Source organism: Heterodontus francisci, chromosome 41 (genome assembly GCF_036365525.1).
Source record: "Heterodontus francisci isolate sHetFra1 chromosome 41, sHetFra1.hap1, whole genome shotgun sequence".
In the NCBI taxonomy this organism is placed as follows: Eukaryota; Metazoa; Chordata; class Chondrichthyes; order Heterodontiformes; family Heterodontidae; genus Heterodontus; species Heterodontus francisci.
Genome location: NC_090411.1, coordinates 37,785,321 through 37,857,409, shown reverse-complemented (window position 1 = coordinate 37,857,409; position 72,089 = coordinate 37,785,321). Strand labels below are relative to the sequence as shown.

The following is a 72,089-nucleotide window of genomic DNA, read 5'->3' as shown; positions in this document are numbered from 1 at the left end:
GAACAAAGGAAATTATGAAGGTGTGAGGGGCAAATTGGCTGAGGTGGATTGGGAAAGTACATTAAAAAGGTATGACAGTACATAGGCAATGGATAGTCTTTAAAGAAATATTACATAGTTTACAGCAATTATACATTCCTTCAAGGCACAAAAACCCCAGATGTAAAGGCAGTCAACTGTGGATAACAAAGGAAGTTAAGGATTGTATAAGATTCAAAGAAAAGGCCTATAAAGTTGCCAGAAATAGTCGTAAACCTGAGGACTGGGAGGATTTTAGAATAAGCAAAGGAGGAAGAAAACGGATGAAGAAAGGGAGAATAGAATATGAATGTAAGCTTGCAAAAAATATAAAAGCTGACTGTAAAAGCTTCTATAGGTACGTAAAAAGGAAATGTTTGGCTAAGACAAATGTGGGTCCATTACAGGCAGAGTCAGGAGAATTTATAATGGAGAATTGAGAAATGGCAGAGAAGCTAAATGATTACTTTGTGTCTGTCTTCACTATCTTCCACAAGAAATCTCCCAGAATTAGAGATCCAAGGGATTTGGGGGAAATGAGGAATTGAAGGAAATTAGTATTAGCAAGAAGGTTGTATTGGAGAAATTAATGGGGCTGAAGGTTGATAAGTCCCCAGGACCTGATATTCTACATTCCAGAGTGTTGAAAGAGGTTGCTATGGAGATAGTGGATGCATTGGTGATCATCTTCCAAAAGTCAATAGATTCTGAAGCAGTTCCTGCAGATTAGAAGGTCGCAAATGTCACCCAACTATTTAAGAAGGGAGAGAGAGAGAAAACAAGGGATTACAGACCATTAGCCTTACATCAGTCATTGGACAATGCTAGGATCTATTCAAATGAATGGGATAAATAGACACTTGGATAATAATGATCTGACTGGGCATGGTCAACATGGATTTATGAATGGGAAATCATGTTTAACAAAACTGTTGGAGTTTTTTTTTGAGGATATTACGAACAGAATTGATAAAGGGGAGTCGGTGGGCATGGTATACTTGGATTTTCAGAAGGCTTTTGAAGTCCCCCACATGGGATTGGAGGTAATATTCTGGCATGGATTAAGGATTGGTTAACAGGCAGGAAGCAGAGAGTAGGAATAAACAGGTCACTCTCGCATTGGCAGGCTGTGACCAGTGGGGTACCATAGGGATCAGTGCTTGGGCTCCAGTTGTTCACAATATATATCAATGATTTGGATGTGGGGACTAAATATAGTATTTCCAAGTTTGTGGATGACACAAAATTAGGTGGGAATGAGTATTGTGAGGAAGATGCAAACAGCTTCAAGGGAATTTGGACAGACTTAGGGAGTGGGCAAGAATATGGCAGATGAAATATAATGTGGAAAAATGTCAGGTTATCCACTTTGGTAGGAGGAATAGACGTGCAGAGTATTTCTTAAATGTTAACAGATTAGAAAGTGTAGATGTACAAAGGGACTTGGGTGTCCTTGTCAATAAGTGACTGAAAGCTAACATGCAGGTGCAGCAAGCAATTAGGAAGGCTAAATGGTATGTTAGCCTTTATCGCAAGAGGATTTGAGTACAGGAATAGTGAAGTCTTGCTTCAATTGTATAGAAGCTGGGTTAGACTGCAACTGGAGTACTGTGATAAAAACAAGAAATGCTGGAATCACTGAGCAGGTCTGGCAGCATCTGTGGAAAGAGAAGCAGAGTTAACGTTTCGGGTCAGTGACCCTTCTTCGGAACTGACAAATATAAGAAAAGTCACAGATTATAAGCAAGTGAGATGGGGGTGGGGCAAGAGATAACAAAGGAGAAGGTGTAGATTGGACCAGGCCACATAGCTGACCAAAAGGTCACGGAGCAAAGGCAAACAATATGTTAATGGTGTGTTGAAAGACAAAGCATTAGTACAGATTAGGTGTAAATACACTGAATATTGAACAGCAAGTGCAAACCTGAAAAAAAAAGTGGGTAAGCAAACTGAAAAAACTAAGATGAAATGAAATAAATGCAAAAAAAGATTGTAAAAAAAAATGCAGAAAAAAGGATCTGATATGACCTCCTTTTTCCTCAACAGAGGATTTTCCCCCACTGTGGTTGACAGGGCCCTCAACCGTGTCCGACCCATTCCCCGCACCTCTACCCTCACCCCTTCCCCTCCCTCCCAGAACCGTGGCAGGGTTCCCCTTGTCCTCACTTTTCATCCCACCAGCCTCCATATCCAAAGGATCATCCTCCGCCATTTTCGCCACCTCCAGCGTGATGCCACTACCAGTCGCATCTTCCCCTCCCTTCCCCAGTCAGCATTCCGAAGGGATCGTTCCCTCCGCGACACCCTGGTCCACTCCTCCATTACCCCCACCACCTCGTCCCCGTCCCAGGGCACCTTCCCCTGCAATCGCAGGAGGTGTAATACCTGCCCATTTACCTCCTCTCTCCTCACTATCCCAGGCCCCAAACACTCCTTTCAGGTGAAGCAGCGATTTACTTGTACTTCTTTCAATGTAGTATACTGTATTCGCTGCTCACAGTGTGGTCTCCTCTACATTGGGGAGACCAAGCGCAGACTGGGTGACCGCTTTGCGGAACACCTCCGCTCAGTCCGCAAGCAGGACCCTGAGCTTCCGGTTGCTTGCCATTTCAACACTCCCCCCTGCTCTCATGCTCACATCTCTGTCCTGGGATTGCTGCAGTGTTCCAGTGAACATCAACGCAAGCTCGAGGAACAGCATCTCATTTACCGATTAGGCACACTACAGCCTGCCGGACTGAACATTGAGTTCAATAATTTCAGAGCATGACAGCCCCCCATTTTACTTTTATTTTTAGTTATTTTTTCTTCCTTTTTTTAAAAACATTCTTTTTTACATTTTTTACTTTCTTTTTTTGCATTTATTTCATTTCATCTTAGTTTGTTCAGTTTTCTTACCCACTGTTTTTTTCAGGTTTTTTTTCAAGTTTGCACTTGCTGCTGTTCAATATTCAGTGTATTTACACCTAATCTGTACTAATGCTTTGTCTTTCAACACACCATTAACATATTGTTTGCCTTTGCTCAGTGACCTTTTGGTCAGCTATGTGGCCTGGTCCAATCTACACCTTCTCCTTTGTTATCTCTTGCCCCACCCCCACCTCACTTGCTTATAATCTGTGACTTTTCTTATATTTGTCAGCTCCGAAGAAGGGTCACTGACCCGAAACGTTAACTCTGCTTCTTTCCACAGATGCTGCCAGACCTGCTCAGTGATTCCAGCATTTCTTGTTTTTATTTCAGATTTCCAGCATCCGCAGTATTTTGCTTTTATTATACTGGAGTACCGAGAGTAGTTTTGGTCCCCTTACCTAAGGAAGGATATTATTGCCATAGAGGGAGTACAACGAAGGTTCACCAGACTTGTTCCCGGGATGGCGGGACTGTCCTATGAAGGGAGATTGGGAAATTGGGCCTGTATTCTCCAGAGTTTTGAAGAATGAGAGGTGCTCATTGAAATCTACAAAATACTTAAAGGGATAGACAGGGTAGATGCAGCTAAGATGTTTCCCCTGGTTGGGGAGACCAAAACCAGGGGACACAATTTCAAAATAAGAGGGAAGCCACTTGGACAGAGATGAGGAGAAATTTCTTTACTCAGAGGGTTGTAAATCTTTGGAATTCTCTACCCCAGAGGGCTGTGGAAGCTCAGTCATTGAGTATGTTTAAAGCAGATTTTGACAGATTTCTAAATACAAATGACATAAGGGGATATGAGGATAGTGTGGGGAAAAAGGCACTGAAGTGGAAGATCAGCCATGATCATACTGAATGGCAGGGCAGGCTCGAAGGGCTGAATGGCCTACTCCTGCTCCTATATTCCTAAATCTACAAGTGCTTTCACAAAGGTGCAGCTGAGATATTTAACAGCCTATTTAAAGATTTTAAAATCCTGGAAAAAGATACAAAGTGTAGATCATCTCAAACAAGACTTAGATAACACTCCAATTCAAAACACAAAGGGCTCAGGTACAGATCCAAAACAGAGGGGAAACTAGGTGAATTTGAATGATGCCGACTGATAAAACTCCAGCAACTGCTTTATACGGAGCACAGTGAGGTGCTTGTACAGTAACAAGTAAACCTATTTTGCCACATTCTTTAAAGCTACCTCCACATAAACCCTTTATTTCTTTTAGGCTCTTTTCTCAGCAGCCTGACTTAGTAAAATACCTGGATTTAATCTGAGGTTGCTGCCAGTACATAAGACCCACTCATTGAGAGTTAGTAGCACTAATATCCTACTAAGTTAAAGCAGCAAATGCACAAGAATATCAGCTCCTAAAAGAGAAAGGTTAATGCTTCAGGTCTGACCCTTCATCACAACCGCTCTAAGGAAGGTAACGTTCAGATCAAACAGCCAAAGGGTGTCTGTAAAGATGAGATACTGCTCGAGTTGGCTGGAGCAATATTGGAGAAAGATAGAAAGAACAAAGTGAGGGCGAGAGCTGATACATTGGGTGCATCATTATGCAATCACGTGCTAGGGAAAACTTACCATGCGTACCTGTTGACGGGAATGATAAAGTCCTCTTTACCGCAGCATCACTTAATCTGGAGTGCTGTTCTTCGTTACACATCAAGCTGCCAACACTGTTAAGCCAGCTCACATTTAATCCACGTTTCTTCTCATTTGTCCATCTGCACTGGAAATAACTGTCAAAGGAGCAGCTCCTCATAAGATGATGCAGAACATTATGATGCTTTCCTTTTCCTGGCTCCATCATCAACCTAATATATTAATTTAAAGCTGACGTTAGTGCTCCTTCCAAGTTATCAACTCAGTATGATAGCTACTAAAAATATGTAAATAAAACACAAAATTAACATTAAAATGAAAATAGTAAAAAAAAAAGAGTAAAAGGAGAAAATGTGGGAAAATGAAATTAAGAAAACAAGGCCCTGTATAATTGCAGCAAGACATCCCTGCTCCTGTACTCGAATCCTCTCACTATGAAGGCCAACATACCATTTGCCTTTTTTAACCGCTTGTTGCACCTGCATGCTTACCTTCAGCGACTGGTGTACGAGGACACCCAGATCTCGTTGCATTTTCCCCTCAGTTTATAGCCAGATAATAATCTGCCTTCCTATTTTTGCTACCAAAGTGGATAACCTCACACTTATCCACATTTTACTGCATCTGCCATGCATTAACCCACTCACTCAACTTGTCCAAATCACCCTAAAGCCTCTCTGCATCCTCCTCACAACTCACCCTCCCAACCAGTTTTGTCTCATCTGCAAATTTGGAGATATTACATTTAGTTCCCTCATCTAAATCATTAATATATATTGTGAATCGCTGGGGTCCTAGCACCGATCCCTGCGGTACCCCACTAGTCACTGCCTGCCATTCGGAAAAAGACCCATTTCTCCCTACTCTTTGGTTGGTGGACAGGAAACAATTTTCTATCCATCTCAATACACTACCCTCAATCCCATGCGCTTTAATTTTACACGCTAATCTCTTATGTGGGATTTTGTCAAAAGCCTTCTGAAAGTCCAAATAAACCACATCCACTGGCTCCCCCTCATCAACTCTACTAGTTACATCCTCAAAGAATTCTATTAGATTTGTCGAGCATGATTTCCCTTTTGTAGATCCATGCTGACTCTGCCCGATTCTACCACTGTTATCTAAGTGCTCTGCTATTCTTCAGTGTGGTCGACCATTTACAGCCCAAGCACCCAAGGACCTACCCCATTCAGATCAAAGAATGGAGTGGCGCTGATCAGGAACAGAGAGGCAGTCAGCGCTCATTGGAAAGAGCGCTTCAAAGATCTCCTCAATCGCAACTCAGTCCTTGATGCAAGTGCCCTTGACCACATTCCACAGCATGCTACCAGTCACATCCTCAGCACCATCCGAGCCCGACATGAGATTGAAAAGGCCATCCGACAGCTAAAACAAGATAGCCGCCGGCGTAGATGGAATTCCCACCAAAATTCTAGAATACAGCTCTTGACACAAATGCATGGACTCATCTTCCCCATCTGGAAGGAGGAGATCTTGCCCGAGGATCTCCGAGATGCTGTAATTGTGACCATCTCCAAAACAGGTGACAAGACTGACTGTGGTAACTACAGAAGGGCATCCTTGCTGTCCGCCGCAGGGACGGTCATCGCTTGAGTCCTTCTCAACACACTCCTCCCCGTGGCTGAAGAGCTCCTACCAGAATCATAATGTGGATTCTGTCCATCAAGAGGCACAGTGGACATGATCTTCACAGCAAGCCAACTCCAAGAAAAATGTAGGAAGCAGCAGCAACCTTTATACATGGCCTTCTTTGACCTCTCAATAGCCTTCGGCTCTATCAACCAGGAGGGATTATGGAGCATCTTCCTCAAATTCGGCTGCCCAGAGAAATTCATCACCATCCTCCACCTGCTGCACGATGACATCCAAGCTGTAATTCTTGCCAACAAATCTGCCACTGACCCAATCTGAGTGCAAACTGGGTCAAGCAAGGCTGTGCCATTGCACAAACGCTGATCCATCTTTCCTCGCCACAACACTCCACCTCATCTCCATGAAGCTCCCTGCCAGGGTAGATCTCCTCTAAAAGGACAAGCGAGACCTCCGTCACCTCCAGTCCAGAACCAAAGTGACTCCAACCTTTGTCATAAAGCTGCAGTACGCTGATGACACTTGCGTATGCGCAGACTCAAAGGCAGAGCTTCAAGCCATCATCGATGCATTCACAGAGGCATATGAAAGAATGGGCCTTAAGCTAAACATCTGGAAGACAAAGGTCCTCTACCAGCCTGCTCCCGCGGCACAACACTGCCCCCCGATTATCAAGATCCATGGCAAACCAGTGGACAATGTGGATCACTTCTCATACCTTGGGAGCCTCCTCTCAGCAAGGACAGACATCGCCTCCAGTGTGCCAGCACAGCCTTCAGTCATCTGAGGACTGAAGACAAATACCTCAAATCAGGCACCAAGCTCATGGTTTACAGGGCAGCGTGTTACCTGCCCTCCACTATACATCGGAAACATGGACACTGTACAGCAGACATCTCAAAGCTCTGGAGAGATATCACTAGCTGTGCCTCTGTAAGACCCTGCAAATGCAGTGGCAGGGCAGGCACTCCAATATTTGTGTCCTCACTCCCTCTCTCAGGCCAACAGCCCCAGTATGGAGACACTGGTCACGGCTAGTCAGTTATGTTGGTCAGGCCGCATGCCTGACACAAGACTCGCAAAGCAAGCTTTCTACTCCAAGCACCGTCACGGTCACGGTTACCAGTTAGAGGAAAAGACCCAGATGCCAGTCCCTTTCAGTGCCAAATCTGAAACCAACGAAACCACTTGTCCCTCAATCATTTCATAGCCTTTGTCTTCACTAAAAATAAAAACCAGTAGTTTATGGGAAAAAGAAATAAACCAGTACCAGGAACACGTTCCATTCATAATCACGACCACTTACTTCAAGTTTGGCGAAATTCAGTTCCTCAGATCCTCCGACAGGCGTGAAATTATTTACTAAACTGTTAACCCCGATTACGAGTGTTTTATTAACCAGACACCCAGTAACGACCTCTCCCTGACCCCGCTTCTCGAGAAGCTTCGATGGAAACGCGCGCGGAGCCGGCAAAGAGCGCCAACTGCCGGAGGCGGGAGCAACGCAGATAAACAGCCTGCTCAGCCAATCACCGCGGACGGACTGCCTGCTCAGCCAATCAGCATCCGCTTGACAGGATTGCGAGAGAAGGGAGGGGGTGACCGTTTATTAGACATTGATTTCCAGCAGGTGTCTTGTGGAATGAAGTTATTGTGTGAGGTAGATGTGCGGTTGCGATCGTGAGTTTCGGTAAAATCCTGTTCCCGTGTGATCGATAATAGCAAGGAAATTATTAGTTATTTTCTGAGGGGGTTTGAGACTGGCACGCGCGCCGTGGGGCCAAGCAGCAGAAAACAGTTCCAGTGAGAGGTCTATCATCGACCTGCAATGTTGATTGTTTCTCTCTCCACAGAGGCTGCCTGACCTGCTGAGTATTTCCAGCATTTCCTGTTTTTATTTCCAATTAAAGAAACACAGGCAAGTTGTGAGTGCAGTCTTCAATGCATTGGTCACAAGGCTACAGTTCCAGACAACATTTTGACTGAAGAGCTGCATAGCAGAACTGCCTTTCTAGCCCAGCTGTTCCAGTACAACTGGAATACTGGCATCTACCTGGTAATGTGAAATATTGCCCTGGTATGTCCTCTCTACAAAGATAGGGTATCAGTTACTGCCGTATCAGCATCCTCCCTATATTCAGTAAAATGATGGAAGGAGTTATCAATAGTGCCATTCAGTGCCACTTCGACAATTGCTCAGTTCAGGTTCTTTGTCAGTACCATTAAGCTACAGCCCTCATTACAGTCTTTATTCAGATAGAGGCACAGGAGGAAAACAATATGCAACTGAGGAACCCTAGCAAAACTGAGGTCAACATGGGGAGTCAAAGGAAAAACCCTCCAGTAGCTGGAGTCATATCTGACAAAGATTTGAGGTCAATCATTGCAGCTGCGGCCCATTCCTGGAGGAGTTCCTGAGAAGTGTTGTCATCCAAATAATTTTAGCCTTTTTAACAATTATCTTACTTCCATCATAAGATCTGAAGTGGAGCTGTTTTCTGACAACTCAACTGTTTTGTGTTCATCTCTTCCAATAATTATATAATCCATGCCAGCCTACATGTAGGCTTGGGCTATCAAGAGGCAGGTGAGTGTCAGACAATGATCATCTCTAATATCCAACTACCTCCCTTTGACTGTCAACAGCATCTCCATATCATGCACCATTATCAACTTGAGGGCAGGTCATTATTGATCAGACGCTGAACTGGACTATCCATATAAAAACTGGCTATATGAAGAAGACAGAGGTTGAATATGTAAATGGGGTGAGATGAAGTAAGGTGGGAGAAGGCTTGTGTGGAGCTTAAACACTGGCACAGAGCTGTTGGGCTGAATGGCCTTGTTTCTGTGCTGTAAATTCTGTGTAATACAATACAATGACTAGCTCATCCTTGATCCCTCAAAGCCTCTCCACCATCTACAAAGCACATCACTGTGAAATACTTGCCTGGATGGGGACAGTTGTAGTTACACTTAAGCTTAACACCATCCAGGGAACTGTAGTTTGCTTGATCAGTTCCTTTGTAACTCTGGACTCAATAGTCATTCTTTCCATCACCAGCCCACTGTGGCTGCAGTATGCGGTATCAACAGGGTGCAGTGCAGCAACTTATCAAGTTTACTTTGACAATGCCTCCCTCCCCTGAAAGTCGACTATTAAGAGAGAGAAAGAACAAAGATAATTACAGCACAGTAACAGGCCCTTCGGCCCTCCAAGCCTGCGCCGATCCAGATCCTCTATCTAAACATGTCGCCTATTTTCTAAGGTTCTGTATCTCTTTTCTTCCTGCCCATTCATGTATCTGTCTAGATACATCTTAAAAGACGCCATCGTGCCCGCATCTACCACCTCCGCTGGCAGCGCGTTCCAGGCACCCACCGCCCTCTGCGTAAAGAACTTTCCACGCATATCCCCCCTAAACTTTTCCCCTTTCACTTTGAACTCGTGTCCTCTAGTAATTGAATCCCCCACTCTGGGAAAAAGCCTCTTGCTATCCACCCTGTCTATACCTCTCATGATTTTGTACACCTCAATCAGGTCCCCCCTCAACCTCCGTCTTTCTAATGAAAATAATCCTAATCTACTCAACCTCTCTTCATAGCTAGCGCCCTCCATTCCAGGCAACATCCTGGTGAACCTCCTCTGCACCCTCTCCAAAGCATCCACATCCTTTTGGTAATGTGGCGACCAGAACTGCACGCAGTATTCCAAATGTGGCCGAACCAAAGTCCTATACAACTGTAACATGACCTGCCAACTCTTGTACTCAATACCCCGTCCGATGAAGGAAAGCATGCCGTATGCCTTCTTGACCACTCTATTTACCTGCGTTGCCACCTTCAGGGAACAATGGACCTGAACACCCAAATCTCTCTGGACATCAATTTTCCCCAGGACTTTTCTATTTACTGTATAGTTCACTCTTGAATTGGATCTTCCAAAATGCATCACCTCGCATTTGCCCTGATTGAACTCCATCTGCCATTTCTCTGCCCAACTCTCCAATCTATCTATATTCTGCTGTATTCTCTGACAGTCCCCTTCACTATCTGCTACTCCACCAATCTTAGTGTCGTCTGCAAACAGAAGAGCAACAACACCATGGGAATCTTCAGGTTTACGTCCAAGTCACAGACCAACCTGACATGTAATGCTATTCATTCATCAGGTCAAGATCCTAGAATTTCTTACTGGACACCAATGTGTGAGTATCATTACGAGAAGAAGAGCAGTTCAAATAGAAGACCCACCGCCAGTTTCTCAAGGAAGGTAGGGATTGGCTGTAAAATGTGGTATTGCCACTATCACCCATATCCTGGGTACAAATATTTTTTCAATGGGCACACTGCAGATGAAAACCTACATTTACTGTTCTGACAGTGCACAGAACCAGATTTAAATCCTGAAGGTAGATATAACAATCTTAAAATAATATATCTGTTGGGACAAAAGCTAATGGAGAAATTGCTCATGGAGTTTTTGCAACCTGTGACTTTCAATTAGGCCCAAACATCCATTCATATGGACAGTTACCTTCAGAGATTTTAGTTATGTGGGAAGAGAAACTAAACAGGTGAAAGAAGGTGACTGAGGTGAGACCCTTAAAGAAATATATGATATTAAACTGTATACAAAACATAAATCTAAAGTGATTCAAGATGAGTCATGACAGGACAAAGGGGCATAGATTCAAACTGGTGAAAAGTGGATTGATATCTGGAAGAACTTCTGTCAAAGAATAATGAGCACTTGGAATAAATTTCCTGGTAGAGCGGTGAAGAAGAAAAAAATCTTCAATTTTTTTTAGAGCCAGATAATTGGGGGAAAAGTGTAGTCTTTTTCTAATGTATGTCAAAATGGACCAAAAAACTTTGTAATCTGTATATATATCTTGTGATAGCGTGACTTGTCTTTCATCTTTTTTTTCAATATAGAGCAAAAATGTTGAAACTGCTTTGTTCATATTTTGATAAATTGAGTTATTTTGCAACGAATACTTTAAATGACAAATTGTAAAAACCAGTAAAGAGCATCAACAAGGCAGAAAGAAGATTCAAAGGCCCCTTGTTGGTGGGAAATGGCCTCAGGAGGCCCTCATGAAGGGCAGTGACATCGATGTGGCAGCATGGGGCTGGGTTGGGAATGCTTGAGACAGGCCCAAAAGCAGCACATAAAGGTAGGTCACCATTAAAAGTTAAATGATTGCAAAAGTAAACTTAGCTGGAGGAAGCCCAACAAAGAAAGAAATGTTAAATCAAAAACACTTGCAATACCACTAGGAAATAGTTTGGAGGAGCAGCACCAGCTCACATTAGGAGGACTGAAAGGTAAATATAATAGCAAGTATACTTATTGTATAGTCTGTATCTATAATGTATTAAAATCATATGTCAGCACAACTTAGCTTCCAGTTGCAAAATTTTTGTGTCAAGTTTTTTCCATTCCAAATTCCAGAACACACATTTCTAGTAGTTTTTACCAATGCAAACTTGTCACTTTGTTGCGCCAGGTTCCCATAAATCACTTCAAATGTTCTCTGAATTTTTTTCCCCTCAGATTGCAATTTCAAATGTCAAAAAACTAGGTAAGTTTTCAGAGATGAGCACACTGGTAGAAATTATCATCTACCAGCAGTCTCACTGGATGCACATTGGAATTAGTTCCAGTAGTACCACAACATTTGTAAACTGTACTGTAAATATGGCACATGACCTAAAATAATATATTTAGACAGAATGGAACAGTGATAGAATAACTCATCATGTTCAGCTCTCTAAATCTGGACACCAGCCAAAAGGATGCAGATTTTGTAATGATTTTGAAGATAGAAAGGAAGGAGACAATTAATAAACTAGAGAAATTTGGATAATAAAATCCCTAGTCTGCATTCACGCATACTAAAGAAACTAGGGAAAAGATAGCAGAGACACTATTTTACATATATTCCACAGAAAATGGAATAGTTCCACAGGACTAGTGGACAGCCAATGTTAAGGGAAATAGAACAAATTCAGGAACTATCATCCAATTAGCTTATTGTCAATGGCAGGAAAGATTGGATTACTCAAAGATGAAATAGAAAAACCTCTAGAAACCAGTGGTTACTTTACCATCTAGGCCACTCCAGGATCCTTGCTCCCAAAAACTCTTTATAATTGAACTCAAATATTTTACTTTACTTCTGCTTATGATAGTATTAATGCTAAAGTTTTCAATTAACTTTTATCAGTACCAAAGAAAATATCAAAAGTCAAGCTATGATCCCTGTCCCTTATCCTTCTTTCTTTCAGTTATGGACCTTTTAAAAGTGGTAAACCTACCCACATTATGGCCTGGATTTTAACTTAACTGTTCCACCAGGAAGTGGGGGAGAGGTAGAGGGTGTTGGTAAGGTGCAGGAGACCCCAAAGTCAGAATTCCCCACATGCTATGGGTTCCCCGCCCAGAAGCAATCAGATTGGGGTGGGGTGGGGTTCAGTCAGCAAAGGCCTTAGCCCAGGAGAGTGGGCACTGGTGAGATTTAAGGCCTCATTTGCAGAGAAGGAAATTGGAGGCCCGGGGGCATGGTTAGTGTCCTCGTGAAGGCAGAGAGGAGGGATGCTAGATTGCTGGGGTGGGGTTTTCCAGGCAGGCACACTGGGTCCAGAAAATAGGTTTAAAAGCACTCCTAGATCTGGCTGGATGTATCGACCTGGGTTTCCCAGCCACCACAGTTAACTTCAAAATGGAAAATAACAATGAGGCTCAAAGCCTCATTATAATATTTAAAATGCCAACCCACCTCCTTGGAGCAGGTTGGTCTCCTGACCACCTTCTGGCCTCTGTTAACGCCAGAAATGGCAGGTTTGGGTCAGGATTTTGAATTTTAAGATTTTAACCCTCTTTGCACCCAAACAAACCCCCCCCCCCCCCCCACTTTGAGCTACCGATCTCAGCTGTTTCATCATTGAATGGTAACAGCTCAGAAAGAGTCCATTTTGTCAATCATGTCTGTGCAAGAGCAACTTAGCTAGTAACTCACTGCCCTACCTTTTCCCTGTAGCCCTGTAAAGTTTTCTTCATATAATTATCCAATACCCTTTTTAAAGCCATGATTGAATCTGCCTCCACTACACTCTGTCAGTGCATTCCAGCTCCAAACCACTCTGCATAAAAACGTTTTTCCTCATGTCACCTTTGGTTCTTTTACCATTCACCTTAAATCGGTGTCCTCTGATTCTCGACCCTTCCGCCAATCGGAACTGCTTCTCCCTCTCGACTCTATTCAGACCCATGATTTTGAACACTTCTATCAAATCTCCTCTCAACCTTCTCTTCACTGTAATTCCCTTGCAAATTTGTTCCTCTATATCCTTCCCACTAGTTGGTCATCAACCCAGTGTAATGGTACCTCTATCATTTCTAACTAAATGGATTCTGTCCCTGGCCCCTTTAGGACATCCTCTTTCTCCAATATTGTGCTATTCTCCTTAATAAATACTCCTTTCTTCCTTCCCTATCTTTCCGAAAGACCATCATGGGAGACACAGATTCAAAGCCAGGTGTAATGAGGAAGGGTCATCTAAGCTTTTTTACTCATCGTTGTTTAGGAGGGAAGGCAACAGGTCACTTGGCTTCAGATGGTGTGTGGCCGCAGAAGACCAGAGAGAAGGCAAGGGAAGAACGAAGACTTTAAAGAAATACAAATACAGTAAGCAAACTGTTACTTACATATCTGTTTGGTGCAACATAGGTCTATGTTCACAGTTGTGCTGTGCAGCACAAATTCTTCCAGCCTCACTCTGGCTGTGCTCGCTGAGCACTTACCCACACACATTAGTATCCAAGGCAGCAATGCACATCCTGGGAACACTGCTAACAAAGGTACAAACAAAGATAAAATATGAATTTTTCTCCACCAATTTTCCTGCTCCCTTCCTCATCAAAAGCATTGATCCTTGATGGCATACACTTTTGAGGCTGCCATCCAATCCCTCATCCCAAACCATTTTTCATGTTTTGTTTATTCAGTCATGGGATGTGGGTGTCACTGGCTAGGTCAGCATTTATTGCCCATCCCTAATTGCCTTTGAGAAGATGGTAGTGAACTCCCTTCTTGAACTGCTGCAGTCAGTGTGAGGTAGGCACACCCAGAATGCTGTTATGAAGGGAATTCCAGGATTTTGACCCAGTGACATTGAAAATAGGAGCAGGAGTAGGTCATTCGGCCCCTCGAGCCTGCTCTGCCATTCAACTAGATCATAGCTGATCTTCCACCTCAATGCCATTTTCCCACGCTATCCCTTGATATCTTTAATATCTGGAAATCTATCAATCTCTGTCTTAATGATTTGGAGGAAAGTATAGGTGGTCTGATTAGCAAGTTTGCAGATGACACTAAGATTGCTGGAGTAGCAGATAGTGAAGGGGACTGTCAGAGAATACAGCAGAATTTAAATAGATTGGAGAGTTGGGCAGGGAAATGGCAGATGGAGTTCAATCAGGGCAAATGCGAGGTGATGCATTTTGGAAGATCCAATTCAAGAGTGAACTATACAGTAAATGGAAAAGTCCTGGGGAAAATTGATGTACAGAGAGATTTGGGTGTTCAGGTCCATTGTTCCCTGAAGGTGGCAACGCAGGTCAATAGAGTGGTCAAGAAGGCATACGGCATGCTTTCCTTCATCGGACGGGGTATTGAGTACAAGGGTTGGCAGGTCATGTTACAGTTGTATAAGACTTTGGTTCGGCCACATTTGGAATACTGCGTGCAGTTCTGGTCGCCACATTACCAAAAGGATGTAGATGCTTTGGAGAGGGTGCAGAGGAGGTTCACCAGGATGTTGCCTGGTATGGAGGCCGCTAGCTATGAAGACAGGTTGAGCAGATTAGGATTATTTTAATTAGAAAGATGGAGGTTGAGGGGGGACCTGATTGAGGTGTACAAAATCATGAGAGGTATAGACAGGGTGGATAGCAAGAAGCTTTTTCCCAGAGTGGGGGATTCAATTACTAGGGGTCATGAGTTCAAAGTGAGAGGGGAAAAGTTTAGGGGGGATATGCGTGGAAAGTTCTTTACGCAGAGGGTGGTGGGTGCCTGGAACGCGTTGCCAGCGGAGATGGTAGATGCGGGCACGATAGCGTCTTTTAAGATGTATCTAGACAGATACATGAATGGGCAGGAAGCAAAGAGATACAGACCCTTAGAAAATAGGCGACATGTTTAGATAGAGGATCTGGATCGGCGCAGGTTTGGAGGGCCGAAGGGCCTGTTCCTGTGCTGTAATTTTCTTTGTTCTTTTTGTTCTTAATGACTGAGACCCTACAGCCCTCTGGGTAGAGAATTCCAAAGATTCTCCACCCACTGAGTGAAGAAATTCCTCCTCATCTCAGTCCTAAATGGCCTACCCCTTATTCTGTGTCCCCTGGCCCTAGACCCCTCAGCCAGGGGAAATATTCTTCCTGCATCTACCCTGTTGAGCCCTGTAAGAATTTTGTATGCTTCAATGAGATCACCCCTCATTCTTCTAAACTCTATAGAGAATATAGGCCCAGTCTGCTCAATCCCTCCTCATAGAACAGTCCTGCCATGCCAGGGTTCAGTCTGGTGGACCTTTGTTGTATTCCCTCTATGGCAAGTATATCCTCCTTTAGGTAAGGAGACCAAAACTGTACACAATACTCCAGTTGCAGCCTCACCAAGGCTCTATACAATTGCATCAAAACCTCTTTACTCCTGCACTCCAATCCTCTTGCAATAAAGGCCATGTTCTTGCCTACTCACTTAACGTGTCTAAATCTCCATGAAGCCTCTTTGCATCCTCCTCACAACTCACATTCCTACGTAATTTTGTGTCATCAGCAAATTCGTAAATACTACATTTGGTCCCCACATCCAAGTCATTGATATCGATTGTGAATAGCTGGGGCTCAAGCACTGATAGTGCAGTACCCCACTAGTCATAGCCTGCCAACCTCAGAATGACCTGTTTATTCCTACTCTGTTTTCTGTCCAAAAACCAATTCTCAATTCATGCCAGTATATTACCTCCAATCCCATGTGCTCTAATTTTGCTTACTAACCTGTGTGGGGCCTTATCGAAAGCCTTCTGAAAATCCAAATATGCCACATTCACTGGTTCCTCTTCATCTATTCTGCTCGTTACATCCTCAAAAAACTCTTAAGTTTGTCATTCCCATTGTTCATCACAATCTTGCTCCCTCTTCGATCAAGATTGGCATTGTTAAATGTTTCCTTTTAAAATCAAATTTAAATAAAATATTTTTGAAGAAAAAAGCATATACTTACACATAAAGGGAGGCCAAAGGACTAAGCTACAGGTGGATGTCTGTTAAAATGCATCTAGTTTCTTAATTAAGAGTATAGCCAAAGGATTCTGATGTTGGCTAAGCAGCATTGCACAGTGAGTAGCTGAGCCATACAGACCAGACGGTCTGAGATTCATTTCCTAGTCTGATGAGTTAGTAGATCTCAGACATGGGGATCAGTTGGGATGCTGCAATTGGCTTCAGTGCCTATGGAAGGGAAAGTTCACAGAGATGGCTGTTTCCGTAGCAGAGTTAAAATCAATTTACCAGCCCACTTCTCATTTCAAGCACCCACCTGAATCAGGAGAGCCTCCATGCAACCCAGAGTTCTCTGGCATACATATGTTCCGCTGCAATCCAGGGGGTCAGGTTGTGGACACTCAACTCAGAAAAACCTGGCAGTTAAGAGAAAAAGGCACCAAAAAGATAAATCTAAAATTATTTTTGTGGGGCTGTCAAGCATAGCCTCTGCAATCAACTCCCACTCTGGCCCTATCTTTAGCCAGCTAGATCAGCCTCTGAACTACCCAATATTGTACTGGCCTGCAGAGGGACATCCATTAAGATATGTAGCTGGCCTCGCTCTCAAAATGGACCAGGATTCTGGCTAGAGGAATGACAGGTGGCTCACACAATCAGCTGGCTAGTCATTCAATAATTAAAATGTCAATCCACACTCTAGGCTCACACAGCAAAATACTGGTGCTTGTGGACCCATACCCAGGGGTTAATTCAGTAAGGAAAGTGAGGGGCGAATACTGGCAAAGAAATCTGAGGGAAAATCTAGTCAATTTACCCTTTATCTCTTTATAGTGTTCCAGCCACTTTTTGATTCTATCCATGAAAGCATCATTCCTAAATTGCAAAACTCTACCGATATGCACAAAATCTTGGATAAATTGAAAAATGATCAAACCACATTTGGAATTCTGAGATCTACAGATTACAGCATGAATATCATTGCCAAATCAAACTCTGAACCTAAAAAGGTCACGTCGCGTCAATTACAGGTCTTCCTGCAAACTAACACAGTGGTATTTGATCACTGCTTAACTTCAAAAGTATGAGGCAGCATTTGGGGAAGGAAGAGGGAAGAGTTATGGCTATATTGTTTAAAAATAAGCTTGTGGTGGGTTTGTGAGAGAAAGCCTCAAGAACGACATTGCTTGGAATTGTGGTCAGCCGCAGCCCTAAGTTATGCTATTTCAAATTCTTATTTTTTTAAATTCATTCATGGGATGTGGGCATCGCTGGTTAGGTCAACATTTATTGCCCATCCCTAATTGCCCTTGAGAAGGTGGTGCTGAGCTGCCGATAGTGCTGTTAGGAAAGGAGTTCCAGGATTTTGACCCAGCGACAGTGAAGGAACGGCGATATAGTTCCAAGTCAGGATGGTGTGTGACTTGGGGGAACTTGCAGGTGGTGGTGTTCCCATGCATTTGCTGCCCTTGTCCTTCTAGTTGGTAGAGGCCGCAGGTTTGGAAGATGCTGTCTAAGGAGCCTTGGTGCATTGCTGCAGTGCATCTTGTAGATGGTACACACTGCTGCCACTGTGCGTCGGTGGTGGAGGGAGTGAATGTTTGTCGAGGGGTGCCAATCAAGCAGGCTGCTTTGTCCTGGATGGTGTCGAGCTTCTTGAGTGTTGTTGGAGCTGCACCCATCCAGGCAAGTGGAGAGTATTCCATCACACTCCTGACTTGTGCCTTGTGGATGGTGGACAGGCTTTGGGGAGTCAGGAGATGAGTTACTCGCCTCAGGATTCCTAGCCTCTGACCTGCTCTTGTAGCCACGGTATTTATATGGCTACTCCAGTTCAGTTTCTGGTCAATGGTAGCCCCTAGGATGTTATTTTTGGGGGGATTTAGCGATGGTAATGCCATCGAATGTCAAGGGGTGATGGTTAGATTCTCTTTTGTTGGAGATGGTCATTGCCTGGCACTTGTGTGGCGCGAATGTTACTTGCCACTTATCAGCCCAAGCCTTGATATTGCTGCATTTCTACATGGACTGCTTCAGTAGCTGAGGAGTCGCGAATGATGCTGAACATTGTGCGAACATCCCCATTTCTGACCTTATGATTGAAGGAAAGTCATTGATGAAGCAGCTGAAGATGGTTGGGCCTAGGACACTACCCTGAGGAACTCCTGCAGTAATGTCCTGGAGCTCAGATGATTGACCTCCAACAACCACAACCATCTTCCTTTGCATTAGGTATGACTCCAACCAGCAGAGAGTTTTCCCCCCGATTCCCATTGACTTCAGTTTTGCTAGGGCTCCTTGATGCCATACTCGGTCAAATGCTGCCTTGATGTCAAGGGCAGTCACTCTCACCTCACCTCGAGTTCAGCTATTTTGTCCATGTTTGAACCAAGGCTGTAATGAGCTGCATGGCCCTGGCAGAACCCAAACTGAGCAGTTATTGCTAAGCAAGTACTGCTTGATGGCACTGTTGATGACACCTTCCATCACTTTACTGATGATTGAGAGTAGACTGATGGGGCGGTAATTGACCGGATTGGACTTGTCCTGCTTTTTGTGTACAGGACATACCTGGGAAATTTTCCACATTGCCGGGTAGATGCCAGTGTTGTAACTGTACTGGAGCAGCTTGGCTAGGGCACGGCAAGTTCTGGAGCACAGTTCTTCAGTACTATTGCCGGAATATTATCAGGGCCCATAGCCTTTGCAGTATCCAGTATCTTCAGTCGTTTCTTGATAACACGAGGAGTGAATCGAATTCGCTGAAATCTGGCATCTGCTTTTGCTGGGGACTTCAGGAAGAGGCCGAGAGGGATCATCAACTCGGCACTTCTGGCTGAAGATTGTTGCAAATGCTTCTGCCTTATCTTTCACATGATGTGCTGGGCTCCCCCATCATTGAGGGTGGGGATATTGGTGGAGCCACCTCCTCCAGTTAGTTGTTTAATTGTCTTATGATGAAATCCTCTCAGTTCTGAGATTAACATAAACTATATAGGCTATCTATTCCACCTGTATGTAGAAGCATCTTTTTTGTTGGTGTCAATGATTCCTGGCTGCAGACACAACAGGCTTTGTTGGAGATAGGAGCACCTCAGTTTGGCTGCTAAAGTTCACCTTTGTCAGACTTCTAAAGTATTTTTCTTGTACCAGGAATGGCATTCATTTGTGACACAACACCCATAGATTTGTTAAAACTGATGCACAGAAGGAAGTTTTAGGGGATGTAAAATTATCAGGATGCAGAGGCCTTTCCATTCTTGGCGGACAAGGTCATAGAATATGGACTGTTAAAGGTGCCTGGAGATGTGAACTTCATAACATGACAAGACACAAAACTACATTCAGCTCATACAGAATCCTCAATCCTGCATTGTTGGTATTTCAGCATAGTCAGGGATGAGCAAAGTTCATTGTTCCCACAGTTTGCATCTGTCATGCAAAGCTACAAGAGGATAACAATGGCATTTTCAGCCATCACAAATACATACAGAATTCACAATATCAGGACGGGTTGTATACATAGCATAAGACACAAAGAACAAAGAAAATTACAGCACAGGAACAGACCCTTCGGCCATCCAAGCCTACGCCGATCCAGATCCTCTATCTAAACCTGTCGGCTATTTTCTAAGGGTCTGTGTATCTTTACTTCCTGCCCATTCATGTATCTGTCCAGATATATCTTAAAAGACACGTCTACCACCTCCGCTGACAACGCGTTCCAGGCACCCACCACCCATTGTTGCTAAGCATTTTGATTATTTCAGTGAGTTGCTTTTCTATGTTAGTGTACCAGAACCTTTTTATATTTGTTTGTCGGATGTGGGCGTGGCTGGCCAGGCCAGAATTTATTGCCCATCCCTAACTACCCTTGAGAAGGTGGTGGTGAGCTGCCTTCTTGAACCGCTGCAGTCCAAGTGGGGTAGGTACACCCACAGCGCTGTTAGGAAGGAGAGTTCCAGTAGTTTGACCCAGCGACAGTGAAGGAACAGCGATATAGTTTCAAGTCAGGATGGTGTGTGGCTTAGAGGGGAACTTGCAGGTGGTGGTGTTCCCATGCGTCTGCTGCCCTTTTCCTACTAGCTGGTAGAGATTGGGGGTTTGTAAGATGCTGTCGAACAAGCCTTGGTGCGTTGCTGCAGTGCATCTTGTAGATTGTACTGTGCATCGGTGATGAAGGGAGTGAATGTTTAAGGTTGTGGATGGGGTGCCAATCAAGTGGGCTTCTTTGTCCTGGATGGTGTCAAGTTTCTTGAGTGTTGTTGGAGCTGCATTCATCCAGGCAAGTGAAGATTATTCCATCACACCCCTGACTTGTGCCTTGTAGATGGTAGACAGGCATTTGGGGAGACAGGTGGTGAGTTACTCGATGCAGAATTCCTAGCCTCTGACCTGCTCTTGTAGCCACAGCATTTATGTGGCTGGTCCAGTTCAGTTTCTGATCAATGGTAACCCTCAGGATGTTGATAATGGGGGATTCAGCACTGGTAAAGTCATTGAACATCAAGGGGAATTGGTTAGATTGTCTCTTGTCGGATATGGTCATTGCCTGGCACTTGTGTGGCCCGAATGTTACTTGCCACTTATCAGCCCAAATCTGGATGTTGTTCAGGTCGTGCTTCATTGGACATGGGCTGCTTCAGTATCTGATGAGTTGCAAATGGTGCTGAACATTGTGCAATCATCAGCGAACATCCCCCCTTCTGATGGAGGGAAGGTCATTGATGAAGCAACTGAAGATGGTTGGGCCTAGGACACAACTCTGAGGAACTCCTGCAGTGATGTCCTGGGACTGAGATGATTGGCCTCCAACAACCACAATCATCTCCCTTTATGCTAGATATGACTCCAACCAGAGTTTTCTCCCTGATTCCCATTGACTCCAGTTTGGCTAGGGCTCCTTGATGCCATACTTGGTCAAATACTGCCTTGTTGTCAAGGGCAATCACTCTCACCTCACCTCTGGAGTTCAGTTCTTTTGTCCATTTTTGGACCAAGGCTGTAATGAAGTCAGGAGCTGACTGGGCCTGGCAGAACCCAAACTGAGCATCACTGAGCAGGTTATTGCTGAGCAAGTTGACGACCCCTTCCATCTCTTTGCCGATGATCGAAAGTAGACGGACAGGGCAGTAATTGGCCGGGTTGGATTTGTCCTGTTTTCTGTTGGCAGGACATACCTGAGCAATTTTCCACCTTGCCGGGTAGATGCCAGTGTTGTAGCTGTACTGGAGCTTAGCTAGTTCTGCAGCACACGTCTTCAGTACTATTGCCAGAATGTTGTCAGGGCCTATAGCATTTGCAGTGCCTTCGGCCAATTTTTGATATCACGTGGAGTGAATCAGATTGGCTGAAGACTGGCATCTGTGATGCTGGAGACCTCAGGAGGAGGCTGAAATGGATTATCCACTTAGCACTTATGGCTGAAGATGGATGCAAATGCTTCAGCCTTGTCTCTTGCATTGTTATGCTGGGTTCCCCCATCGTTGAGGATGGGGATGTTCGTGAAACCCTCCACCGTTCATGACTGGAAGTGGCAGGACTGCAGAGCTTGGATCTGATCCATTGTTTGTGGGATCGCTTAGCCCTGTCTATCACATGCTGCTTCTGTTGTTTGGCACGCAAGTGTAAATGCCAGTGTTATAGCTGTACTGTTTTGTTTTGTAGCTTCACCAGGCTGACACCTCATTTTTAGGTATGCCTGGTGCTGCTCGTGGCATGCCCTCCTGCACTCTTCATTGAAGCAGGGTTGGTCCCCTAGCTTGATGATATTGGTAGAGTGAGGAATATTCCAGGCCATGAGGTTACAGATAGTGGTTGAATACAATTCTGCTGCCTCTGATGGCCCACAGTACCTCATGGATGCTCAGTATTGCGTTGCTAGATCTGTTCGAAATCTATCCATTTAACACAGTGGTAGTGCCACACAACACAATGGCAGGTATCCTCAATGTAAAGATGGGTCTTCGTCTCCACAAGGACTGTGCGGTGGTCACTCCTACCAGTACTGTCATGGACAGATGCATCTATGACAGGTAGATTGGTGAGGACGAAGTCAAGTAGATTTTTTCCCTCTTGTTGTTTCCCTCACCACCTGCCGCAGATCCTATCTAGCAGCTTTGTACTTTAGGACTCGGCCAGTAGTGGTGCTACCAAGCCACTCATGGTGATGGGCATTGAAGTCCCCCACCCAGAGTACATTCTGCGCCCTTGCCATCCTCAGTACTTCCTCCAAGTGATGTTCAACATGGAGAAGCACTGATTCATCAGCTAACGGTGGAGGTGCGGGGAGTAGGTGGTAGTCAGCCGGAGGTTTCATTGCCCATGTTTGACTTGATGTCATTAAACTTCATGGGGTCCAGAGTCTATGTTGAGGACTCCCAGGGCAACTCCCCCCGACTGTATATCATTGTGCTGCCACCTCTGGTGGGTCTGTCCTGCCAGTGGGACAGGACATACCCAGGGATGCTGATGGTAGTGTTTGAGACATTGTCTTTAAGGTATGATTCCGTGAGTATGACTATGTCAGGCTGTTGACTGTGGGACAGCTCTCCCAATTTTGGCACAAGACCCCAGATGTTAGTAAGGAGGACTTTGCAGGGTCGACAGGGCTGGGTTTGCCGTTGTAGTTTCCAGTGTCTAGGTCGATGCTGGGTGGTCTGTCCAGTTTCATTCCTTTCCTTAGACTTCCTTAGCTGTTTGATACAACTGAGAGGCTTGCTAGGCCATTTTAGAGGGCATTTAATAAGCAACCACTTTGCTGTGGATCTGGAGTCTCATGTAGCTCAGACCAGGTAAGGACAGCAGATTTCTTTCCCTGAAGGACATTAGTGAACCAGATGGGTTTTTACAACAATCGACAATGATTTCATGGCCACCATTAGACTAGATTTTAATTCCAGATTTATTAACTGAATTCAAATTTCACCATTTGCCTTGGTGGGATTCAAACCCATGTCCTGAGTAGGTGATTGCAGACTGTTATTATAGAGTTAGAAGAGCAAGAATAGTCAGGTATAATAAATGAATATTCACCTCATTCAATCCTATTCCTCTAATACGTAACTTCTTTTATAATTTAATTGTATAATACATAATTTATTGCCTCTATTAACTTCCTTTGCAGGCTGAAATATCCTTTTTAATCGTATTATTAGGGTCGCTAGGGAACAATAGAAACAACTTTTGATTTGCGCAGATTCTTTGAATGTAGCATACTCTCATCAATAAAGGCACATTTCCCATGTAACTTGGATTATCTTCACATTTTGAAACTTAGCTGAAGGACCAAAGCCCATAATACAATTGTATTTACAGCACAAAAACAGGCTATTTGGCCCAACAGATGTAGTACAACTAAAGTTGAAGAGTAGGAGAGAATGGAGCTAAATTGTAACTAGCTGAGTTTAAAAGCTTGGAGATTGCAAGAATGAGGAAAGGAAGTCCACAGCTTAAGATCCAGGGAAAGAATAAATTAGAGTGGGATACTGTAGAATTTCAACACGGTGATAAAATGAGGAGGAGGAAGAATGTGTGGGATGCTTTATTCAGAGCTTAAGAGGAAAAAGATAAGAAATTTTAAAGAGGTACTGGCCATCGTAATATTGACAGGATAGAAAGAACAAAGAAAGGTTGCAATGGAGAGAGGCTAGAAGTGAAAGAAGATGATGAACATTAACTTGCATCTTGTTCAGAAGTGCAGGAGAGGTCGGAACTATAGTCAGGTCTTGGACAGAGTTGGAACTGATAGAGAGTTGAGTCTTGAATACGCTTCCCTCACCATTGAAAGATAAATTATGGTACAGTATCAGTTTTATTTAACTTGTTCAATTTGGTTTCATCATGACTTTTGTTCAAAAGAAGTTTCCAAAAATAGAGCAAATGCACTTGTATATTTATCACAGGTGAGAATATGTGCCAAGCAAGTAAACACAATGCAGCATTGAACTCACATTAATATAGTCATCTGAATCCCTTGTAACACGCTACATCTTGCATATTATTTACAGCTTGTGACTTTCAGCTTGTGAAATCGATATTCCTAATTACATTTCTTCTCTGAAATTTTGCAGTGCTCCAAATGTCTCATTTTAAAGAATTCTTTATAAAATAATATCTCACTTACCATAAATACTGTCTTTGCTGTTTGAAATAAAATTGTTGATATTAATCACTTCTGTGTATCTTTTAGTGACCAAGACGCATTTTCCTCTAAGGTTGCATAATAGTCCCAACTTAGCAGTAAAATGTAAACTATATTTCTGAAAGAGCATCTGGAATTATCTTTTCCATATGGATCCTTGTATATTCTTGGTGTTGCCTTCATTTGTGTATTCATTAGTTTGTGGTTTGGATTGTACAATCATGTATAGACAAACATATGGAAATCACAGAAAAAGACCTACTGGTCCATCCAGCCTCTCCCAAATCCGAGTGATCTTCTGGGAGAGGCAAAAAAAAGTTAAATAAACAAGCAGGCAATTAGAAGAAAAACTGGAAAATTCCTCTCTGACCTCCTTAGACAATCAAAATTAGTCCAGGAGATCACTCTGGCTCTGATTTATGTTACAGGATACTCACCTCTTGTACAAGGTGATTACTGCTCCAGCCAGAAACAGGTTTAGTTCTTGTTGAAGAATTACAGTGAATCAGCATTCACTGCTTGAGAAGCTATCTGATCCCCAGGTCCAATATTCTCTGGGAGAAGAACTGCACAACATCTAACCTGGTTCTGCCCTTACAAAACCTCTAAGTATGACTCCTGGTCCCTCCTGACTTACTCTGTTGAAATAATTGATCTATATAGAAGCAATCTAATCCCTTCATTATTTTATAAACCTCAATCAAATCTTCGCTTCACTAAAGTATAGAGACCCAGCTTGTTGAGCCTTTCTGGGTAACTAAGGTGTTTTAAATTGGGAATTAATCTTGAGGCCATCCTCTGCACCTTTTTTCCATACTATATATTGCACAGGCCTTCATTCCACATAATGGAGTGAAGTAAATATGTTCATAGAATGATGAGGGCACAGGAGGCCATTCAGCCCATTGTACCAGCTCTTTGAAAGATCTATCCAATTAGTCACACTTTCCTGCCCTTTTCCCATAACACTGCAGATTTTTCCTTTTAAATTATATATTCAATTCCCTTTCGAAAGTTACTGTTGAATCTGCTTCCACCACCTTTTCAGGCATTCCTAATCATCATAGCTCACTGCAAAAAAGTTCTCCTCATTTCTCATCTGGTTCTTTTGCCAATCATCTTAAATAGCAGAAAATATAACCCACACTAAATATGAACATACGAATTAGGAGCAGGAGTAGGCCCCTCGAGTCTGCTCCACCATTCAACAAGATCATGGCTGATCTGATTGCAACCTCAACTCCACATTCCTGCCAACCCCCAATAACCTTTCCCCCCTTGCTTATCAATAATATATCTAACTCTGCCTTAGGAATATTCAAAGACTGCCTCCACCGCCTTTTGAGGAAGAGAGTTCCAAAGACTCACGACCCTCTGAGAGAAAATATTTCTCATCTCTGTCTTAAATGGGAAACCCCTTATTTTTAAACAATGACCCTAACTCTAGATTCTCCCACAAGGGGTAACATCCTTTCCACATCCACCCTGTCAAGACCCATCAGGGGTTTCAATATATTTCAATCAAGTCACCTCTTAACTCTTCCAAACTCCAGCGGATACAAGCCTAGCCTATCCAACCTTTCCTCATAAGCCAACCCACCCATTCCGGGTATTAGTCCAGGTATTCCTGTAAAATTCTAAAAAATTCTGTAAAGCTCTCAGTGGTGAATAATGTACTAAATGCATGTTCCTCATGTGAAAAAATTTCATATTTAGCAACTTTATATCTGGTTTATAACAATGGAAGGGTACCTACTTAAATAGACAGAAATGATTCATGGAATAAAGTTCAGAATAATGTATTCAGAGTTGAATTATTTGAAGTCAACTATTGTGTGGAAGTCATCTTGCCTCTGATTCTTTTGTCAATTACCTAAATTTGCTTCCTCTGGTTACGGACCCTCCTGCCACTGGAAACAGTTTCCTGTTATTTACTCTATCAAAATTCTTCATGATTTTGAACACATCTATTCAATGATCCATTAACTTTGTCTGCTCTAAGGAGAACAACCTAGCTTCACTAGTCTCTCCACATAACTGAAGTTCCATATCTCTGGTACAATTCTAGTAAATCTCCTCTGCACCCTCTCTAAGGCCGTGACATCCTTCAAAACCTCCTTGCGTTTGTACTCTATGCCTCTGATTATACAGCCAAGGATCCCATATTTTGTTTTAAAACAGCCTTCTTGTGTCCTGGCCAATATTTATCCCTCAACCCGCATCATAAAAATCAGATTATCTGGTCATTAACCCATTGCCGTATGTGGGAGCTATGTGCAAATTGGCTGATGGGTTTCCTACATTATGACAGTGTAAAGCAATTTGGAATCCTGTAATCATGAAAGGTGCTATATAAATGCAAGTTTGTCTTTTTTTTCTTCCTTGTACTGCCACCTTCAAAGATTTGTGTATGTACACGTCTAGGTTTCTACGTTCCTGCACCCCCTATGAAATTGTACCATTTAGTTTATATTGTCTCTTCTCATTCTTTATACCAAAATGCCTCACTTCACACTTCTCTGCATTAAATTGCATGTCATGTGCCTACCCAGTCTATTGCCTCCTGTTAATATCCTCCTCACTGTTTACATCATTTCAGAGTTTCATGTCATCTGCAAATTTTGAACTTATGCCCTCTATACCCAAGCTCAGATCGTTAATATATATCAAAAAGTTGATATGATTTATGTTATTTTACGACAAATGGGAATATAGGTATTCATAATAGACAAATAAAATGTGCATTACAGATTATTGTTAATTATAAAACAAATAATTTTCTTTGCGAGCTTGCAACTGGTCCATTTCACACCTAATCTGAGGCAGTCGCAGTTTCACACATAACAAATGATATTAGTCATGATAAACCCAGCTACTTTGTACTTTAAAGTGATCATTTGTAATTGACTAAAATAGTAAAGCAGGGGAAAAAATTCCTAAATGAAGTTCCGATGATCCTCAGGTCTTTTAACCCATTTTCTAATTGCCCACCTGATCAAAGATTTTACCAACACCTGAAACATTTCCATCCCCCAAAGTTATTCCAAATGCTGAGTCAAGTACATTATGTGAGTTATTTGATATACTAGAGAGACACCTATACCTAGTACAACTTGCAAATTATCTAATAGAAAATACCACATCCAATACACGCTGCAGTGTGATATGATTTATTCAGCATAATATACAGATATCTACCCCTTGGAGTGTGCTCAGCAACATATCCATCATTAAGGTAACTTAGTGACATGGGAACAAATGTTATTGTTTAAAGGTTCATTGGCATCAACGCTGTTTATTTTCATCCTTGAGCTAGCACCTCCATCACACTTTGACATTCCCACCCTTCTTATATTTGGGTTATGGGAGTTTGCTTCTCTGAGAACCAGATACTTAAAAAGTGTTCACATGCCATATCTTTTTCCAGAGTAAATTTTATTTTTAACAAATGTTACCTATTATAAAATAACAACGGATGGATCTTTCTTCCTGAGTATCTTGAATATAAATGAAAGTAAAAAAATCACTCGCTCTAGTCCATTCTATAATCCTTAGGCTGTTCTTCTAAGGCTGCTGTCACTGATCTTGCTGCTCACTGCTGCCAGTGAAGGGGCTCAATTACCTGTGGACAAGACAATCTATTAACATACTGAGTTCTAATGAAAAGTCACAGACCTTGACCCTGAACCATTAACTGTTTCCCTCTCTACAGATGCTGCCAGGCCTGCTGAGTGTTTCTAACATTTTATGTTTTTATTAACATACTGGTCTCAACTGAACTTATATTAAGTCCTATTAGAACTTGTTACAACTGTTACCTATTCACTGAGCTGAGCACAAGCTTTAATCAGCCACATCTTAATTTTCCCTTTTCAAAATTTCCCGAGATTGAGCCAGTTAGGGGTGGTCTTTAAAACTGCTGTAGTGGTTTATTCAGCTATATATAATATATATGCAAACACACATTTAAATCCCTCTCAAGCACAACTAGTAGAATCCTGTTTTCAGTGAGTCAAGATTTCACTCACATGCAATTGACATTTGAGGAAGGTATCGAGAAGATATTTTACTCCTGCTAAATTTGTCTTTATTTACCACATGGGCAGACTGTGTAGCTTCTCGTGTGGTCATTCACAGTAAATGGCTGCCATGTGCACTGGAGAAAATGTACACATTCCATGCATTTGAGTGACCATGATCATTTTTCCTCTGTGTTTCATCTTACTAGTGGTATTTAAATTTCCAGCAATGGCAGTACAAGCTGGACTTCGCTTCTGAACTCATCTGTTCTATCCTTTTATACTCCGTCCTTAATTTCCTATTAATATAGCATATATTTTGTATTGTACTAATTTAAAAATGAATTATTTTTCATACCCATCAATTTTCATATATTTGTACAAATGATTTTTCCACATTAGTGAGTGATTATAATAATGACATGGTTTAAGCCATAAAATTGAGACACTTGGCAATAAGCATTTATAATGGAAATAATAAATGTTATGAGTGTTTAAATTATCAGAACAAATGCTTTTTTCTATACTCACTTTCAGGAAGAGCAGTTTTAAACCTAATCCCAATACGTTCAAATTCCAAATAAGACCAAAAAAAAGACTTGAGGATTATTAGATGATCTAGCCAACCACTGTTTCAATTGGATTGCCCCCCAAATAATTGGCTAAATTGACAGATTTTGAAACTATGAAGAAAATAATATTTCTACCTAAACAAACATGGAATGGATGATTTGACAAAAAGAATTTCAGGCAAAGTTCTGGTTCTTTCCCCAGATTCCCACCTAACAGAAACTGAAGATTTTACCAAAACCAAAAGGATTCCTGTTTCCCCAACAAGACTGTAGCTATTTCAAATGCTAACTATGTCCATTGTTTAATTTGTCTTATATAACAGAGAGACTGTTATGATGTGCAAATTATGTGCTGTAAAACATAGCGTCCAAAGCATTCTGCAGTGTGATATAATTTATCCAGGATTATGTACAAATATCCACCCCTTTGCAGTTTGATCAGTAATATGTCCATCATTAAGCTAACTCACACACTTGACATAGGACTGATTATTTCAAGGTGCAATACCATCCTTGCTGTTTATTTTGATCCCTGTGCTGACACCATTCCATTATTTGGGTTATGAGAGTTTATTCCGAGAAGAACCAGATACTTAAAAAGTGTTCACATGCCACAACTTTTGTTGGAGTACATTTTATTTTTCAATTAATATCCATTATTAAAAACAGTGGATTGTTCCTTCACCTTCAATATGTTGGATATATATATATATACACATCTATATATATATTCTACTGCGCAATTTGGCTGCCATGTTTGCCGACATGACAACACAGTGACTGCACTTCAAAAGTACTTAATTGGCTGTGAAGTGCTTTGGGTCATCCTAATGGCATTATATAAATGCAAGGGTTTTCTTGTCTTTCTTTACTGGCTATAGTCTATGCTATAATCTTTAGGTCATTCTTCTAAGCCTGTGAGCACTAACCCTTGCTTCTCACTGATGTCAGTGAAGGTGGGCTACCTGTGGATAAGACAATGTATGAACATATTGGTCTGGTCCCATTTCACAGCGGGTCCTATTCGAGCTTATTATGACTTTTACCTCTCAAGCGTGCGATGGGCAGATTTAAATATAAAGAAATTAGAAGCTGTTATTGTGACTTGTCACGACAGTCCATAAGTGTCAAAGTATAATAAAACATTTCATGTAATATATAATGGATAGGGAATGTTTCTGTGATTCACTGTCCAAAATAACCTAGTGATCTGCTCATAAGGGAACTTCTATGATGTCTGTATCCTAACCTCCATCCTCCTTCAAGTGGCACTATCAGTACATTAGCAATGTTAAAGAATCAGCTGTTACCATTCTGAGTGTAAAACCTTGTTTTGTATTCACATTTTATAATCTTTGCATGATACCAAATGGATGTTTGTAAATTTAAGGATAAAAAATGTTGGAATCTCAAAAGACAATGTGAGCCACTTGAATGCAGCTAGGGCAGTGGGTAGCCCTCAGCATTTCTTGACTAAGAAGGGAAAATTAGTCAGAGTTTCTGGTCTTGATCACTTTTCAGTGCCTCCCCTTGCAAAGTGCACACATGTCGGCATCAGTTGAGAACAGGGTGATGTTGAGATACGATAGGCCCACAGTCAGTGTCCTGCTGGCACTTACTGTCTCCGCTTATAAATGAGGAGCGGCTAAGTGCACCAAGAATTGAGCAACTGTTGCCCATAAAAATGTACCAATGTTGGTCAGAGCTGATGAAAGTGAGCCCAGCACAAGTGGGAACACCCTTGCAAATGCACCCTGTATAAGAACTGAAGTGCAATCCTCCAACAATCAACACAGGGACAACTAACTCCTGCTTGGTGGCTTGTCACAATAGCCAGCTACAACTGGCAACTGCAAAACTGTCCATTGCCAAGATTATAATTGCTCATATTATCTCTTTCCTCCAACTAATTTTGGCAATAGGAAGTAGACACAAGTAGATTGTAGAGATGAATTTTCAGAATTTAAATTTTGATTTTGTCTAACTCCTTTCTCTATTAATTTACTAGCAGATCTCACATAGTGTTGTTCATAGTGGGTTTGAGGTTTTAATAAGGTCAAGGGTGTTAGATCAAGTAGTATTACCAGGGTAATAAAAGCAAAATACTGTGGATGCTGGAAATCTGAAATAAAAACAAGAAATGCTGGAATCACTCATCAGGTCTGGCAGCATCTGTGGAAAGAGAAGCAGAGTTAACGTTTCGGGTCAGTGACCCTTCTTCGGAACTGACAAATATTAGAAAAGTCACAGATTATAAGCAAGTGAGGTGGGGGTGGGGCAAGAGATAACAAAGGAGAAGGTGTAGATTGGACCAGGCCACATAGCTGACCAAAAGGTCACGGAGCAAAGGCAAACAATATGTTAATGGTGTGTTGAAAGACAAAGCATTAGTACAGATTAGGTGTGAATACACTGAATATTGAACAGCAGCAAGTGCAAACCTGAAAAAAAACAGTGGGTAAGCAAACTGAACAAACTAAGATGAAATGAAATAAATGCAAAAAAAAAATTGTAAAAAATTTAAAAAATAAAGGAAGAAAAAAATAACTAAAAATGAAAGTAAAATGGGGGGCTGTCATGCTCTGAAATTATTGAACTCAATGTTCAGTCCGGCAGGCTGTAGTGTGCCTAATCGGTAGATGAGATGCTGTTCCTCGAGCTTGCGTTGATGTTCACTGGAACACTGCAGCAATCCCAGGACAGAGATGAGAGCAGGGGGGAGTGTTGAAATGGCAAGCAACCGGAAGCTCAGGGTCCTGCTTGCGGACTGAGCGGAGATGTTCCGCAAAGCGCTCACCCAGTCTGCGCTTGGTCTCCCCAATGTAGAGGAGACCACACTGTGAGCAGCGAATACAGTATACTACATTGAAAGAAGTACAAGTAAATCGCTGCTTCACCTGAAAGGAGTGTTTGGGGCCTGGGATAGTGAGGAGAGAGGAGGTAAATGGGCAGGTATTACACCTCCTGCGATTGCAGGGGAAGGTGCCCTGGGACGGGGACGAGGTGGTGGGGGTAATGGAGGAGTGGACCAGGGTGTCGCGGAGGGAACGATCCCTTCGGAATGCTGACAGGGGAAGGGAGGGGAAGATGCGACTGGTAGTGGCATCACGCTGGAGGTGGCGAAAATGGCGGAGGATGATCCTTTGGATATGGAGGCTGGTGGGATGAAAAGTGAGGACAAGGGAAACCCTGTCACGGTTCTGGGAGGGAGGGGAAGGCGTGAGGGTAGAGGTGCGGGGAATGGGTCGGACACGGTTGAGGGCCCTGTCAACCACAGTGGGGGGAAATCCTCGGTTGAGGAAAAAGGAGGTCATATCAGAAGCACCGTCATGGAAGGTAGCATCATCAGAGCAGATGCGTCGGAGACGGAGAAACTGGGAGAATGGAATGGAGTCTTTACAGGAGGTAGGGTGTGAAGGGTACCAGGGCACTGACTTATCAGCATTAGGACAGAATCACAGGATCAGAATAATACAGTGCAGAACTGGCCCTTCGGCCCATCGAGTCTGCACCGAAGCATTAAAGACACCTGACCTGTCTACCTAATCCCATTTGCCAGCACTTGGCCCATAGCCTTGAATGTTATGACTTGCCAAGTGCTCATCCAGGTACTTTTTAAAGGATGTGAGGCAACCTGCCTCTACCACACTCCCAGGCAGTGCATTCCAGACCGTCACCACCCTCTGGGTAAAAAAAGTTCTTCCTCAAATCCCCCTTAAACCCCCTGCCCCTCACCTTAAACTTGTGTCCCCTCGTAACTGACCCTTCAACTAACGGGAACAGCTGCTCCCTATCCACCCTGTCCATGCCCCTCAATCTTGTACACCTCGATCACGTCACCCCTCAGTCTTCTCTGCTCCAGCAAAAACAACCCAAGCCTATCCAACCTCTCTTCATAGCTTAAATGTTCCATCCCAGGCAACATCCTGGTGAATTGTCTCTGCACCCGCTCCAGTGCAATCACATCCTTCCTATAATGTGGCGACCAGAATTGCACACAGTACTCCAGCTGTGGCCTTACCAAAGTTCTTACAACTCCAACATGTTTTTGTAATCTATGCTTCGATTGATCAAGGCAAGTGTCCCATATGCCTTTTTCACCACCCTATTAACCTGCCCTTCTGCCTTCAGAGATCTATGGACAAACACGCCAAGGTCCCTTTGTTCCTCGGAACTTCCCAGTGTCAGGCCATTCATTGAATACTTCCGTGTCACATTACTCCTTCCAAAGTGTATCACCTCACACTTTTCAGGGTTAAATTCCATCTGCCACTTTTCTGCCCATTTGACCATCCCGTCTATATCTTCCTGTAACCCAAGACACTCAACCTCACTGTTAACCATTCGGCCAATCTTTGTGTCATCCACGAACTTACTGATCCTACCCCCACATAGTCATCTATGTCGTTTATATAAATGACAAACAATAGGGGGCCCAACACAGATCCTGTGGTACGCCACTGGACATTGGCTTCCAGTCACTACAACAGTCATCTGTCATCACGCTCTGTCTCCTGCAGCTGAGCCAATTTTGAATCCACCTTATCAAGTTTCTCTGTATCCCATGTGCATTTGCTTTCTTGATAAGTCTCCCATGTGGGACCTTGTCAAAGGATTTGCTGAAATCTCTGTAAACTACATCAACTGCACTACCCTCATCTACACACCTGGTCTCATGCTCAAAAATTCAATTAAATTTGTTAGGCATGACCTCCCTCTGACAAAGCCATGCTGACTATTCCTAATCAAATTTTGCCTCTCCAAGTGGAGATAGATTCTCTCCTTCAGAATTTTCTCCAATAGTTTCCCTACCACTGACATGAGACTCACTGGTCTGTAGTTCCCTGGCTTATCTCTACAACCGTTCTTAAATAGTGGGAGCATGTTAGCTGTTCTCCAGTCCTCTGGCACCTCCCCCGTGGCCAGAGAGGAATTAAAAATTTGGGTCAGAGCCCCTGCAATCTCCACCCTCGCCTCCCACAGCATTCTGGGACACAAATCGTCCGGACCTGGAGATTTGTCCACTTTTAAGCCTGCCAAATCCTCCAATACCTTGTCACTCCCTATGACAATTTGCTCAAGAACCTCACAGTCTCTCTCTCTGAGTTCCATATCTACATCCTCATTCTCTTGGGTGAAGACAGATGTGAAGTATTCATTCAACACCCTACCAATGTCCTCTGGCTCCACCCACAGATTTCTCCCTTGGTCCCTAATGGGTCTTACTCTTTCCCTGGTTATCCTCTTCCCAATGATATACTTACAGAATATCTTGGGATTTTCCCTACTTTTACCAGCCAGAGCTTTCTCAGATCCCTTCTTTGCTCTCTAATTGCTTTCTTAAGCTCCATCCTACACTTTCTGTACTCCACTAATGCTTCCGTTGATTTGCTGTCCTTGTATTTGCTAAAAGTCTCTCTTTTCCTTCTCATCATACCCTGAATGTTTCTGTTCATCCATGGTTGCTCCTACCCATTACCCTCGAGGGAACATGTTGGCCTCTCCATTTCCTTTTTGAATGCCCCCCACTGCTCTTCTGTAGATGTCCCGACAAGTAACTCCAGTCTACCTTGGCCAGATCCTGCCTTATTTTAGTAAAGTTCGCTCTCTCCCAATCAAAAACCTTTTTTTGCAACTTGTCTATTTCTTTCTCCATAACAAGCTTAAATTGTACCATGTTATGGTCGCTATCACCAAAATGCTCCCCCACCAACACATCAACCACCTGTCCGGCTTCATTCCCCAGAATTAGGTCCAGCACTGCACCCTCCCTTGTTGGATCCTCTACATATTGAGCTAAAAAGTTCTCCTGTATACATTTTAAGAACTCCACTCCATCTAAGCCCTTAACACGATGATTATCCCAATTAATGTTGGGAAAGTTGAAATCACATAATATAATTACCCTATTATTTTTACACACCTTTGCAAATTGCGCACATATTTGCTCCTCAATTTCCCGCTGACTATCTGGGGGTCTATAATAAACACCTAGCAATGTGGCTGTCCCTTTTTTATTCCTAAACTCTACCCATAAAGCTTCATTTGATGCCCTCTCCAAGATATCATCTCTCCTTACTGCAGTAACTGATTCCTTAACTAATATTGTAATGCCCCCTCCTCTTTTACCCCCTCCTGTCTCACCCGAAGATTCTATATCCAAGGATATTGAGCTGTCAATCCTGCCCCTCCCTCAACCATGTCTCCGTGATGGCTACTATATCACAATTCCACGTGTTAATCCTTGCCCTTAACTCATCTGTTTTACCTGTAATACTCCTGGCATTAAAGTAGAGGCCATCCATCCTGGTCTTACTCCCTTGAAACTTACGTCCGTTGTATTCCCTCTGACTTGTTTGCTTTCCTGTGTTTAGCTGTGTCCCTATTCTGCTCGGAGTCTGTGACCCCTCCCCCTGCCAAGGACAACCCTGGGAAGGTAGCCTTTGGGTCTAGCAGTCGAGTAAGACAGGCTTCAGTATTCTCAAAACATTTCATAGGAAGAGGAAGGAACACTGGAACAAGCCCTGATATCATTGGGAGAAGGACCTTTGGCAGCTAAGAAATCTCAGGACCCAAAAGTACTCGGGAGTGCGATATCAGGGTGCGAGAGCATTGTGAGCAGTTCTGGGATCAGAAAACATGAGGAATGTTGACTATGAGACTGTGAGGGAGCTCCACAATCTGGGAACAGAATAAGCTTGAGAACAGGGCTCTGGGGTGTGGGTCATATGGTCTAGCAGGATTGGGGAGAGTTTTTCGGAGCGCGGAGGGTGGCGTGCAGAGTCTGGCAGTATTGGTAATTTTTTTTTAGATCTGGCAGTATTGAGGAGCAAGGGCTAACTGCTTTGGTGTGAGGGAAACGAGACCCAAAATGCCATCATTCCCTTTTCAACCAACATCCTCACCACCAATAAGTTTTCTCCCTTGACCAATTTTATGCTCTTAAGCATCCCCACCACTATCTTCCACATCATTACACCATTCCTGCCTTAAAACATTTAAGCATAAATTTTCTGCATCTCAAAATTAATGGAAAATTACAGGCTGGGGTGCAACGTTTCCTGCTAAGCACACCTGGCATATGCCAGCAGATCAGAAGTAGAACCTTTACTAGGCTATTGGTTAGCTTGTTAGCTAATACCGATTTCAAAAAATATAAATGACCTTAACAAAACAAAAATTACCTCAAAATGCTCAAAAGTTCATTGTTTATGCTGTTCCAACAAAAAAACTCAAGTCTTGGTAACAGTCATTGTTGGTTACTATGCTGCTGTTCTTGGATATCGCTATCAGAATCCAACCAAGAGCAAATGTTGTCATGAGTGATAAGACCATTGGAACCATCCAGATTAAATGTGATTGTTAAATTAGTTATCAAAGAAGGTAACATAAATATGGTCGCTATGGAAATGTCTTCTCAATATCCAGTACAGTCACTCTGGCTGTTGTGTCTTTGACTGCAATGGTACATGGTTTGTCTTTCAATTTGACCATCTGTTACTTTAGAGGATTAATATAACAAAACAATTTCTCTCCTCAATGCACTAATGCCTATGCAAAGAGTGAGAGCTGAGTTAGGATGAGCAATTAACTACTCAGGAACAGAACTTTTGTGAAATGTAGCTTAAGTGTCTGGTGGAACACTTTTTTTAAATAACTAGTCGCTGTTATAATAAATATTATGGAATTGAAACATATTTGTAGTGGTGTTGGTCTACAGTCCATGGGAGCTGTGCCATGTACTTGTAGACTATATGTTTAGACTGCTCTCAGGCAATTCCTCGAAACTAGTTGCAATGTGGCATCAGCAGAGACCTATGAACAAGTCAGCTGTTCATACTCCTCAAATAGGAATGGCATATAGTAAAAGGGAGATCAAAAGATGGTAAGTGAGGAAAAATTACAATCTGCATTATTCAACTCTGATACACTACCATCTAACATCACAATTTAATACCTTGACTTATATCCCCCACATAAATGAAAGAAATATAATAGGTGATTTTGGATAGAACAAAAAGAGAATTAAAGTATACTAAATGGTAAAACCTACAGAAGAGACGAGAGACTTATGCAACTATTCATGAGGCACTTGGGAAATTTCTGATTTCCCATATAGCCAGTCTGCTCCTACTGCCATTAGCATTCTTGATGAATGGGGACATTGCGAAGCATCACCGAAGTATTAATGGAACGGAATAGGACAGGGGCAATTTAGTTTGATTCTTTCCCTAAGCAGTTATTCTCCTCCATATTCTATGAGCTACAGATAACAATTTGACTATTGTCTTCAGAAGCCGATAACAGTTAAAAGGGAAAAGTATTGTTTTCTAGATGAGAAATTGCTTTGTATAAGAGGGAGAAATTGAGGAAAAGTATATGTTTAAACAGCAGTGGAAAATGCAGACCTCCATTTCTATTAAAGGGACCAAATATCAGTCTCCAGTATAACAGAATATGATTGATATGAAACTATCACTATTATAATGCAATATGAATAGCGTAAGAAAGTGTTATATTTATGTTTTTCTTTTCAGTGTAACCTTTTCTCCAGGGGGATAGAAATGGAAATATGATACCCATAAGGCCTTTAAGATAATTTATTATTACTGAATTGAAATGGTAGGTAATGAAAGATGCAAAATGTCACGGGAAAGTGCAGAATATCAGAAGCCCCTTGATTAGGATTTGGAATCATAACAAAGCAATTGGTAGTTATTACATATATATTCCATGTTTTTCCCCCAAATACAACATGTCCATTGAGAGTAATTAAATGCATAATTAATGTATTTTTTTTGGAAAAAAGATAAAAATCTTTATTTGGAATATTCTTGCTTTAGTCATCATTTCCTTTTCGTAGCTAATCACTAAAACTAACAAAAATATTTTCAAGACAAAATGGATAAAAGTATGTCATAATTTCCACTTTAGATTTGAAACTGCATAAATATTAAGCATTTGGAGTAATTTATGATTTTTTTTCTTTTTTTATTTATTCGTTCGTGGGATGTGGGCGTCACTGACTAGGCCAGCATTTATTAGATTAGATTATGATTAGATTAGATTAGAGATACAGCACTGAAACAGGCCCTTCGGCCCACCGAGTCTGCGCCGACCAGCAACCACCCATCCATACTAATCCGACATTCCTACCAAACATCCCCATCTGTCCCTATATTTCCCTACCACCTACCTATGCTAGTGACAATTTATAATGGCCAATTTACCTACCAACCTGCAAGTCTTTTGGCTTGTGGGAGGAAACCGGAGCACCCGGGGAAAACCCACGCAGACACAGGGAGAACTTGCAAACTCCACACAGGCACATATTGCCCATCCCCAATTGCCCTTGAGAAGGCGGTGAGCTGCCTCCTTGAACCGCTGCAGTCCTAGGGGTGTAGGTACACCAACAGTGCTATTGGGAAGGGATTTCATGGATTTTGACCCAGTGACAGTGAAGGAACGGTGATACAGTTCCAAGTCAGGATGATGTGTGGCTTGATGGGGAACCTGCAGGTGATGGTGTTCCCATGTATCTGATGCCCTTGTCCTTCTAGATAGTAGAGGTCACTGGTTTGGAAGGTGCTTTCGAGGGAGACTTGGTGAGTTGCTGCAGTACATCTTGGATATGGTACACACTGCTGGCACTGTGCGTCGGTGATGAAGCGAGTGAATGTTGAAGGTGGTGGATGGGGAGCCAATCAAGTGGGCTGCTTTGCCCTGGATGGTGTCGAGCTTCTTGTGTTGTTGGAGCTGCACCCATCCAGGCAAGTGGAGAGTATTCCATCACACTCCTGACTTGTGCCTTATAGATGGTGGACAGGCGTTGGGGAGATAGGTGGTGAGTTACTTGATGCAGAATTCCTAGCCTCTGACCTGCTCCTGTAGCCACAGCATTTATGTGGCTGGTCCAGTTCAGTTTCTGGTCAATGGTAACCCCCAGAATGTTGATAGTGGGGGATTCAACAATGGTAATGCCATTGAATGTCAAGGGGAGTTGGTTATATTCTCTCTTGTTGGATATGGTCATTGCCTGGCACTTGTGTGGCCTGAATGTTCCTTGCCACTTATCAGCCCAAGCGTGGATGTTGTTCAGGCCTTGCTTCATTGGACATGGGCTGCTTCAGTATCTGATGAGTTGCAAATGGTGCTGAACATTGTGCAAACATCACCACTTCTGACCTTATGATGGAGGGAAGGTCATTGATGAAGCACCTGAAGATGGTTGGGCCTAGAACACAACCCTGAGGAGCTCCTGCAGTGATGTCCTGGGACTGAGATGATTGGCCTCCAACAACCACAATCATCTCCCTTTGTGCTAGGTATGACTCCAACCAGAGAGTTTTCCCCCTGATTCCCATTGACTCCAGTTTGGCTAGGGCTCCTTGATGCCATACTCAGTCAAATGCTGCCTTGTTGTCAAGAGCAACCACTCTCACCTCACCTCTGGAGTTCAGTTCTTTTGTCCATTTTTGGACCAAGGCTGTAATGAGGTCAGGAGCTGACTGGGCCCGGCGGAACCCAAACTGAGCGTCACGGAGCAGGTTATTGCTGAGCAAGTGCCACTTGATAGCACTGTCAACGACCCCTTCCAGCACTTTGCTGATGATCGAGAGTAGACCGACAGGACAGTAATTGGCCAGTTTGGATTTGTCCTGCTTTTGTGTGTACAGGACATACCTGAGCAATTTTCCACATTGCCGGGTAGATGCCAGTGTTGTAGCTGTACTGGAACAGCTTGGCTACGGGCACGGTTAGTTCTGCAACACAAGTCTTCAGTATTGTTGCCAGAATGTTGTCAGGGCCCATAGCCTTTACAGTATCCAGTGCCTTCAGCCATCTCTTGATATCACGTGGAGCGAATCGCATTGGCTGAAACTGGCTTCTGTGATGAAGGGGAGTTTAGGAGGAGGCAGAGATGGATCATCCACTCGTCACTTCTAGCTGAAGGTGGATGCAAATACTTCAGCCTCGTCTTTTGCACTGATGTGCTGAGCTCCCCCATCATTGAGGATGGGGATATTTGTGGAGCCTCCTCCTCCTGTTGTTGTTTTATTGTCCATTTTAATATGGTTCCATTTTACTGGAAAATATTAAATAAACTGGACCCAAAACAATGGATATTTTTTCAAAACTTTATTAAACTAAATTACTAGCATGTTTTATTTAGATTCAAAATATAAGTATGACAAATTTAAATCCAATGTTTCCATGTCAAATGACAGTTGATTATTTTCTCTTAAACTAAATATTCCTGCCATTGTTTTATATTAATTGCATTGACCCATCTGAGCTCATTTTCTCCTCAAATTTACAATCATGGAAGCAAATAATGTTACAAGAGTTTTAAGGTTAATTAAAGTACTATTCTGGAATTCTAAGAGTACATGACTAGCAGCCATACAAGAACTGTTCCCCCCCAAACAATAATGTAATGACTGACAAAAAAGGGACTGCATGGACTGACATTCAGATAACGGGGACAATATGGAGCCCAGATGTGCTGGTCACATGTGGGAGAAGAAGAACTATAACTAACAAAATTGACAAGAGGATGGAAAAGAAACCTCAGTTATAGTGTCTCATTTGTTATATAAAGGGTTTGGCTGGATCTCAAACACTATCATTTACTTGATGTCCGGAATCCATTCTTCAGCCTGAGTAAAACAAAATTATCTCTATTTTTGTTGCTTTGCAGAAGTTGGGCACTCCACAACTGGATTCACAGACTTTCTGGCATGTATACTGTTTAAGTGTCTCATTACCTGCTTCGGAGAATCATTGTTACTGCTAATGAAATCACATTCTCAGAATTACCCAGTCCTAAAATTGTGTTATCATGCCTTAAACTACAATGTAAAATTTAACATTTAGCCTTTTTTTTAAACCAAATGAAGAAAGTGTCGTTCTTGGTTTTCATTGAAGATGAATGCAAGATCATGTACCTCATGAATAGCAATGGCCTTTCCTTGTCCTGCACATTCCTATATTCCTAGCCTGTAACCAGTCATTTTACTCTCACCACTTGCCAACGTTTCCTTTGGAAAAAGTAGCTACCAAAACTGTACCCATATTCCAAATTTGACCTTGCCAGTAAATTCTACAGTTCAAATAATGTTTCAAAACACCTTTAGGATATATTTCAGTATTTGATTATGCTTGTTTATTACAGCTTCAGATTGATTGGCTACTCTCAGTAAATAGTCACTCACAGGCAGATATTTTCCTTTCCACTTATGCCAATGAACATCCATCCAGTTCGCGCTAAATATGATCAGTCGGCCACACACCAGTCACCAAGCTACACATTACTATTATCAGCCATGTATTACTATTCCTAGGAGTATCTTCCTCCACAGAATTTATATAGTAGGTTCTGCAAAGAGACTTCTATGGCAATTCACCAAGTCAGTTGAGACCCCACCCCCAACAATGCCTTGCCCTCTTTCTATTGCCATGCCTATCCAGCTGCCTAATTTGCCATTATTTCTTTAAAAGCCAGAGAAGCAAGACCTCATCAACATATCTGAAAATTGAAGCTCCATGTATTGACGTGTCTAATTTAATTAAAATCTTGATGAATTCCTGTAGATTTAGAAGACAAGCCTATTGTAAAAGCCTGCTGATTCTTATGTTGTGTGATATTTGGGTGAACATTGATCATAATAGATCGAGATTAGGGAGATCATTCAGTTCATACATCCAGAATAAAAGACCTACCTTTCCCCATCCTCTAATTGACCCCTGAATGAATCTATGGTTTTCACTCCCATTATCTCATCCAAAAGTTCATTCAAAGTGTTTATCACTCCCTGATTAAAGTTCTGCTGATATCAGTCCTAAACTTTCCTCCATCAGTTTTAACTGTGCTCCCTTGTTCTGGCAAGCCTTGAAGTAGTGCTCCAGATTAAGCTTACCTACACTGTTCAATATCTTGTGTACTTTCATAAGGTTCCCTATCCATTGTTTCTTTTTAAATGCCAAAGAACCCCAGTTTCTCATAACTCATCCTTTGATGCCAGGGATTGGACAGGTGGCTCTTCGCTGCACAAACCTCCAGAGTTTGAATATTTTGGTGCACTCTATAGTTTTGGCATTATCTTTTCCAACTGATATACTCTTACATGTTAAGTGCTGACTCTACTAATACACCCAGATCCCTTTCTGCTTCACCATTAGCTACTCCTATACCAAGCATATAGTATGTCTCCTTTTCCAATGGTGGGATTAAATTCATGATCCCTTCAACTAAACTACTGTTTGAAATATAGCAACCAGAACAAAACCTTTTTTTTTGCTTATTCCCAGCAGAGAATAAGATGTGTCTCAGCTGCTCCGATTCTTTGTTGATATTTAATGCCTTGAATTTATTTGAAATATCCCAGTGCTTCCTAACTGATCTAGATAAGATGGGGCTTTCAAATGAATTCACTTCTGATTCAGATCCATGGAGAAAGGTACTTTTAATGCACTAACTTAAATTGTCACGGTCAATGAACAATCTACACTGAGGTACAAACCTTATTTATAGACAGTGAGTAAAAGACTAATGTCAATATTTAGAGCAGTTGTATACTCTATTTATGAACTCATCTGAACTTCTCAATTAAATTCCATCCTTATTATTCACTTCCAACAATCCGAGATAATACCAATTATAACTGCAAACAATTGTGCAGTGAGGGATTATAGGTTTCAAGAAATTGTATTAATTCCTAAAATTAAGGTCACAATAGAGCAGCATATGCTATCCATCTTCTCCCATTGAGTACTGATGCAAAGAAATTCAAAATTTTACATTTAAAAGTACTGAAAGTGCATGTTTCCGATAGGATAAATGTGGTATAGCATTAAGCCATATGTACCATAAAGGTCCAGGCTCAATCACCCTTCCGTGTGTAGTTAGCTAGTCAGCTAGTCCAGCAGTTGGGGGTCCCAGAGTTAGCTTCAGTGCATTTGAACTAGGTGAGTGGAAGATCTGCCTTGGTGCCAATCTCTGATTGATGTCCAAAAGCTCTCTACCTACTTCTCCCCACTGGAATATTGTGTATATAGATTCTGATTGAGGATATGGTGGGCTCATCTGATTCCATAGGCTGCCAAAGATCACTGTTCAAGTTCTTAAATGAAGAATAGCTACTTAGTCAAGGAATTGCAACTCCGCAGAAACCATTGCCTTAAGAAGAGATCAGCAGAGAGAGGAAAAAACAAATACTGGAACTGAGATTTTCTCAACTATTCGGTGGTATAAATGGAATCAGTGTTCTGTAGTGTTATGACCGGCGGAAGGAATGCACTGTTCATTCTAGTCCCACTTCTCTACAGGTCACAACATAAAATTAAATTTTCCCGCTTACTGATACAGTCAGTCATATACTCTATTATTCCCAGAATAAAGCACACTAACCAGGTTTCTTGAAGAAACAACAAAATTAAAAGTTTGTTATAAAACAAGTCTTTACCAGTAATGAAATAAAGCATAAACACACAGATTGAAATATTAAAGTTCCCTTTTTACCTTAGCCCCTCACTCACACACTGGTTAACTGGAAAAATAAAAGGATTTTTGTTTTTAAGAGCTCGATTATGGACAAAAAAACACTTGGGCTGAATACTTGCTCATTCTTGAAGAAACAGCAGATGAGATATGTTGTGTTCCAAAATTGGCTCCAAGTACACGTAGAGAGGTCACTGGGATATTTTAGAACAGTTCTTTTCAGGCGGCGTTGAGAATTAATTTAGCAGGCTTTTCTTCAAAGATAGGAGACAAGATGAGTTGACACAATGGACTTCTCAGGGTCTTTTAGAGGGGTGCTGGAAAACTGAGCTGGGTTGGGGTCTTTTCTCCTTCCTTGGGAATTCTCATCTCTCCTTGGAAATTCTCTTCCTTTTTATACAGTTCAACCCCAACACAAACAATTCAAAAGCGAAACAGACAACAGGAGGTCAACATTTTTACCTCCATCAATCTTGACCTGTCACTTATTGTAAACAACTTCTCCAGGTGTCCAAAGTTCTCTGTTGTTTATTGAGCTGGAAGTCAGGTGGTTTCCTCACAAGACCTCTCAGTGCCTCTTCTAAACAACATTTCCAGGGACTGTTTTTCAAAGTCAAATGGCCTTTACATGACCCCCTTTGCAAACCCCAAAGTTTAACATTTCTTCAATCTTTCAAAAATAAATCCTCAAAAAAATATATTTAACAAAACACAGAGGCACTTTCATAACAGTAGCAAACAAAGCGTAATCTGTCTATTTTATTTGTATTCCACCCATCCTAATCGTATATTTTGCATTATGTGTATTTACAATTTAACAGAATTGAATATTGAATTTTACTCAAAAAAGCTCCATTTATTCACTGGGGCTCTAAAACCATAGCTACGATTCATTTTTCTCAGTTCTGTTTTTCAGTAACATTCCCAATTTCAAGTCGGATAGGAACCTCTCTTCAGTTACTGTTTTGCCTCTTCCATGGGTAACTTGGAAGACTGCAAATTCCAGGCTTCTCCAGCCTCTGCCCATGAAACTTGATGACCACTATTTTTAAATCCTTCACATATCTTTGGCTATAGCCAACATTCAATCTTAAAGGAACACTGTCATTCTGGAAAGTTACTTGCAGGTTCTTTTACCAGGTTTCTATATATGTGTGGAATGACAATGTTGGTGAAGCACTGATATAATTGTGTCACTGATAATATCTTTCTTTTAATCTTTCATGGGATGTGGGTGTCATTGACAAGACCGGCATTTGTTGCCCGTCCCTAATTGTCCTTGATGACTGTGGCTTGCTGGGCCATTTCAGAGGGCAGTTAAGAGTAAACTTCATTTCTGTGGGTCTGGACCCACACGTAGGCTAGACAGATGGCAGAATGTCTTTCCTAAAAGACATTAGACCTACCTTCCACAATAAGAACATAAGAAATAGGAGGAGTAGGCCATTCAGCCCTTCAAGCCTGCTCCACCATTTGATAAGATCATGATTGATCTGATTGTGGCCTTAATTCCACTTTCCTGCCTCCCCGCCAATAACCCTTGACTCCCTTGTAGTCCAAATGAGCCTTGTATATATTCAATGACCCAGCCTCCACTGCTCTCTGGGGAAGAGAATTCCAAAGATTAACAACCCTCTGAGAGAATATGTTCCTCCTTATCTCTGCCTTAAAAGGGAGATCCCTTATTTTGAAACTGTGCCCCCTAGTTCTAGATTCCCCCACAAGGGGAAACGTCCTCCCAGCATCTACCCTGTCAAGCGCCCTCAGAATCTTATATGTTTCAGTAAAACCACCTCTCATTCTTCTAAACTCCAATGAGCATAACTTGCTCCACCGTTCCTCGTAAGACAACCCCTTAATGTGGTTGACTCTTGAAAAATGCCCGCTGAAATGGCCTAGCAAGCCACTCAGTTGAAGGGCAATTAGGGATGGGCAATAAATGCTGACCCAGCCAGCGACGCCCACATCCCACAAATGATTAAATTTTCATTGCAGGAATCAGCCAAGTGAACCTTCTCTGAACTGCTTCCAATGCAAGTATATCCCTCCTTAAGTCCTTCTTTGGCCTCCTTATCTCGAGAGACAATGGGTAAGCGCCTGGAGGTGGTCAGTGGTGTGTGGAGCAGCGCCTGGAGTGGCTATAAAGGCCAATTCTGGAGTGACAGGCTCTTCCACAGGTGCTGCAGAAAAATTTGTTTGTTGGGGCTGTTACACAGTTGGCTCTCCCCTTGCGCCTTTTTTCCTGCCAACTGCTAAGTCTCTTCGACTCGCCACACTTTAGCCCCGCCTTTACGGCTGCCCGCCAGCTCTGGCGAATGCTGGCAACTGACTCCCACGGCTTGTGATCAATGTCACAGGACTTCATGTCGCGTTTGCAGACGTCTTTAAAGCGGAGACATGGACAGCCGGTGGGTCCGATACCAGTGGCGACACAATGTGTCTTTGGGGATCCTGCCATCTTCCATGCAGCTCACATGGCCAAGACATCTCAAGCGCCGCTGACTCAGTAGTGTGTATAAGCTGGGGATGTTGGCCACCTCGAGGACTTCTGTGTTGGAGATACGGTCCTGCCACCTGATGCCAAGTATTCTCCGGAGGCAGCGAAGATGGAATGAATTGAGACGTCGCTCTTGGCCGACATACGTTGTCCAGGCCTCGCTGCCATAGAGCAAGGTACTGAGGACACAGGCTTGATACACTCGGACTTCTGTGTTCCGTGTCAGTGCGCCGTTTTCCCACACTCTCTTGGCCAGTCTGGACATAGCAGTGGAAGCCTTCCCATGCGCTTGTTGATTTCTGCATCTAGAGACAGGTTACTGGTGATAGTTGAGCCTAGGTAGGTGAACCCTCCTTAAGTAAGGAGGCCAAAACAGTGTGCAGTACTCTAGGTGCAGTCTCACCAATGCCCTGCATAGTTGTAGCAAGACTTCCCTACTTTTATACTCCATCCCCCTTGCAATAAATGCCAACATTCCATTTGCCTTCCTAATAACTTGCTATACCTGCATGCTAACTTTTTGTGATTCATGTACAAGGACACCTAGATCCCTCTGTACCGCAGCATTTTGCAGTCTCCATGTAAATAATATTCAATTTTCTATTCTTCTTGACAAAGTGGGCAACTTCACGTTTTCCCACATTATGCTCCATCTGCTAAATCTTTGCCCAATCACTTAACCTGTCTATATTCCTTTGCAGACTCTTTGTGTCCTACTCATAACTTGCTCTCCTACCCATCTTTGTATCGTTAGCAAATTTGGCTAGAATACACTCTGTTCCTTCAAGTCATTAATATAGAATGTAAATAGTTGAAGCCCCAGCACTGATCTCTGTGGCACTCCACTAGTTACAGTTCACCAAGCTGAAAATTATCCATTTACTCCGACTCTCTGTTTCCTGTTAGTTAGCCAATCCTCTATCCATGCTAATATATTATCCCTAACACCATGAGCTCTTATCTTGTGTAGTAATCTTTTATGTGGCACCTTATCAAATGTCTTCTGGAAATCCAAATACACTACATCTACTGGTTTCCTTTTATCCACCCTGCTTGTTATATCCTCAAAGAACCCTAATAAATTTGTCCAACACAATTTCCCTTTCATAGAAGTGTTGACTCTCCCTGATTGTATCATGATTTTCTAAACGTCCTGCTACTACTTCCTTAATAATGGATGCCAGCATTTTCCCAATGACAGATGTTAGGCTAACTAGTGTCCCCATTTATTGAATAGAGGTGCTACATTTGCAGTTTTCCAGAAACTAGGGAACTTTGGAAGATTACAATCAATGCATCCACTATCTCTGCAGCCACTTCTTTTAAGACCCTAGGACGCAGGCTGTTACATCCAGGGGACTTGTCAGTCTTTAGTCCCATGAATTTTCCTAGTACTTTTTCGATAGTGATAGTGGTTATTTTAAGTTCCTCTCTCCCTTTTGCCTCTTGATTTTCTGCTATTCTTGGGATTCTTATTGTGTCTTCTTCTGTGAAGATAGATGTAAAATACTTGTTCAAAGTCTCTGCCATTCCCTTGTTTCCCATTATTAATTCCCCAGTCTCATCCTGTAAGGGACCAACACTTTCTTTAGCTACTGTCTTCCTTTTTATATATTTGTAGTAGCTCTTACTGTTTGTTTTTATATTTCTTGCTAGTTCACTCTCATTCTCTAATTTCTCCTGGTTTCTAAAATTTTCCCAATCTTCTGGCCTGTTTTTACTCCTTTTCTTTAAATTTGATCCCATCCTTAACTTATTTAGTTAGCCATAGATGATGCATCTTTCTCAGTCTTTCTTTCTCAATGGAATATATCTTTGTTGAGAGTTATGAAATATCTCCCGAAATGTCCAACACTGCTTCTCCACTGACTGTCTTAGCTTTTAACTTACTTTCCCAGTCCATTTTAGCCAACTCTGTAAAAATGAGGGGCTGCCAATCTAAGACAGAGATGAGGAGAAATTTTTTCTCAGGCTCCTGAGTCTTTGGAACTCTCTTCTTCAAAAGGCGGTGAAAGCAGAGTCTTTGAATATTTTTAAGGCAGAGGTAGATAGATTTTTGATAAGCAAGGGGGTGAAAGGTTATGGGGGGTAGGTGGGAATGTGGAGTTGAGGTTACAATCAGATCAGCCATGATCTTATTGAATGGCGGAGCAGGCTCGAGGGGCCGAGTGGCCTACTCCTGCTCCTAATTCGTATGTTCGTACCCTTATAATTGCCTTTATTTAAGTTTAAGACACTAGTTTCAGATCCATAATTCTCACCCTCAAACTGAATCGTGAAATTCTATCATATTATGATCACTTTTGCCTAGAGGATAATTTACTATGAGGTAATTTATTAATCCTGTCTCATTACACATTACCAGGTCTAAAATAGCCTGCTCCTGCATTGGTTCCAGAATGTATTGTTCCAAGAAACTGTCCCAAATATCCTATGAACTCATTCTCCAGGCTACCTTTGCCAATTTGATTAGTCCAATATATATGAAGATTAAAATCATCCACGATTATTGCAGAACCTTTCCTACAAGCCTCTATTATTTCTTGATTTATATTCATTCCTACAGTGTAGCTATTGTTAGAGAGCCTATAAACTACCCCCACTAGTGACTTATTTCCTTTTCTATTTCTTGTCTCCACCCAAACTGATTCTACATCTTGATCTTCCTAGCCAAGATCATTTTTCACTACTATACTCATCTTATCCTTTATTAACAGAGCTACCCACCTCCTTTTCCTTTCTTCCTATCCTTCCAAAATGTCAAATACCCTTGAATATTTAGTTCCCAGCCTTGGTCACCTTGTAACCACATCTCTGTAATCACTATAGAATCATAGAAAGTTAAGGCAAAGAAAGACGCCACTTGGCCCATCGTGTCTGGGCTGGCTGAAAAACGATCTACTGATTCCAATCCCACTTTCCAGCTTATGGCACTTGAGGTGCCTATCCAGACTTCTTTTGAATGAGTTGAGGATCTCTGCCTCAACTAACCTTTCAGGCAGCGTGTTCCAGATCACCACCACCCTCTGAGTGAAAAATATTTCCTCATCGCCCTTCTAATTTTTCTACTAATCACTTTAAATCTATGCCCCCTCATCACTGACCTCTCTGCTAAGGTGAATAGACCCTTCACCTCCAGTCTATCCAGGCCCCTCAACATTTTGAACATTTCAATCAGATCTCCCCTCATCCGTCTCTGTTCCAAGGAGAACAACCCCAGCCTATCCAATCTTTCCTCATAGATGCATTTTTCCAGTCCTGGCGACATCCTCATAAATCTCCTCTGTCCCCTCTCTAGTGCAATTACATCCTTTCTGTAATGAGGTGACCAGAACTGCACACAGTATATTGGCCTAACCAATGTTCCAGCATAACCTCCCTGCTCTTATATTCTATACCTCGGCTAATAAAGGAAAGGATTCCATATGCCTTCTTAACCACCTATTGACCTGTCCTGATACCTTCAGGGATCTGTGGGCATTCACTCCAAGGTCCCTTACTTCCTCTACACTTCTCAGTATTTTCCCATTAATCATGTATTCCTTTGCCTTGTTTGACCTTCCCAAATGCATCACCTCACACTTCTCCAAGTTGAATTCCATTTGTCACTTTTCTGCCCATCTGACCAGACCATCAATATCTTCCTGCAGCATACAGCTATCCTCCTCACTATCTACCACACAGCCAATCTTTGTGTCGTCTGAAAACTTCTTGATCATACCCCCTACATTTACATTGAAATCGTACACCACAAAAAGCAGGGGACCCAGTACTGAGCCCTGCGCAACGCCACTGGAAACAGCCCTCCAGTCACTAAAACAGTCATCCACAATTAATTTTCTATCCACCTTGCTGCATTTCCCTAGATCCCATGGGATTTTATTTTTTAACCAGTCTGCCAGGTGGGACCTTGTCAAAAGCCTTGCTAAAATCCATGTGGACCACATCAACTGCACTACCCTCATCTATCTTCCTTGTTACTTCTTCAAAAGATTGTTCAAACAAGATCTTCCCTTAACAAATCCATGCTGACTATCCTTGATTAACCTGTGCCTTTCTAAGTGACAGTTTATCCTGTCTCTCAGAATAGATTCCAATAATTTGCCCACTACTGAGGTTAGACTGACTGGGTGGCCTGTAATTATTCGGTCTATCCATCGCTCCTTTTTTAAACAGGGATACGTTAGCAATTCTCCAATCCTCCGGCGCCACACCTGTATCCAGTGAGGACTGGAAAATGATGGTCAGACCCTCTGCTATTTCCTCTCTTGCTTCTTTTAACTGCCTACATTTCATCTGGCCCTGGTGATTTATCAACTTTCAAGGATGCTAATTCCATTAATACTTCCTCTCTCCCTATGTTTATCACATCCAATACTTCACACTCTTCCTCCGTAACTACAATATCTGCATCGTCCCCCTCTTTTGTGAAGACAGGCACAAAGTATTCATTAAGAACCATACTTCAGTGTAATATCTTCTGCTCCTCCACATAGGTTACTTTTTTGGTCTTTTATGGGCCCTACTCTCTCCTTAGTTATCCTCTTAATCTTAATGTATTGATAAAAACATCTTTGGGTTCACCTTAATTTTGCTTGCCAATATTCTTTCATGCCCTCTCTTTACTTTGCTAATTTCCTGTTTGATTTCACCCCTCCACTTTCTATACTGCTCTCGGCTTTCTGTTGTATTGAGTTCTCGGTATCAAACATAAACTTCCCTTTTCTGCCTTATCTTACCCTGTAAGCTCCTTGACATCGATGGGGCTCTAGATTTGGCTGCCTCACCCTTTTTCTTTGTGGGAACATGTTTCCCCTGAACCCCTTCAGTCTCCCCTTTGAATGCCTCCCACTGTTCTGACACTGATTTACCTTCAAGTAGCTGTTTCCAGTCCACTTTTGCGAAATCATTCTTCAGTTCAGTAAAATTGGCCTTGCCCCAATTGAGAACTCTAACTCCTGTTCTATCTCTGTCCGTTTCCATAATTATGTTAAAACTGACAGAATTATGATCACTCCCACAAAAATGCTCTCCCACTGCCACTCCTTCCACCTGTCCATCTTCATTTCCTAAAACTAAGTCTAAAACTGTGCCCTTTCTTGTTGGACTTGCTACATACTGGGCAAAAAGGTTCTCCTGAATGCACCTCAGGAATTCTGCTCCCTCAATTCCTTTCACACTAAAATTATCCCAGTTAATATTGGGGTAGTTAAAATCCCCAACTATTACTGCCCTATTGTTCTTGCACTTCTCAGAGATTTGCCTACATATCTGCTCTTCTATCTCCCTCTGACTGTTTGGGGGTCTATTGTACACTCCCAGCAGTGTGATTGCCCCTTTTTTGTTCCTTAGCTCAGTCCATATGGCCTCATTTGATGAACCTTCCAACGTATCATCCTTCCTGTAACAGTTTCCTTGACCAAAATTACCACTTCCCCTCCTTTCTTATTCCCCCTCCCTATCATGACTGAAAACCCTGTAATGTTGAGCTACTTTATTTGCTATACTCCTTGCATTGAAATAGATGCGAGAAGTATAACAGGTCAGGCAGATGAACTTAGAGCTTGGATTAGTACTTGGAACTATGATGTTGTTGCTATTACAGAGACTTGGTTGAGGGAAGGACAGGATTGGCAGCTAAATGTTCCAGGATTTAGAAGCTTCAGGCGGGATAGAGGGGGATGTAAAAGGGGTGGGGGAGTTGCATTACTGTTTAAGGAGAATATCACAGCTGTACTGCGGGAGGACACCTCAGAGGGGTCGTGCAGCGAGGCAATATGGGTGGAGCTCAGGAATAGGAAGGGTGCAGTCACGACGTTGGGGGTTTTCCACAGGCCTCCCAACAGCCAGCAGGAGGTAGAGGAGCAGATATGTAGACAGATTTTGGAAAGATGTAAAGGTAACAGGGTTGTAGTGGTGGGTGATTTTAACTTCCCCTATATTGACTGGGACTCGCTTAGTGCTAGGGGCTTGGATGGGGCAGCATTTGTAAGGAGCCTCCAGGAGGGCTTCTTGAAACAATATGTAGATAGTCCAACGAGGGATGGGGCCGTACTGGACCTGGTATTGGGGAATGAGCCCGGCCAGGTGGTCGAAGTTTCAGTAGGGGAGCATTTCGGGAACAGTGACCATAATTCCATAAGTTTTAAGGTACTTGTGGATAAGGATAAGAGTAGTCCTCGGGTGAAGGTGCCGAATTGGGGGATGGCTAATTATAACAATATTAGGCAGGAACTGAAGAATTTAGATTGGGGGCGACTGTTTGAGGGTAAATCAACATCTGACATGTGGGAGTCTTTCAAATGTCAGTTGATTAGAATCCAGGACCAGCATGTTCCTGTGATGAAGGAGGAGAAGTTTGGCAAGTTTCGGGAACCTTGGATAACGCGGGATATTGTGAGCCTAGTCAAAAAGAAAAAGGAAGCATTCGTAAGGGCTGGAAGGCTAGGAACAGACGAATCCCTTGAGGAATACAAAGACAGTAGAAAGGAACTTAAGCAAGGAGTCAGGAGGGCTGAAAGGGGTCATGAAAAGTCATTGGCAAACAGGATTAAGGATAATACCAAGGCTTTTTATACATATATAAAGAGCAAGAGGGTAACTAGGGAAAGGGTTGGCCCGCTCAAGGACAGAAAAGGGAATCTATGTGTGGAGCCAGAGGAAATGGGCGAGGTACTAAATGAGTACTTTGCATCAGTATTCGCCAAAGAGAAGGACTTGGTGGATGATGAGCCTAGGGAAGGGAGTGTAGATAGTCTCAGTCATCTCATTAGCAAAAAGGAGGTGGTTTTGGGTGTCTTGCAAAGCATTAAGGTAGATAAGTCCCCAGGGCCTGATGGGATCTACCCCAGAATACTAAGGGAGGCAAGGGAAGAAATTGCTGGGGCCTTGACAGAAATCTTTGCATCCTCATTGGCTACAGGTGAGGTCCCAGAGGACTGGAGAATAGCCAATGTTGTTCCTTTGTTTAAGAAGGGTGGCAAGGATAATCCAGGAAATTATAGGCCGGTGAGCCTTACGTCAGTGGTAGGGAAACTATTAGAGAGGATTATTCGGGACAGGATTTACTCCCATTTGGAAACAAACAAACTTATTAGTGAGTGGCAGCATGGCTTTGTGAAGGGGAGGTTGTGTCTCACTAATTTGATTAAGTTTTTGGAGGAAGTGACAAAGATGATTGATGAAGGAAGGGCAGTGGATGTTATCTATATGGACTTCAGTAAAGCCTTTGACAAGGTCCCTCATGGCAGACTGGTACAAAAGGTGAAGTCACACGGGATCAGAGGTGAGCTGGCAAGATGGATACAGAACTGGCTCTGTCACAGAAGACAGAGGGTAGCAGTGGAAGGGTGCTTTTCTGAATGGAGGAATGTGACTAGTCGTTTTCCGCAGGGATCAGTGCTGGGACCTTTGCTGTTTGTAGTATATATAAATGATTTGGAGGAAAATGTAGCTGGTCTGATTAGTAAGTTTGCGGACGACACAAAGGTTGGTGGAGTTGCGGATAGTGATGAGGATTGTCAGAGGATACAGCAGAATATAGATCGGTTGGAGACTTGGGTGGAGAAATGGCAGATGGGGTTTAATCCGGACAAATGTGAGGTAATGCATTTTGGAAGATCTAATGCAGGTGGGAAGTATACAGTAAATGGCAGAACCCTTAGGAGTATTGACAGGCAGAGAGATCTGGGCGTATAGGTCCACAGGTCACTGAAAGTGGCAACGCAGGTGGATAAGGTAGTCAAGAAGGCATACGGCATGCTTGCCTTCATCGGTCGGGGCATAGAGTATAAAAATTGCCAAGTCATGCTGCAGCTGTACAGAACTTTAGTCAGGCTACACTTAGAATATTGCGTGCAATTCTGGTCGCCACACTACCAGAAGGATGTGGAGGCTTTGGAGAGGGTACAGAAGAGGTTTACCAGGATGTTGCCTGGTCTGGAGGGCATTAGCTATGAGGAGAGGTTGGATAAACTTGGATTGTTTTCACTGGAACGACAGAGGTGGAGGGGTGACATGATAGAGGTTTACAAAGTTATGAGCGGCATGGCCAGAGTGGATAGTCAGAAGCTTTTTCCCAGGGTGGAAGAGTCAGTTACTGGGGGACATAGGTTTGAGGTGAGAGGGGCAAAGTTTAGAGGGGATGTGCGAGGCAAGTTCTTTACACAGAGGGTGGTGAGTGCCTGGAACTTGCTGCCGGGGGAGATGGTGGAAGCAGGTACGATAATGATGTTTAAGAGGCATCTTGACAAATACATGAATAGGATGGGAATAGAGGGATACGGTCCCCGGAAGTGCAGAAGGTTTTAGTTCAGGCAGGCGTCAAGATTGGCGCAGGCTTGGAGGGCCGAATGGCCTGTTCCTGTGTTGTACTGTTCTTTGTATGCCATTGAGCACTGCCAAACTCTTGTTTTTTTTATTTTCTAACCTTCCTTTCCTCTGTCTTCCAGACTCATCCATTAATATTCTGCCTTCCATTTTAATTTCTGATTTTGTCCCAACTGAGTCTACCCTCAGGTCCCCATCCCCCTGCCAAACTAGTTTAAACCCTCCCCAACAGCACTAGCAAAACATGCCGCAAGGAACTCAATCCCAGCTCTGTTCAGGTGTAACCCGTCCAGCCTGTACAGGTCCCATCTCCCCCAGAGCCGGTCCCAATATCCCAGGGATCTGAAGCCCTCCCTCCTGCACCATCTTACCAGCCAGGCATTCATCTGTCCTATCCTTCTATTTCTATGGGGTTCCGAAGAAGGGTCACTGACCCGAAACGTTAACTCTGCTTCTCTTTCCACAGATGCTGCCAGACCTGCTGAGTGAATCCAGCATTTCTTGGAGTTCCGAAGAAGGGTCACTGACCCGAAACGTTAACTCTGCTTCTCTTTCCACAGATGCTGCCAGACCTGCTGAGTGAATCCAGCATTTCTTGTTTTTGCTTCTATTTCTATGTTCACTTGCATGTGGCACTGGGAGTAATCCGGAGATTACTAATTTTGAGGTCCTGCTTGCTCATTTCTTCCCGAGCTCTCTAAATCCTGACTGCAAGACCACATCCCTCTTTCTACCTATGTCGCTGATTCCGATGTGGACCATGACTGCTGGCTGTTCACCCTTCCCCTTCAGGATGCTCTGCAGCTGCTCAGTGACATCATACCCATTTATTTCTATTTGTTCTATCCATCCATCTTGTCACAAATGCTGCATGCAGATATAGAGCATTTAATTCTGTCTTTTTACTATTTTCCATCCTCTGACCTTATTTGCTGGTGCACTCTTATGTTTGTATGCTCTGTCCCTTTCGGTCACACTCTGGTTATCATTATCTGTATCGCTACCTTGCACTATTGCTTTGTCCTTTCTCATTCACATTCTAAACTTCCCCTCACCTGAACCCTCCCCCCCACCCCCACTATTTAGTTTAATTCCATAGTTATACGATTCACTAGGACACTCATCCCAGTGCGGTTCAGGTGAAGGTCATCCCAACGGTACAGCTCCCTCTTTCCCCAGTACTGGTGCAGTGCCCCATGATTCAAAACCCATTTCTCCCACACCAATCTTTGAGCCACACATTCAACTCTCTGATGTTATTTACCATGCCAATTTACTCATGGCTCAGTTAGTAATCCAGAGATTACCACCTTTGTGGTTCTTCTTTCTAATTTAGCTCCTAGCTGCTCATACTCCCTCAGCAGAACCTCTCTCTTAGTCCTACCTATGTTGTTGGTACCCACATGGACCACGACAACTGGATCCTTTCCCTCTCACTCCAAGTTCCTCTCTAGCCTGAGGAGATGTCCTTAACCCTGGCACTGGATAGGCAACATAGCTTTCAGGACTCACACTCTCAGCTGCAGAGAACAGTATCCATCCCCCTAATTATACTGTTTATTACTACATTCCTTTTTACTCCCCCACTTGAATGGTCCCCTGCACCATGGTGCTGTGGTCAGTTTGCTCATCCTCCCTGCAGTCCCTGCTCTCGTCCACACCAGCTGCAAGAACCTCGAACCTGTTGGACACGTGCAAGGGCTGAGGGTCCTCCAATGTTACCTTCTGGATTCCCATACCTACCTCACTTGTAGTCACACCTTCCTGTCCCTGAGAATGGACCAAATCTGGTTTATCCATCTACAAGTCCTCCATTGTGGCATCTGGTTGGTTCCTAATTGATTCAAGCCATTTCATCTCCACTTTTCTATCTAGGAGTCTATTTCATACTTTGATTACTCTTTGCACAAAAGGAGAATTTCCTGATATGTATTCTTTTGTCTGGTTAATCCATATCCTTTATCCTATTCTTACAATTTAGTTCAAAATAGTTTTCCCGATTTCCCCTTTCCATACTATTACCTATCTTATATAGACGAAGAATTAACTCTATTTCCCACTTACATTAATTGTCAGATTTTCATTACTATAATACTGTTCTGATTACACTAACTTTTTTTTATTGTCATTTTTTTTTCCACCAATTTTTCTCCCTCAATGACTTGCATTTTGAAGCACTTCTGACATAACGTAATATTACAAGCACTTCACAGAATTGGAGGGGGAAGAAAACAGGGAACAAAAAGGGGTGGCTCTTGCTGGTATATTGTTCTATTGACATTGGTCCCCTTTAATACCTCATTCAAATGGGAAATTTTCTTGTGTGTCAGCTTAGATGCTGAGTGTTGGCAGGCTATTTGACAGCAAGGACCATTAATGCCAAGTGTCATGCTGTCCTCACATGACGTTCATATGTGCACACTTCCAATTGATTCACTGAATAGTGATAGAGAGCAAGAACCATGACTGATTGTCCCCCTCTTAGGCCAGGAATACTGAGCCCACTGAACCACTCAAAAACTTGCCCGACCAGAGATCAGCTATCTCAGCACAAACTGAGATCAAAGCCAAGACTTTCCTGGTCTGTATGTGGCTGAGCTATTAATGTAGTAAAAGTCCAAAAGTGCTTCACAGGAATATGATCAAACAAAAGCTAATATCAAGCCACATAAGGAGATTTAGAACAGATGACCAAAAGCTTGGTCAAAAAGGTTGGTTTTAAGGAGTAATCTTAAAAAAGGGAGTGAATTTCAGACCTTAGGGTCTGGGCAGCTTTTTTAGTTTAGAGAGATACAGCACTGAAACAGGCCCTTCGGCCCACCGAGTCTGTGCCGACCATCAACCACCCATTTATACTAATCCTACATTAATCCCATATTCCTACCACATCCCCACCTGTCCCTATATTTCCCTACCACCTGCCTACACTAGGGGCAATTTATAATGGCCAATTTACCTATCAACCTGCAAGTCTTTTGGCTGTGGGAGGAAACCGGAGCACCCGGAGAAAACCCACGCAGACACAGGGAGAACTTGCAAACTCCACACAGGCAGTACCCAGAATTGAACCCGGGACGCTGGAGCTGTGAGGCTGGAGCTGAAGGCATGGCCGCCAATGGTGGACCGATTAAAATTGGGGATACGTAAGAGGCCATAATTAGAGGATCACAGAAATCTCAGAGGAGGTTACAGCGATAGGGAGGGGCATAGCCATTGAAAACGCATGAAAATTTTAAAATAGAGGCTTTGACAGTCCAAGAGCCAATATAGGTCAGCAAGCACAAGGGTGATGGGTAAATGGGATTTGGTTGCAAGCTCATCTCGGAGTCAATTAACGATGCCAGGATTGCAAATGGTCTTGTTTGGCCTCAGACAGTGGGCAGAGAGAAGGATGGAGTCAGTGACTAAGGGCAGAGTTTGTGGCAGGGATCAAAGGCAATGACACTAGTCTTCCATTTATTTAATTGGCGGAAATTTCTGCTCATCCAAACTGGATGTCAAAGGAGCTGAGTGACAAATCAGAGGCGGTGGAAGGATTGAGAGGTAGTGGTGTGGTAGAGTGAGGTGTCATCAGCATCTCATTAGTTATTTGTTAATATTTCTTTGAAATAAAAATTGAATTCTCTAGCCATTTACTATCAATACATATTTAGTAAGCAAACAGATTATTCACTGATCTGGAATACATTATACAGCATCACATCAAATAGACTTTACACTGGTTAGGACTTAAATGCATCGCATTTTAGCTCCAGACTTGAAACGTTAACTCTGCTTCTGTCTCCACAGATGCTGCCTGACGTGCTGAGTATTTCCAGCACTTTGTTTTTATTTCAGATTTCCAGCATCTGCAGTATTTTGTTTTTATTTTAGTGTTTAATTCACTGCCACTTCTCTTCCAGGAATGCCTACCTAAAGAAGTTCTGCTCTTCTCTCCGACAGGATTTCCTTTTGTTTCTTTTACCTCGTTCACCTTCATTGTTTTCTATTTTCCTCCTGGTGTTTGACGAGGTGCCTATCAAAACTCATTGTCACAGCCACATCTGCTTCCTCAGTGACTGTCTCCAGCTCCAACTTATTCCATGTGGATTCAAACTGAAGTTCCATCCTTCATGTTTTGAATCCACCTAGGATTACAGGTATCTCCGATAAATACAACATTCCTCAGACTGTTGCTCTCGCCGCATCCTGAGATCCACACTCAGTGCCATGCGCCACCACATGTACACACTTGACCTCTCTCTCTCCAGAAGCACCGCCGCACCTTATCTCAAAGCTGTTCTGCTCCACAGTTTCATTTCATGTTTTGTCTTATCCAAAGCATTAACAAAAATCTTTTTCTCTTCCTTTCAGGTGTTAAGGAATGCAAGCTCCAGCAGCTGATGGGTACCAACGTCCCTCCAGAACCTTCTTCCCCTTCAATTCTCTCTGACCCCATCCCTTCTCCTAATCTGACCCCTTTCTGTATATTCACAATACCCTCTGACCTTCCTCTACAGCTTCTAACCTCAGTCCCGCAACCCAGGACAGCCTGTTTCCACTTCCTTCCCAAAATCCACAAACAGGACTGTCCTGGTAGACCCATAATTTCAGCCTGTTCCTGCCCCACAGAACTTATTTCTTCCTAATAGAGACATATAAGATAATCAGAGGGTTAGATAGGGTGGATAGTGAGCGTCTTTTTCCTCGGATGGTGATGGCAAACACGAGGGGACATAGCTTCAAGTTGAGGGGTGATAGATATAGGACAGATGTGAGAGGTAGTTTCTTTACTCAGAGAGTAGTAAGGGCGTGGAATGCCCTGCCTGCAGCAGTAGTAGATTCGCCAACTTTAAGGGCATTTAAGTGGACATTGGATAGACACATGGATGAAAATGGAATAGTGTAGGTCAGATGGTTTCACAGCTCGGCGCAACATCGAGGGCCGAAGGGCCTGTACTGCGCTGTAATATTCTAATTCTAATTCTATCTTGACTCTAGCTATTCTCCCCTAGTCCAGCCTCTTCCCACCTACATCCGTGACTCTTCTGACACCCTACGTTATTTTGACAGTTTCCAGTTTCCTGGCCCTAACCGCCTCTTCACTGTGGACGTCCAATCTCTCCACACCTCCATCCCCCACCAGGACGGTTTGAGGGCTCTCCATTTCTTCCTTGAACAGAGGCCCAACCAGTTCCCATCCACCACCACCCTCCTCCATCTGGCTGAACTTTTTCTCACATTGAACAACTTCTCCTTCAACTCCTCTCACTTCCTCCAAGTAAAAGGTGTTGCTATGGGTACCTGCATAGGTCCTAGTTATGCCTGTCTTTTTATGGGATATGTCGAACTTTCCTTGTTCCAGTCCTACTCAGGCCCCCTCCCTCACCTTTTTTCCGGTACATTGATGACTGTATCGGTGCTGCTTCCTGCTCTCGCCACAAACTGGAAAAGATAATCAACTTTGCTTCCAATTTCCACCCTTCTCTCACCTTTACATTGTCTATCTTTGACACTTCCCTTCCCTTCCTCGTCTTCTCTGTCTCCATCTCTGGATATAGGCTGTCGACTGATATTGATTATAAGCCCACCGACCCCCACAGCTACCTTGACTACACTTCCTCACACCCTGTTTCCTGTGAGGACCCTATCCCATTCTCCCAGTTTCTCCATCTCCGTGCATCTGTTCTGATGATGCAACCTTCCACAACAGCACTTCTGACATGTCTTCCTTTTCCCTCAACCAAGGATTCCCCCCCACTGTGGTTGACAGGGCCCTCAACCGTGTCCGACCTATTTCCTGCACTCCTGCCTGCACCCCTTCCCCTCCCTCCCAGAACTGCTTCAGGGTTCCCCTTGTCCTCACATTCCACCCCACCAGCCTTCATATCCAAAAGATTATCCTCTGTGGCATTTCTACCACTTCCAGCGTTATGCCACCACCAAACACATCTTTCCTTGCCCTCCCCCATCAGCATTCCGAAGGGATCGTTCCCTCCATGACACCCTGGACCACTCCTCCATCACCCCCGACACCTCGTCCCCTTCCCACAGCACCTTCCCATGCAATTACAGGTGTAATATCTGCCCTTTTACCTCCTCGCTCCTCATCATTCAAAGCCCCAAACACTCCTTCCAGGTGAAGCAGTGATTTACTTGTACTTCATTTAATTTAGTATACTGTATTTGCTGCTCACAATGCAGTCACCTCTATATTGGGGAGACCAAACGCAGATTGGGTGACCGTTTTGCGGAACACCTCCGCTCAGTCCGTAAGCATGACCCCGAGCTTCCGATTGCTTGTCATTTCAACACACCCTCTGCTCTCTTGCCCACATATCTGTCCTTGGCCTGCTGCATTGTTGCAGTGAACATTAACACAAGCTCAAGGAGCAGCACCTGATCTTTTAATTAGGCACTCTATAGCCTTGCGGACTGAACATTGAGTTCAATAATTTCAGAGCATGACTGACCTTTTCTTATATTTTTATTATCCACGTGCCTGTTTTTCATGTGGACAGATCTGCTTTTTACTCTGCCATTAACAGTCTCTCTGGGCTAATGCTTTCTCTTTCACCACAGGCATTAACACACTCTTTGCCTTTGTCCCAAGACAGCTTTATCATTTAATCTCTCCTGCCCCCTGCCCCATCACACACCTTCCCTTTTGTTCTCTTCCCCACCAACGCCAACCACCACCACCCTCCCCCCCCCACACTGCCTTACTTGCTTAAAACCTAATTCTTTTCTAACTTTTGTCAGTTCTGATGATAGGTCATAGACCTGAAACGTTAACTCTGCTTCTCTCTCCACAGATGCTACCTGACCTGCTGAGTATTTCCGGCACTTTCTGTTTTTATTTTAAATGTTTCGCATTACCTGGTTACTCATTGCCCAGGAGCTTAATGAATTATATAAAACAAGTCATTAGTTGGTTAGTAGCTTAGCGTTTTAAATTAAACTGGTTACTAATTAACCATGAGCTGAATACATTCCAAAACAAGCTATTCATTGGCCGGGAGCGGAGTGTGATACATTAAACAGGTTATTCACTGATTATGAATGATATTGGTTTACAAACCCTTCTTTCAGGAAAATCGTCATCATCCTCCTCAATAACCTCCCTCTCTGAAAGGATTGTATCTCCAGTAATGTCATCAGTTTCCTAAAATAAAATACAAAAGCTCAAAATGTTACAGACAGAATAACACAAGAGGCTTGTGCCAAATTCCCATATCACAGGTTCAAATCTCGGTATCAGACAACTGTAATCTTGCCAGCCAGGAGTGATTTAGTGATTATGTGAAGGGAATGGAATTAACATCTGATCCAAATAAATGTAGAAAAGCAAAAAAAAAAACTGAAATTTCTGCCAGTCTTTAAAATTACTTGCCAACATTAGCAAATGAGCTTGTAAATGAAAGCATACAAATTCTGAGTAATACCCTGCTATACCATGTTTTGCAGGTAGGAAGTCAAGTTGTTCCTCATGCAAATGATCAGACACAGACTGATAGAGCTACCTTTGTACTGCCCTGCAAGGTGCTTCAACCTATGTACAGTCATTTCTACTTTCCACGCTAGCCTTCCTCAAGCTTTAAATGAATAAAGTTGGACATTAATGCTGCAAGAAGTTTGGATGAGCTGTAAAAACACATATTACTTATGGCCCTTACTGTTGGCAAAAAGCAGAGAGTTTCTTCCCCTTCATTCCGGACTGGGCATAAACACAGATCCAAAATATGAAAATTAGAAAGCACAGATTGAGCAGAGACCTCTTAACGTATTCAGCTTCTTTGTTCTAATGGGTATAAATTGCTATCAATAAGTTGCATTTGTATAGTACCTTTAACATAGTAAAAAAACCAAGGCATTTTGCAGGAGCACTATCAAACAAAATTTGACTGAGCCAAATAAGGAGATATTAGGACAGATGACCAAAAGCTTTGACAAAAAGTTACGTTTTAAGGAGCCTCAAAGAAAGAAACGTGCAGAGGTTTAGAGAGAAAATTCCAGAGCTTTGGGCGTAGGCAGCTGAAGGCAGTGCTGCTAATGGTGTAGTGATTAAAACCAGAGGTGTGCAAGCAGACAGAATTGGAGGAGCACCAAGATCTTGAAGGGTTGTAGGGCTGGACAAGGTTACAGAGAATAGGGAGAGATTCGTAAACAAGGATGAGAAATTTAAAATTGAGGTGTTGCCAGACTGGGAGCTAATGTGGATCAGTGAGCATAGGGATAATGGGTGAACATGAGTTGGCGCAAGTTAGATATGGGCAACAGAATTTTGGATAAGTTCAAGTTTATGCAGGGTGAAAGAGGAGTGGCTGGCTAGAACATCATTAGAATAGTTAAGTCTAATATTAACAAAAGGAAAGGATTCAGCGCTGATGAACTGAGGCAGGAGCAGAGCCAGGTGATGTTATGGATGTGGAAGAAGGCAGTCTTAGTGATGATGCGCTTACATAGTTGGAAGCTCATCTCAGGGTCAAATATGACACCGAGGTTGCGAATGGTCTGGTATCAGCCTTAGAGTTGCCAAGGAGAGAGATAGAGTCAGTGGCTATGGAATGGATTTTGTAGCTTAGGATTCTCCTGAGAGAAGTTCAACCTTGGTCACAGTAGTGTAGCAGTTATGCTACTAGACTGTTAACCCAGAGGTTATGAGTTCAAATCACACTATGGCAAGACATAAAATTGAATCCAATAAATAACACTGCTCAATTGTAAAAATCCAACTGGTTCACAATATTCTTCAGAAAATATCACCTCTACACAATCTTGCTTACATATGACTTTAGTCCATAATGTATGACTCTTAATGTCCTCTGAACTAGTCTAACTAGCCACTCAAATAATTGTTACTAGAAGGCCCACCTTGTTAGAAGCAGTAGACCACTATTGAATAGTAGGTCCGTTAAGATGGATGAATATTCTGAAGTTTGTCTTGGTTATATATGGGAGTCAAGGAGTGCTGATTGAGAACTTTCCTACAGGAGAATAAATTGATTGGGTTGAGTCCATGATAGAGTCTATGGAAGGAATGGGGTTGGGCCAAATGACATTTTCTAATTCCATACTTTTATGCTCTTATTAAGGAGTATCACAACAATATTTTTCTGCTTAAAGTTTTCAATCAGCACACTATTTACTGCTTCTAATGTGATTCTACTCCCATATTGTGTGTTTGCTTGCATGTGTGGGTGGTAACTCTAATTTCGTGTGACCCATGCCAGTTTTGTACTCAGGTCCTTAGCTCTGCTCACAATTGGTTAATAATTCTGGTTGCATCTATACATTCACCTGCCAATCTTATTTTTTCTCCATATATAAGAACAAGTAAAAAAAAAATTACATTATTTTCATAACTTAAGTACTTTGGAGTCTTTTCTTTGAACACTCTTTATTAAATGTTTTGGAGAGCATCATACCTGATCTATATCCATAAATCTTGCTTCAAAAGCCTCTCGCACCCATAAGTTGCACAATGTAAAATCTGTCTCACATTTGTGCCAAATTGGCAATATATCATGAAACAGTAATATATAGTGAGCAGGATAGTAGTAGACTTCAGGAGGATGTAGACAGATTGGTGAAATGGACAGAGACAATTTCATACAGATAAGTGTGAAGTGATGCACTTTGGGAGAAACAACATGGAGAGGCAGTATAATGTAAATGATATCACTCTGAGGGGGATACAAGAGTAGAGGGACCCAAGTGTGCATATTCACAAACTGTTGTAGGTGGCACAGCATGTTGATAAGGCAGTTAGGAAAGTGTTTAGGATACCTGTTTTGCAAATAGGGGCATTGAATACAAAAACAGGGAAGTCATGCTAAACCTTAACAATTCTCTGGTTAGGCCTCAGCTGGATTGTTAAGGACACCACACATTAGGAAGGAAGAGGGTACAGTGGAGGTTTACCACTATGATATTAGATATGAGGGACTTCAGTTATGTAGAGAGATTGGAAAAGCTGGGATTGTTCTCCTTAAAACAGAGAAGGTTAAGGAGAGACCTAATAGAGGTGTTCAAAACTATGAGGCATTTTGAAACAGCAAGTAGAGAGAAATTGTTCCCTCTGGCGAGTGGGTAGGTAACCAGATGTCAAAAATTTAAAATAATTGGCAAAAGAGCTAGAGAGAAAGTGAGGAGAGTTGTTAAGATCTGGAATGCACTACATGAAAGGGTGGTAGAATCAGATTTCATAGGAACTTTCAAAAGGCATTTGGACATGTAGTAGAAGAGGACAAATTTGCAGGTTTACGGAGAAAAAGCTGGGGTGTGGAACTAAATTGGACGCAAAGGCACAAACAGCTAGCACAGGCATAAACAGGCTGAATGGCCTCTTTCTGTGCTGTAAGATTCTATAAAATCACAATTGAATAATCTTTTAAAAAAAGAGGTAGAAAGCCAATCATTTCATTCTGGTTTGTGTGACCTTAATAACTTGGTCTCTCCTCAAGCTCTGAATTTACAAGTAGCCACCAAACTTTTAAAGCTTCCCTCAGCAACAGCAATTAGCCTCTAATTGAATTCACAATTTGATTGTTTAAAAGAGTTTTCCACAGTGAATATACTTTAAGGCCTGAAACGACAAGCCACAATCAAACACAGTCACAGTTTGGTCACTAAAAGTCACAACTACACTCCAGACGCAAGACTATCCGTGAACATTGGGAGGTCATCTGGTATTCCAGATGGTATTACAACATGCTTATATTCACAAATGGCCTGGTGAGGGTGCTTGTGTCAGGACCCTCCACAAATTGGAAGGTTTGCTGCGGGTGCCAGTTGTATCTTGAAGATGGATCTTTGCTGAAGATAAGCCTTTTTCAATCTTCAACAGCAAGATTTGGAGGTCTTTGGCACTTCTAGGTGTTACCCTTCAGCAGCAGCCAAAACATTCCCAACACTAGGAACCAGGAGCACACCTGGGTATATCAGGAAATGAGGTGAAAAGATCAGTAATGCCAGTTCTCGCATCTTTTGGGTAACAACACAGAGCCTAACACTATTGCAGGCGTAAGCCCAGTTATACCCTTCCAAAAAATCATTCCTCCGGACCTGTAAAGAAAAAAGTCTCCCTTATGTCATCCACTCAATTCTACAATTAATGGCCCATCTTAAACTAGTGTCAAATAATTATGTATGCATTTTATATTCTCCATATATAATTCCATCTGCAATTCATAAGTTTAGCATGATCTTAATTTGTCTACCCCTCCCTTACATTAGACTTAGAGACATAGAGTCAATACTGCACAGGAGGCCACCATTCAGCCCATCGAGTCCATGCCAGCTCTCTGTAGAGCAATCCAGTCAGTCCCATTCCCCCACTCTATCCCTGTAACCTCACAAGTTTATTTCCCTCAAGTGCCCATCCAATTTCCTTTTGAAATCATTGATCATCTCCACTTCCACCACCCTCATTGGCAGAGTGCCAGGTCATTAGCACTCATTGTGGAAAAAAGTTCTTCTTCACATCATCCCCTCTATCTCTTGCCCAAAACTTTAAATCCCCTGGTCCTTGTACTATCAATTTTCTTTATTTACCTTATTTAAACTTGTCATCATCTTGGACATCTCTGTCAAATCTCCCGTCAATCTCCTTTGCTCCAAGGAGAACAACTCAGCTTCTCCAATCTAACCTTGTAGCTAAAATCTTTCATCCCTGGAACCATCCTGGCATTTCTCCTCTCCTCACCCTCAAGGACCCTCACATCCTTCCTAAAGTGTGGTGACCAGCACCTGGAATCATATTTCAGTAAGTTTTCTTATATTATTGTAAATTCCTCCCAGATTGTTTGAGATATCTGTAAACAGCAAGAGACCCAGAACAGACAGTATTCAAATTCATGTTACATTTAAAATTCCATTGTCATTCTGATAAATATTTTCCCATCCACTTCTCTACCCAACTTTTCACATTCATTCCTGTTCTAGTAAATAAAATCTTGAATAAAACTTTTGATTTGCCCTATGAAGTCTGTTGTACTTTCACAGGTGGAGCCTGGCTACTGATCACAAATCACACATTATATTACAAATCAGTGCAATACCTACAATTCCTAACACAACAGCCTGCATTTTGCTTAAGAGGCCATACTGTTAATCTGCTACCAATTGCATCAATATAATCTTGGTTTACCTTGTCAATTTTCTCATATTTGTGGAAGATTTTGTCTCCAACCAGTTCTTCTTCATTTTCTTCATCGTGGTAATTCAAGGGCAGGCTATCAAAGTCAACCACCTTCACAAAACCATCTGAGTCACTTTTAGCCTCCTGAAATGTTGCACAATATTCACACAAAAATTAGTATTGAATCATATTTATTATTAGTGATATCACTGAAAATCTTATATTAAATTAGTAAGATGATATAGAGTATGTAGTGAATCTTAAAAGCCGAAACCAAATGTAAAGAAGGTCCATCTTATTGAAAATAAGCAGTTTTTTAAAATAAATAAATATGCAGAGTCTTAAATGTTCAATAAGATAAACTCACTCTGCTTTCCCCATTATGTTTTGGGTAGCGTTTCTGAGCAACACAATGTAACAGTCATGTCGACAAGCTGCTCCCAATCACTGGGAACTTGCATGCACACAGTCTAGGATTAGTATCCCAGTAGCGTTTCTTCCCTTCGAGGAAGTTTCCACTCAGCATCTTCCCCTAGCAACACGCCTGAAATTGTCCCCGAGTGGCATGAAGCATCTCTGCTGCATTCTACTATCCCACATACAATGGCAATTATTTTTACAATTCCGCAATCAAAACTGTCAATTTATGGCTAATATTTTTGCTTTACATTCTGTATTCTCAGGGCCGTAACACTTTAAAAGGAACTTTTTACTGTTATATTGTGATCCAGGTAAATGAAAACAGAAGAATTCTATATACAGTGACGCACACTGGAAAATGTAGCCAGAAGACCTCTTGGGCTGGCCAGCACTTAGTGGTGAGATATCCAAACTAAATTTATGTGGGAGAACTAAAATGGCCTAAATTTTATCGATCTCTTGCTCAGAACCTGTTTGAAGAGAGGAATGATTTCCTCTACTTGTAAGGAATGGATTTACCGTTTTCTTATATAGTCCAAAGGTGAAATCCCCAATAAGTGTTAAACTAGATTATAATCATTCTTTAAATAACTTAGGCCTGACATTGCTCACTCATATTGACAAATTTTGTATCTGGGTTTCAGCTGGAAGGTGAGCACATGTATGATAGCACCATAGAATCTATATTTTTTTTTTAAATCATAATTTTAAAAATAGACCTTGTTGATGAAAAGTGCTACAGGTAAATTTTACAAGGTGCCTCAACCAGACCAAAATTAAACCACACAGTAATTGCATCGCCGATTTCAGATGACGAACACCAACTGCTCAAACTTCATAGAATCACACAGCACAGGAGGGGGCAGTGGGCCCATCGTATCTATGCCAGCTCTATGAAACCATTATCCAATTAGTCCCACTCTCCTGCTCTTTCCTCATAGCCTTCCAAATGTTTCCACCTCATATTTATCCAATCACCTTTTGAATATTACTATTGAATCTGCTTCGACCACTCTTTCAGGTATCGAATTCCAGCTCATCATAGCTCACAGTATTAAATATTCTCATCTCCCCTCTGGCTCTTACCAGCTCCCCTGCCTGTGAAATCAATTTCTCATTTACTCTCAAAACCTTTCATAATTTTGAACATCTGCATTAAATCTCCCCTTAACTTTCCTGCTCTAAGGAAAACAACCCCAAATTCTCTAGTCTCTCTACATAACTGAAATCCTACATCCCTGATACCATTCTAGTAAATTTCTTTCTCATCGTTTACTACATTTCCAAGTTTTGTTTCATCTGCATACTTTAAAAATTATGCCCTGTATACCCAAGTCCAGATTAACATATATAACGTTAGTAGCCATGATCCAAATACCGAACCCTGGAGACATCACTGTATAATTCCCTATTCACTATTCTCTGCTTCCTATCTCTTAGCCATTTATTACATCATTTGAACATTTGAATCTGCATTATTGTCCAATTCACTAAGCACCTCTTCAGCATCTTAAAGTTAATGACGGTAGACTTTTAAATTAGCGGGCTATGTATGTCCTGCTCATGTTATAATATAAAAGCAAAATACTGTGGATGCTGGAAATCTGAAAGAAAAACAAAGTTCTGGAAATACTCAGTATGAAAAGAAAAACAGGGTTAACGTCTCGGGGTTGTGAACCAAAGAGCTGAAACATTAACTCTGCTGCTCTCTGCACAGATGCTGCCAGGCCTGCTGAGTATTTCCAGAACTTTCTGGTTTTATTTCATGTTATGATAAGCTGGGCACACTGATCTTCGTTCACCCTCAATCTGATCTTTTAAAACAAGTAGTTTCTTTTTTCTAACTATTGAATGCTAACAGTGGTGATAGTCATGGTAGGACAGCCCATCTCCTTTATGATGTCACGAAAAAGCTGCTGTGACATTGGGGCAGCTACTGCGAGGTCATGAAATGGATTTTGTCGTCGGCAGTTTAGATTTAACTGAAAAAAGACCACTCATGGTGTAATGGTAGTAGGCGAGTAATAAACGATCCGATAACCAAATACAGGAGCCCTCTCAGTGGAAATGATGCCCTCCTTCCCTATATCTGTAAAACAAAATAAAAATTGATGTCAACAGTATTTAAATTTAATTCAAATTAAAGCTAAATATACTTAACACAGAAACAGTACTATACTAGGATTAACCACAGCAGTCCTTGCAAACATTAACCATGACTCCCAAAACCAGAAACTGATTGTTCTGCTTTCAAGGAGTTTGTTTCCAGGATTAAAAATATGATTTATAGTATAGAGACTGAGTCGCTCCCCCTTTCAAATGTTATCCAAGTCATTCTGCGGTCCGTCGAAGTCGTTTGTTTTAATTGTAATTGTTATTTCACTCCTGCGACAGATATTGTTGCTTTCGATTTATATCCTTAGGATGACGATAAATGTAATCAAACGACACTCCACTGAGGAGACATGACAACCCTGCTGTTTATTCTCTTACACCCCAAACAACAGCAATCCCGCATTCGCCACCTTCGCACCGCTTTTTCTACATTATGAATATATCTATTTCACAGAAACGAGGCTGATGGAAATATCTCCGGCTTACCTTTCTGTCCCGCTGTCTGCTCCGTGTCCATCAGAAAAATCTTTATTCCCTGCTTCCCCTTCACTTACCAAAGCGGCAGGAGCGGCTGTGGCGAAGAAGGGCAGGCAGAGAAATAGAGCCAAATACAGCATCATTGCTTGTCCAGTAAAAGAGTTACCAGAGGTACACGAGTGTCTGTTTCCTTCAGCACTTCGCGTGGCTTTTCCCCGGGTTTGAATGATGCACTTTGGTCTGGGTTCCAGAATCAAAAGCTGCTGCTCCGGCTGTCCCCTGTCTCCTGTCTCTGATCACCTCCCTTCCATCCAGGTCAGGCTTGACGTGACAGAGGAGGCACTTAACAGGTCTCCTAGCAACAACCATACACACAAAGAGATCAACCAGCAAATCATATAAAAGGAAACTAATTGATCTAACTCGCCTGTGTCCTGTACCCGTTATCTCTTGTCAACTCAATTTTGTTTTAGTTTACATGGATTTCGATTACAGGGTAAAGGGTATTAGGTATTTATTAAGAGTAGAAATCAATCTACTGAAGTGTTGTACGTTAGACAATGGAGCCCAAGTGAAAAAGGGTGGCCAATAAATGGAGCAGAATGCACAGATGCCATTCAGACCTTAGTTTAAAGGCATATATTCTGTCTTTATTACCTTAATAAACCCTCCCCGTCAGATCCTTCATGCACACCCGAAGTCTCGCCCCCTCCGCACAGTGCCCCCGCGTTGGCTGTGGTGGGGAAGAGACGGCCGCCCACCTCCTCCTGGAATGTGCCTTTGCAAAGCAGGTGTGGAAAGAGATGCAGTGGTTTTTGTCAAGGTTCATCCCAAGCAGCTCTGTAACACAGGTGTCTGTGCTCTACGGGCTGTTCCCAGGGACGCACACCGAGACAAACATCAACTGCTGCTGGAGGACTATCAATTCGGTGAAAGACGCCCTTTGGTCTGCCCGAAACTTGCTGGTCTTCCAGCGCAAAGAGTTGTCCACCACCGAATGTTACAGACTGGCACATTCCAAGGTCCAGGACTACGTGCTGAGGGACGCACTAAAGCTTGGGGCAGCCGCAGCAAAGGCTCAATGGGGAAAGAGCACAGTGTAAGGTTCCCCCACCAAGCTGAACTGAGGGGCTGGATCCATGGGAAACCCCTCGAACTGTATCGTTAATATTCTCAATTGCTGTAAATGTAAAACTGTAATTGACATGACAATTGTGAAACGGAAGGGTTGGGAAGAAACTCATGTCAGTATTGAAGGAAACTGATCTCCCTTGCAATGTTTGTATTTTTTGGTGCTGTTTGGAAACTGTTTGGCAATGTAATTTTTACGGATTTTATGAATAAAGTATATTTTGGAAATAAAAAAAAATAAACCTGGCAATTGGGGAAATGGAATTGGCATTAGGCTGAAGAGACACTAAACTGAGGCAGTGTGTAACTACAGCATGACAAGTTTGCATAAGCAGTTCCCATTACAAGCAATATACATGATAGACCACTGGGAGAGGGTAGTGTGGCTGGTGTTAATTGTTTCTGCAGAGTTCTAGATGGATTTTTAAGCTATTGATTGGAAGATACAAAGGACATCTGTCTCAAAAGTTGACTCAGATTGCTCCCTGGGGTGCAGAAAAGTGTAAGAAGGGAAGGGTGGAACTAGCCTGTGGGAGACACACCCTATGTGAGACTGGCCCAAGATTAGAGGGTATTATTGGAGGCTTGGTCTGGCATTGCCTGAGAATGTTGCGGAAAAAATAAAAGTTCAATTTCCAGTAAAACTATTGATTTTCTAGCATAGGTGGAACAGTGCACAACAATACACATTTACCTAACTCAACTGTCCTCTCACTTCTTCCTATCAACATTCCAGATTTTTTTTTAAACTTTCACCAGCTGCTCCCTCCAGTAGTCTGAGTGACTGAATTCAAGCAATTCACTTCCCAATTGCCAGTTTTGTCAAAGTAATAAAGACAGAATGTATAGGTTTAAACTAAGGATTGAATTAAAGGCTGTGCATTCTGGTCCAATTATCCATTACCTTTTTCACTTGGTCTCCATTGTCTAATGTGCAACACCTCAGTAGATTGATTAATTTCTACTCATAATAAATAAAAGGTTACAGGACATAGCCAAGTCAGATCAATTAGTCTCCTTTTACATGATTTGCTGTTTGATCAACTTGTATTTATATCACACCTTTAACATAATAAAACATCCCAAGGCACTTTGTAGGATTGTTATCAAACAAAATTTGACACTGAGCTATATGAGAAGATATTAGGGCAGATGACCAAAACCTTGTTCAAAGAGATAGGTTTTGAGGATGTCTTAAAGGAGGAAAGAAAAGTAGAGAGACAGAGAGGTTTAGGGAAAGAATTCCAGATCTTAGGGTCCAGGCAGCTGAAGGCACAGCCACCAATGGTGGAGACATTAAAACCGGGAATGTTCAAGAGGCTAGAAT

General features: G+C 42.4%; 1 protein-coding gene across 1 annotated transcript; it reads right to left on the bottom strand.

Annotated features, from left to right (window-relative positions):
* Positions 1 to 27,742: 27,742 nt before the first annotated feature.
* LOC137353715 (dickkopf-related protein 3-like) lies at positions 27,743 to 69,976 on the bottom strand. The gene is made up of 4 exons (XM_068020080.1): positions 69,709 to 69,976; positions 66,629 to 66,763; positions 61,559 to 61,642; positions 27,743 to 28,204 (listed from the first exon to the last, which is right to left on the bottom strand). Exons 1-4 carry the CDS (start codon positions 69,772 to 69,774, stop codon positions 28,175 to 28,177), a joined length of 315 nt encoding a protein of 104 aa, XP_067876181.1. The 5' UTR covers positions 69,775 to 69,976; the 3' UTR covers positions 27,743 to 28,174.
* Between the last annotated feature and the right edge of the window lie 2,113 nt (positions 69,977 to 72,089).

Coding starts and splice junctions, on each gene's coding strand:
- LOC137353715 (XM_068020080.1), bottom strand. CDS start 69,774: ATGATGCTGTATTTGGCTCTATTTCTCTGCCTGCCCTTCTTCGCCACA. Junction 61,643..66,628: donor AATATGAGAAAATTGACAAG/GTAAACCAAGAT, acceptor ATTTTATTTTAG/GAAACTGATGACATTACTGG. Junction 28,205..61,558: donor ACGATTTTCCTGAAAGAAGG/GTTTGTAAACCA, acceptor TCTTGTCCACAG/GTAATTGAGCCCCTTCACTG.